Source organism: Theobroma cacao, chromosome 6 (genome assembly GCF_053813885.1).
Source record: "Theobroma cacao isolate CCN51 chromosome 6, ASM5381388v1, whole genome shotgun sequence".
Lineage (NCBI taxonomy): Eukaryota > Viridiplantae > Streptophyta > Magnoliopsida > Malvales > Malvaceae > Theobroma > Theobroma cacao.
Genome location: NC_142644.1, coordinates 27,364,701 through 27,424,764, shown reverse-complemented (window position 1 = coordinate 27,424,764; position 60,064 = coordinate 27,364,701). Strand labels below are relative to the sequence as shown.

The 60,064-nt window shown below is 33.9% G+C and overlaps 8 protein-coding genes across 18 annotated transcripts; 5 read left to right on the top strand and 3 right to left on the bottom strand.

Moving 5' to 3' along the window:
• Positions 1-1,389: 1,389 nt before the first annotated feature.
• GOX3 (Aldolase-type TIM barrel family protein) lies at positions 1,390-6,228 on the bottom strand. 6 transcript variants are annotated; one of them, XM_007024989.3, is made up of 12 exons: positions 6,037-6,222; positions 5,280-5,451; positions 4,961-5,085; positions 4,268-4,314; positions 4,053-4,130; positions 3,423-3,547; positions 3,091-3,157; positions 2,941-3,003; positions 2,782-2,851; positions 2,586-2,686; positions 2,146-2,250; positions 1,390-1,759 (listed from the first exon to the last, which is right to left on the bottom strand). In XM_007024989.3, the coding sequence occupies exons 2-12, from the start codon at positions 5,414-5,416 to the stop codon at positions 1,574-1,576; spliced, it is 1,104 nt and encodes a 367-aa protein (XP_007025051.3). In that variant the 5' UTR covers positions 5,417-5,451; positions 6,037-6,222; the 3' UTR covers positions 1,390-1,573. The 6 variants fall into 6 exon arrangements, with proteins under 6 accessions (XP_007025051.3, XP_007025050.3, XP_088663463.1 ...); XM_007024988.3 differs by having other exon boundaries at positions 5,899-6,055; XM_088807337.1 differs by having other exon boundaries at positions 2,941-3,157; positions 5,899-6,228.
• A 3,274-nt stretch (positions 6,229-9,502) lies between these two features.
• On the bottom strand, positions 9,503-11,032 carry LOC18596480 (uncharacterized). Its single transcript, XM_007024986.3, has one exon. It carries the CDS (start codon positions 11,015-11,017, stop codon positions 9,602-9,604), a length of 1,416 nt encoding a protein of 471 aa, XP_007025048.3. The 5' UTR covers positions 11,018-11,032; the 3' UTR covers positions 9,503-9,601.
• Positions 11,033-15,891: 4,859 nt separating this feature from the next.
• LOC18596479 (uncharacterized) lies at positions 15,892-16,996 on the top strand. The gene has a single exon (XM_007024985.3). The coding sequence runs from the start codon at positions 16,007-16,009 to the stop codon at positions 16,826-16,828; it is 822 nt and encodes a 273-aa protein (XP_007025047.3). The 5' UTR covers positions 15,892-16,006; the 3' UTR covers positions 16,829-16,996.
• An 11,987-nt stretch (positions 16,997-28,983) lies between these two features.
• On the top strand, positions 28,984-32,951 carry DEG5 (DEGP protease 5). The gene is made up of 8 exons (XM_007024983.3): positions 28,984-29,310; positions 29,856-30,005; positions 30,827-30,889; positions 31,020-31,109; positions 31,267-31,389; positions 31,687-31,774; positions 32,133-32,207; positions 32,658-32,951. Exons 1-8 carry the CDS (start codon positions 29,056-29,058, stop codon positions 32,762-32,764), a joined length of 951 nt encoding a protein of 316 aa, XP_007025045.3. The 5' UTR covers positions 28,984-29,055; the 3' UTR covers positions 32,765-32,951.
• Positions 32,952-34,224: 1,273 nt separating this feature from the next.
• Positions 34,225-34,986, top strand: LOC18596477 (putative glutathione S-transferase). The gene is made up of 2 exons (XM_088807722.1): positions 34,225-34,515; positions 34,620-34,986. The coding sequence occupies exons 1-2, from the start codon at positions 34,246-34,248 to the stop codon at positions 34,962-34,964; spliced, it is 615 nt and encodes a 204-aa protein (XP_088663848.1). The 5' UTR covers positions 34,225-34,245; the 3' UTR covers positions 34,965-34,986.
• A 620-nt stretch (positions 34,987-35,606) lies between these two features.
• LOC18596476 (Small nuclear ribonucleoprotein family protein) lies at positions 35,607-37,338 on the bottom strand. Of its 3 annotated transcripts, none has more exons than XM_007024981.3 (2): positions 37,151-37,338; positions 35,607-36,161 (listed from the first exon to the last, which is right to left on the bottom strand). In XM_007024981.3, the coding sequence occupies exons 1-2, from the start codon at positions 37,223-37,225 to the stop codon at positions 35,814-35,816; spliced, it is 423 nt and encodes a 140-aa protein (XP_007025043.3). In that variant the 5' UTR covers positions 37,226-37,338; the 3' UTR covers positions 35,607-35,813. The 3 variants fall into 3 exon arrangements, with proteins under 3 accessions (XP_007025043.3, XP_017978948.1, XP_088663149.1); XM_018123459.2 differs by having other exon boundaries at positions 35,607-36,174; positions 37,151-37,307; XM_088807023.1 differs by having other exon boundaries at positions 35,607-36,153; positions 37,151-37,299.
• Positions 37,339-37,495: 157 nt separating this feature from the next.
• Positions 37,496-44,957, top strand: LOC18596475 (KH domain-containing protein At4g18375-like). 4 transcript variants are annotated; one of them, XM_007024977.3, is made up of 8 exons: positions 37,498-37,711; positions 38,229-38,842; positions 39,395-39,895; positions 40,015-40,254; positions 40,384-40,650; positions 41,929-41,984; positions 42,087-42,183; positions 42,641-44,957. In XM_007024977.3, exons 2-8 carry the CDS (start codon positions 38,249-38,251, stop codon positions 42,770-42,772), a joined length of 1,887 nt encoding a protein of 628 aa, XP_007025039.3. In that variant the 5' UTR covers positions 37,498-37,711; positions 38,229-38,248; the 3' UTR covers positions 42,773-44,957. The 4 variants fall into 4 exon arrangements, 3 of the variants coding, with proteins under 3 accessions (XP_007025039.3, XP_007025038.3, XP_088663148.1); XM_007024976.3 differs by having other exon boundaries at positions 37,499-37,711; positions 38,226-38,842; XR_001928530.2 differs by lacking the exons at positions 42,087-42,183; positions 42,641-44,957 and adding an exon at positions 41,093-41,319 and having other exon boundaries at positions 37,496-37,711; positions 38,226-38,842.
• A 663-nt stretch (positions 44,958-45,620) lies between these two features.
• DELTA-OAT (ornithine-delta-aminotransferase) lies at positions 45,621-51,977 on the top strand. The gene is made up of 10 exons (XM_018123814.2): positions 45,621-46,139; positions 46,907-47,015; positions 47,259-47,489; positions 47,980-48,139; positions 48,353-48,408; positions 49,032-49,184; positions 50,224-50,321; positions 50,569-50,649; positions 51,224-51,457; positions 51,707-51,977. The coding sequence occupies exons 1-10, from the start codon at positions 45,985-45,987 to the stop codon at positions 51,864-51,866; spliced, it is 1,437 nt and encodes a 478-aa protein (XP_017979303.2). The 5' UTR covers positions 45,621-45,984; the 3' UTR covers positions 51,867-51,977.
• Positions 51,978-60,064: the final 8,087 nt, after the last annotated feature.

Sequence of the window (60,064 nt, the reverse complement as noted above, 5' to 3'; positions counted from 1 at the left end):
TATATCGTTCATAATGGGTTGGAAGAATACAACGCGTATTGGTAAATTACAAAGAAACTATTCCAACCAGGCGTCGTGTTCCCAGCTTCATGATCTGGATTGCACCTTCTTTGTCATGGAAAATGCCAAGGAAACTACCCGGAAGATGTGGTATTCAGAATTTTTGATGGATTTGAAATTAAGGGCGAAACATCATCGAGTAGGTCCCAAGAAAATTTATGCCAACAAGTTGGAAAAATGATACAAGATTTATGAATTTATTGATCGTTGACAAATTTTTAGGCTGGCCCATTGTCGTATTTTCCTTTTTAATTGCGTTCAATTATGGTTTTCAGTATGTTTTATATTTATGTTTAGTTGTCACATTTAAATGTGTATGTTTACAATATACTTGCCATTAAGCCTAAAATTAGCAAGTGCATGTGTTCAATTCTGTAACATGTTTCCCTTATGTATGCCTTTTCTTTTTCTTTTGGATAATCAAATTTTGTATTTAGCCAAAGAAAGCAGATGGAATCTGCTACAAAGTTACAAACTGCAAGCAATTACAAAGTAATATGCAGGAAAAACGTATAGGCAAACACTCAAAGTGGGTCTGCCCCGCTGAACAAGTTTTCTGATTATAATGAGCAAAAACGTTCAAAATAAATGTTACTGCACATGAAAAGATAACTAATAAAGTCAAAACATAATTATGTAGAGCAAAAACGTTGTAAACGTTTAATTTGCATCCAAGCTCTGTGCTAAATGAATAGATGTGATGGGATATTAATGTATGATGTAAGGCACGTTTTCATGTGCTTATTGGTTGAGCTCGCTCTTTAACCTATCCTTTCATACCTTATCATCAAGCTTTTCTCAATTCCTAGATCTTTTGTAGACCAAAATCTTGGCTGATACGATTAAGAAATAACGATGGTGCCCTGGAGTTTCACCAACCAAGGATAGATTACAAAAGTTTCACAAGTATGCTTTGTCCATAACTATATTTTCAGATGTTTCCAAGAATGTTACTAGTGGCAAAAGCTGTTGAAAGTTGGTCAGTTGTCACTATTGAAAGCATTTGTTGGGACAAAAGTGTTGATTACAATTGATCATAACCAGGACAGCGATAGCCCTTGAATCAGGAAATTGATTTTTCGGGCCTAGAATATGAACAAAGGGGCCTGCTACGAGGTACAGATTTATACATTCTAGCAAGGCCTCAGCAACCTGGCAGCTCATTGACAATGCTTGGCATTCATTTCCATCCCAGTAATATTAACAGTAAGCCATCACTTTTGAAGCCAAAGCCCATTTTCTACATATTGAATGTGTTCAAATCCCCGCTCCCCCCAAAAAAAATTCCTCATTAAAGGTGAACTATAGTCCAGGTTCACAGGCCACGCATGGAGAAAAAAGAGCAGCCATTTATAAAAGTAATACTTTTATTGTCTTTACATAAGCTAAATTCTTCAGGACATCTAGTACTTTTATCAAGCACTGGATCTGAGATGTGTTATTCTACTGACAAGATAGGCTCTCTGAAACTTTTCCAATTGCAATGAACAATCTCATAGAGACCACCTTCACCTTATAACCTGGGTACAACACGAGGTTGGTCCCAATCGGTTACAATGTGGTTGCGGGTGATCTCCTTTAGTGAGCGGCAACCATTCAATGCCATAGTTAGCTCAAATTCATCCCGTAGCATCTGAAGCACTTTCCTAACACCAGCTTCACCTTCAGCAGCCAATGAAAATACTACTGGCCGTCCAATCTAAAAAGGAAACAGCATCTATGAATTAATTTATGCCAATGAAAATCACAGACTTTCCAATCTGAAGTTGAGATACAAACAGGATTAATGGGTTAATATTTGCTAAGCAGTGGTCTATTGGACTTAAATTTCAATTCAAGAAGTAGCGGCCAGTATATGTACCTGCTGCTTGATTATTTTTCTTTAACTAGACTTTGATAACTATGTTACAGATTAATAAAATCTAGCAATCTAAATGCCCATAGATGCTTGGAACAAGTTCAGCAGTTACATGGACATAAACAGCACCCAACCTAAAGGGGTTGCTAGATATGTCCTGGAGAAGTTACAGGGAAGGGCAAGCTGTTTGAATGAACGTTTTTCATATCTCAAATGTAAATACTCACAAATATTCCAGATGCTCCCAGAGCCAACGCCTTGAAGACATCTGTTCCACGCCGAACCCCTCCATCAAGAAAAACAGGAACTCTGCCTTGTGCAGCTTTAACGACCTGTAAGTTAGCTCAAGAAATCATTAATGTCAAATAGTACAATGTGTTTTGGAAAAATTGCAATTATGGTTGATGTTTTCGCTGTATATAATACATCACCAAAATCAGAAAATGAAAGTTAGTCAAAATGAAAAATATAGTCATTTGAACATTGCTTGGGTACTCGTACAGAAATAATATGTTAGGAACACTTTAGGAAAGAATCAAAGGAGATAGAAGTTATGCAGAATAAGACATCATTAGCATTGGCCACAAAAGCTTCATGAGAAGTTGTGAGAAATTCTAAACAACACATTCATTTGATGACCTTAATGATTCAAAAAGGGGAAATGTACCTCTTCCAAAGCCATAATTGTTGCAGGTACAAAATCAAGCTGGCGAGCTCCATGATTGGACACAATGATTCCAGCAGCTCCAGCTTGTATAGCTAGCCTTGCTGCATTATTAACATTGCAAAGTGGTGTTTCATGAGAAAAATGAAAAGAGGAAGTTGGATTGCGTTGGTTGTTTCTTTAGGGTGAGCTTGCTTACCATCCTCAGCAGTAAGGACACCCTTCACTAGAATTGGCAACGATGTGATTGTCTGAAGCCACTTTACATCCTGTTTTATTGGCCAGAAAGAAAAATTGTGAAATGGTTTCTTTGTTACAATTAAAAAATGTGAATTATAAAGAAAAAGAGGCATCTTACTTTCCAGCTAAGTGACCGATCAACTTGGCCAGCAACATATGAAGCTAGTCCGGAGTCATCGGTCTGCAAGATAATCCGACCATTAGGTGAACAAACAGGCAAAGTAAATGGATAATTTAAATTGAGATTGATTAGACATTTATCACTTACCTTATCCATTTTGCCAAGGTCCAAACCCTCAAAGTTCTTCAAAGTCAAGAATGGTGGCAGAGTAAATCTGCAAGTGAGTTTATCCAAGAAATAAGTGCTCTCTGAAAATAGTAGAATAGTTTTGTTTTGATAGATTGTTACCTTATTCTTTTTCTTTTCAGAATACCTAATATCGCAGAAAACAAAATCAATACACAACCTAGTTGCACAGTTGTCAAAATCATTTCATGGTGACACCATGAAGTCAAAACTACATCCTCCCTAACTTTTCTTTCCTTTTTTATTCCTTCTTTTCCCCCATTTCAAAAGTTATACTTGCATTTGAAGCTCACCTATTCTTGATATCAGCTTCCCTCCGGCCAAGTCTTGGAGTATCCACAGTAAGGGCAATTGCCTTGAAACCAGCCCTTTCAGCTCTTCTCACTAGCTGTGCAACCACATTCCTGTCTTTGCATACCTGAACAATAAGCAGTAATGATTGATCACAAAAAGATATCAAAAGGTAAAAGAACACTGTAAAAGATCACTTATTCAGTTTCTTGGAAACAAGTGCATTTAAGAAAAGTGGAAGACAGGCCACACGATGTGGATTAGAATAATCATATTTGTTTACAAGTTTTTGGGAAATTCTGAGAAAAACATTCATCGATCAAAGAGGTTTAGCTAGGAAAGAAATCAGAGACATAATTTTGCAATTACTTAGAACAGAATATTTCAGGAAAATGGGGGAAGATGATGTGGTATTTATCTGAGAATTATCATGCATTTCGTGCATATTTTAAAAATAATTTGAAACTCTAACGGTCTTCTATTCACCATGCGAGAAGTCATAAAATGTAAAGCCTGTTGTAGATTATATAAACTATCTTATTAAGGTTCTGCTTGAAAATCAGACAATTATGTCACAATGCTCAAAAGCAAGACAAAATGTAGGCAGTGTTAAGATGATCTCTTAAACTCACATAGAGTTGGAAAAAGCGAATGCCAGGTCCTGTTGAAGCAACCTCCTCAACACTGGAAGTAGCCCATGAGGATAGTGTCTGAGGGGAAGAGGAAACATGAATAAACAAAGGAAATATTGATTTGACAGAGCAAAGCAGGCTTCTGCTGCATGGCAAATGTGAGAAGATACAAATTCAGTTTTAAAGCAAAGATAAAGGAATAGTGAGAAGCAAACCATAATTGTTCCTGCAGCTGAAGCTGCTCTGGCCGTTGCATATTCTCCTGCATAAAGAAACACACTTTAACATTCAGACAAAGATGCATTTCTATTTTGTTCTTTTGGCATAGAAATAGTAGCCCAGAAGAGAGAAATCAGATGGGGAAGAAAACAGGCAAAATTCTTCCACTAGAAGAACTAAAACAAGCATAAAACATATACATGAATCTCAAAGTTGTGTTTCACTTAAACATTTTAGAGAATTAGAAAGAGCTGTGAATCCTTGAAAATGCAACTACCAGCTCTATACATGGGATCGAACAATTCTATTTTAAAAGCTAAAACCTAAAACTCAGAGCACTTATCATTCATCTGATTTGATTTTTTGATTTCTACTGCAAAGCCTATAGTAAATGCTTTCTGCATGAACAATCATAGGTATTTACAAGCAAATTTCATACATAATTGATGCTATTTGTGCAGAGAAAGCTTAATCTTTTTTTCACTGCTTTGCAACTAAAAATCATCCTTCTATAAATTAGTTCTATTTCTGAAATCACCACCATTGAATGCCAATATATCATGTATGCCTAATCATATCCAGCAACAAATGATGAATGTGCTCAGTCTGATGCGTGAGCATTAATTGCTCAAACAATTCCATCACAAGGTTAATAATAAAACAAATGATTCTAAATCAGGGGCATATACCTTCAGGGTGAGCCATTTTCTGCATAGCAGTTGGAGCAATCATGATAGGCATTGAAATCTTGAAGCCCAAGACGGTGGTGGTCATGTCAATCTTGCTAACATCAACAAGAATGCGGGGGCGAAACCTATTTTCCATGAAAAGTAATGAGCATCATTAAATGAAAAGATAACCATCAAACTCAAGCTACAAAGTCAAGATTGCCAGAAAATTGAAGTATGGTACATTGTTTTAAGACTAAAATAATCCTCATATATGCAAGTGCACAATTAAGCTCAAAAGTCATCTTAGTAGTTTTACTTGTAAATGAACAGAGCTTACAAAATCCTAGAAAATGCATTTCGATTCTCCTTAAGAGTCCACTGGTCCTCTGCACCAGATGCATAGTAGTCATAAACCATCTTGGGCAATTTCTCCTTTGCAATGGCCTCATATTCAGTAACATTAGTTATCTCCATCTTTTCTACAGATACTTGTGCTAACCCAAAATAATCTGAATTCCAGAAAGAACAAAAAGGATATGTATCAGATTGACTTCATTCTGAGTTCACATCTAAAGAGAGTTTAAATAAAGGTCAAATATGAGAGTGACCTGCATAGCAGAATCAAAAAGAAATCTCTAGACTAATCCACAGTGAGATGTACAGAAGCAAAATAAAAACAAAAAAGCATCAGTTGCGCCAAAAAAATCCCATGGGGGTCAATCAAGAGTCATGTTTAGCACTGTTCTCCAACTTTTCCAGTGATTGCAAAGTTTGAAATCCACTTAAATTCTGTTGAATAAAACTCATTATCTACTAAAGCACAAGATTGTAATATTACACTTACGGATTAAATTTTGGAAGTTAACTGAAAATTGAATGATCTGATAAAATTCACTTCAAGAAAAAATTTTCAATCATTATCTAAACAAAACTGGAGATCAGTTGATGAAACCCACCATTACATATACAAAGATGATCACAAAGACTATGTTTTTGGAACAAAACTATGATCAGACAAATACCTAAACCAAGGGTAACTTGAAATGGTAGCCAGGAAAGAAGAAGGGAACAAGAATGAAGAGGAAAGAACAGACCTTGGGGACTTCCACCAATAGAGAGAGAGAGAGGGAGAGGGAGAGAGAGAGAGGCAAGCTAAAGTGAAAGAGTTGAGATAATGGTGGAGACAAACAACTAATATGTTATGGAGAGGAAATATTAAAGAAAAGGAAGTGAAGACAAAAACAAAAACACAAAAAGAGGAAAAGTAATGGGTAGAGATTAGAATTGAGGGAGAGAGAGTTATATGGATTGGTTCTTCAAGGCGAGCATTTGAAGCCAAATCTGTGACATGGAAATGTCAGACTTGTGTGGAGAGCGTTTTGTGTTGATTATCATTGCTCAAACTATGCTCATATATATATGTATAGCCACCATTTTCAGAAAATTAAACAATGTGGAATTTCGTGTGTGGCTACACACGCCGAAACATCACACATGTAAGCAAAATGCCAGATAATCAAAAGATGATTTTCTCCTCCTTCATATGGTAATTTCCATTTTGGAGATTGAATGTGGACCATCAACATAAATTAATGCTACCTTCTTTCTTTTCCTCCACAAGGTAAGACCATCAAAATCCAAGTATGAAGTTTCTAGTATCTCGCACATATCTGAGTAAGTTATGCGCAGATACACCCTATTATGTCTTGACCATGAAAACAAACAAAGTGACAGGCAAACCTTGGACAGCAGACTCTTATGTTGTCAACGCCCGAAGTAGTGCGAGTGGCAACGATCGCTTTCATCTGTTGGTTAGTGTTCCTCACGGGCATCTGATGCATGTGGTCCTTTGAAGTGACTATCTGATGTGTTACCAGAGTCGGCCACGCCTCACAAAATTCAACGAAAATAGAGCGATAATGTCCTACGTTAAGTTTAGTTTTTTGTTTTCTTCTCGTTTTTCCTACAAAACAGGATTACAATACTATTTTCTTTTGAAAGATTGACCCGCAATTGCATGGCTTGCCTAAGAAGTAAAAAGCAAAATTGGATTAGACTTATCCAATTATTTATGAGTTAGAACCCTAATTGAATTAATCAAAGAACACGGCATTGGTGCAATTGAGTTCATCCTCATCCAATAGTAGTGCAATGTTCTCCCCTGCAGTGGTCATTAAGTTGTACCTCTCCTTCAAAGGAAAAACAGAGGATGGAATAAAAATAATTTATGATAGCAAAACATGTGAAGATGTACAAATTGCTACTAGAAAATATTTTCTTTGAAACAGAGTACTGATGTTGATGGTAGTGGAAATGGATCGTGGCAGCGACAAACACTACTTGCTACTTATTACATGCCTATATTAATGGTTTAATGGAGTCTTTTCTATAATGGCTGGGATTCTAAAAGATTACGTAATTAATTAACAAAATATAAACATTTATTTTACGAATTTTCTTTGTACTTATCGAAACGAATTCTTTTATCTTCCCTCGGGGCCCAAACATTCATGTTTTCATGCTGAAATTTATAAGTCATAACGCCAAATGAAGCCAGAGACGGAAAATGGATTACGTAAAGAGAATATATGCTCTTGACAGTTCTCTGATTTACTATTAATATTCAAAAATGGGGTGTTATTTTCCTATAACATATCTTCTTCAGGCTCAGACCAAAAATTATTGGCACTAGCGATGTGGGAAATGACATTCAGAGTAAAGTTTAATTACAGAGTGCTAATATCAACGAGGACTCTGATTCATTAATTGGAAATAAAGAGAGAAAATTGACAAAATCTGGGTAACCGAATTTCAAGTGTTAATGATGCAAATGGCCAATTGGGTTCCATTTTTACATTATAAAATTCTAATTGTTTACAATGACATTGTCCAATCCTGTGGGCTGATCGTAAGGTTGATTTTTTTTTTTTTTGAAATGCAATCGTAAGGTTGATTTGTCAGTCCCTTGGTTTAAAAACCTACGCCAGAAACTATTATTTACTTTATAATGATACGTAACCTTACGTTTTCAAAAATTATAATTTTATGATAAATTTTTGTCAAATGAATTTAGAATTTCTTTATATAAAATATAATTTTTGAAAATTATTAAAAAATTTAAATAAATCATTATTTTTTATTATCTTCAATTAAATTTTTATAATTTTATTTTGAATTAAATATACTTATATAATTGACTGTTATTAGTTAAAATATTACTTATCATTTTGTGTCACATGATATTAACATGATATATTAATATGTCATAATAAACGATTATCTGATATGATAATATAATTGTGTGATATTTTACTTTTTACGTTATTGTCATGTGATATAGAAAATGATAAATAATGTTTTAATTAATAATATTTAACTAATAGGTAATTATAAGAATTTATTTGATTTAAAATAAAAATATAAAAGTTTGATTAAACGTAATAAACAAATAAAAGTTTATTTGAAATTTTTTAAAAATTATTTAAATTTTAAATATTATATAAAAAAGTTGAATTTAATTTTTTAAAACTACAAAAATATATAATTTAACTCAATTTAGTTATTGAATAAATTATCCCACATGGCTCTACCTCTTCTAAGTTAAAAGAAATTGAGATGGGGCTTTCCCACTTTGGATTGGATCGGACCTCTTATTTTGGTTTTTTTTTTTGAAAAAGAATACTTCAAAAGAAATGACAAATAATGGAGATTCGTGTCTTTCTTGTAGGTGCAGAGCCCAGAGGCCCAGATTGGCAGGGGAGGGCCGAAGCTCTAGGAGAAGAGATAAGCTAAAACATTAAAACGTGGCAAATCGACCCCCACAATGTCATGAACAAGCAGTATCTTCTTTTTATGGTGAATCATCAAGAAGCAGTAAGCCAAGAGCTTTTATCGATGTTCCAGAATCAGTAAACCCAAAAAATAATGCAGGTTATGGAGACTTGAGTGTGGCTCTTATTCAATGGTAACATACATAAGCATATATAAGAACAGTACCGTTTGGAGGGATCTCAAATGAGAAAAAGAAGGCAAGAGTAGATAGGGATCTGAACCCATAATAACTGTTAGAAGTTGTAAGCAAATACCATAGCATTTGCTATTTTTGGATGGTTCAAATATTCGTAGTTAGTTAACAGAGTGAAAAAGTGACTGTGGTCCATTTGAATCCAGGAGGACAATGATGCTTTAGCCATTTCCAGCAGGGCTGTAAATTAATCCTGAGACATTACCCTCTATCCATATTTCTCTTAAAGATCAAGTACAGAGAGCCATATCCTTTTTCCCTGTGAAAAAGGCTAAAATGCAGTTGAATTAAACATCAAATCCGACTCACTTTTGCTTCTCTTTCTGAAAGGCTGCTACAGATGAACCAGCAATCAGAGATGGAGCTTTGTCACTGGATACCATGATAGATAGATAGAGCCAGATACAAAACTTTTCGGCCCCATATCATGTAACTTCACCTCAACGACTGATGAAAACGCCTTTCTGCAAATTTTCACCAACTTGGTACCCTAGGCTGTCCATCTTTCCAGCAGGAAAATGACCCATCAATGCCCATACCAAACATCATATATAGTTTTTTCATTTTCATAATCAATTTTGGGTTAGTTTAGTTTTCATAGGACAAAATATATTTTGACAAAATATTAGAAATGTTTACAAAAAGGAAAGCACGTGAAAAAGAACAAAACAAGTTGAAATGAACTGTGGATCTTGTAAAGGAGCACGTGAACTCGTCTGGCCATAGTACCAATATGGCTTCCTGCCCTTGAAATCATCCGGTTGTTCCTCAGGACAAGTCCTGTTGTCAACTATTCCTTCTGTGCCCAAGCAAGCTGGGGTTTGTAGATAAGTAGAGATGTTCTTCCTGGATAGCTGGTAGCTTGTGCATAGCCTACTATTTCCTCTAACATCCAACCTTTTCCCAAGTCTCTTAATGAACTCCTCTGAGAGTAGTAACTCCCCACTTAGCTTGTTGTGACTCAAGTTAAGCTGGTCTAGATTTGGAAGTGACCCTAAACTTGGAGGAATTGTCCCTGTGAGGCTGTTGTTGCCTAGAGAAAGGGCAGTCAGATTCTTCAATGAAGACAAGGAGTTGGGTATTGGGCCCATTAACCCACATCCGGAAAAGCTGATTGATGTAAGCCTCTTGAGGGACCCCACAAATAAAGGCATCAGTGCATTTATGGGGTTGTAATCAAATATTAAATACTGTAGCTGCTCCAAACCTGAGAGAGTCTCAGGGATTGGCCCATTGATGAAATTATGGCTCAAGTCAAGCAAAACCAACCTGTTTAGCTTCCCAAATTCTGGAGGTATCCGTCCATGAAGCCTGTTTGAGCACAAATCAACTTTTTGAAGACGTTGAAGCTGACCCAATGAAAATGGCACCGGCCCTTCAAGGCCATTCGAGCTTAAATCCAAAATGGTTAAACTTTTCAGTCCTCCAATATCTTCAGGAATTTCACCACTCAGATTGTTGTAACTCAGGTCAAGTTGCTCCAAGTTGACTAATCCACCAAGTTCGCGAGGGATATTTCCTTGTAGATTGTTCTGGGACAAGCTTATGACCCTTAGCCCAGAAATTTTCGCTAAGCTTGGAGGAACCTCTCCAGAGAGGGATGGATTTGACTGAAGTGATAGATGCTCCAAGGAAGAAAGTGAACCAAATAAGGCAGGAGAAAGCGTAACTTGTGAAGTTACAAAACAATTGAAAATAGAGAGAGTTCTCAGGTAAGGTAGTTTGGGCAAGGAATCTGATATTTTAGCAGAAGGTTTGCAAGGAGGGGTCGCAACATCAGGGCCAATGTGAATAGTCGTAACATGAAAGATTGGAGGGTCTTGACCAATCTCACACTCAACACCAGGCCATGGAGTGTCGGTGCATGGCTCTGGGTGCACTTCAGCCCAACCAGGTTCCTCTAGAAGTGAACCCATAACATCAAAAAGCCCCAATAGCTCCCCTTCCTCCATCACCATTTCACTCTCATCCAAGTTTCTCTGCACTGCAATGGCCCCACAAGCCAAAACAAGGAACCCAAAGCCAACAAGGAAAAGAAAAAGAGAAGCCATGAGAGAAGAGCAAGAAACAAACAGAAGTACCAAAACCCACAAATATAAGCATTCAGAAATGTCAAATGTAGCTTTAGAACCAAGAGATCACAGTCTGCTTTCTCTTCCACAAGCACTTCCTGAAAAAAATATTGGTAGCAGAAAGAAGGAAAAGTAAAGGAATATCTACCAGTTTACTGCTTCACCCTTTGTGTCAGTGTCTGTAAGGCTGTTGTTGGGAAACCCTAAGTTGTCTCTGTCTAGCATTTGCATTCCAGAAATGGTAGTGTGAGATAAGGATAGTGCTGGTTTTTGCATGTATGAAGGAGCAAATGAGAGAAGACAGACAGAGTTACTACAAGAGGAACAAATTGTCAGGAGGGTCAAAATAGATATTCAGGGAACACAAAAACTTAAAAAAAAAAAGGCGTTAGTTTTAATCATGATTTGACATGGCTCTTCCTCAGTATCATCCCTGAAGCCGACATAACAAGCATTGCTTTTGCAGAGCTACAGTTGCCTCTCTCAGCTTCTCTCTCTCTCCCTCCCCCTGTGGCTCTGGCTCTGGTCTCTCTAACCACTATGCCCTGAGGATTGGCTGCAAGCCACCCTACATGCTTTTCTTTTCTTGATATAGATGGATGGATCTGGAACAGCAAAATATACAAAAGAAAAACGAACAAACAAAAAATATCATTAAAGTATTTAATATTTTTTTGTTCATTTAAAGTGTTATTTAATTTAAAAGCTAGAATCAATCTTATGTAAGTTTTTAATTATCCCGATTTCAGCAGAGGAGTTGCCTACAACATTGCAATGATAATACATTCAATGCCAGATTCCTGCATTAGTAGAAATTTTGCCTTGGCAAATGAAGAAAACAAGTGATGTGGACTATGTAGGAACGGTCCAGGTTTCGCCAACAGTGGGCTGCTAAACCTAACAAGGATCAGTCGGCCGAAAGGGGTTTTTCAGAGTGGGCCTTGACCCGATTGTTCATGTGTGGAGATGTGGGCTATACGAGGTTAAAGGATTTGCCATAGGAAATTTTTTTATGGTCGGTTTTGAATCTCAAGTGTCTAGCAAAAACATGCCGCTATACCTCCTATCTCTAGAAATTTCAAAGAGTTTCTACGTATTATTACTAGACCATATTACATTAACAATTAAACAAGATTATTAGCTAAATATAGAGCTGGTAAAGCTGATCTGATCTCCAAAAACTCGTTGGATCCATGTGACTTGAACTCAATTCAACTTGATTTGATCAAGAAAATTAACAATTTGAACTTAAAAGAACTGGAATGAAAAATAATTTAAACATTAAGCAACTCAAGTAATCGAAACACAAAATGACTTGAATCCTAATACTTTGTTCAAATTCAGTTCGATTGAATTTCAAAATAATTAACAATTTGAACTCAAATAATTTGACTTCAATAATCTGAGTACCAAATCCAGATTGCTCGAATAAAAAATGATCCAAAATTTTTTTGACTCAAAATGACCCAACTTGACTCACCAAGGCCCGCCTCTAGTTAAAATAGTTTAACTATTTATTCAACAAAAGAAAAAAAAATTAACCATTCGTGAAGCACATTGCTTAAATACTTGTGTTAGATTTTTTTAGAAAAAATTCTAAATTGGTTGAAAAAATAATTTTGAAGAATTGATGAAAATTGAAACTTAGTGACTTCACACATGATATATCCATATGGAATATGGATAATGCAATCATACATGACCCAAGTACAAATCAACTTCCAATTCTTACATGTACGTGAATAGGGATGACAACAGGCCGGGATTATACTTCTTGTCCCCGATTAATCCACCCCGAGACAAATTCCACCCCCCACCCCCTTTGCTTGCAACTTGCAAATTGCAATTGACTACTTGAGAATTTTGTGCATGTTTCTTGTTAATGTACATAAAGAATAGTTAATTGTATACATTATCTCTTTTTTTTCTTTACTAAAACGATACGCAGAAACACAAGTTCCTTCAATTTATTTGTTTATTTTTTATTTACTTAACATTATTTAAAAAAAATAAATTAATAAAATATATATATATATATATATATATATATATACACACACACGTATATGCATCTTAGAATAGATTATTGAAAAGCTAAAAATAAAAAAGAACGTATTTATAATATTGGACTAGGGTGAGGTGAGGGATACTGGATTCGACCTGCTACATAGAAGTAATTAGAATCTTGTTTTGATTAATGATAACCTTATTGTGTAATATTCAGCCGTGAAATTCAAGAAAAAGAGAAGAGAGATTTGCATGATAAAATTAAACGTCACCATTACAAAAGCCAAAGCATCAGCTTCTAACGGGTCCATATATTTTAATTATGATCAAACTGCACCTTGGTTTCTAGCGAGGACAAGAAAACCCAAGTCGATAAGCAGCCTATCTTTCATGACCGTTCATTTTTCCATAACAAAATCGACAGCTTTAAGCCAATGTGAAGATAAAGTTACTACAACTTCTCGTATTAATATTCACTCAGTAGGGTAAAAGCTTAGACACGATGAGCTCATCGAATATTTCTCCAGAACACTCTTGCCCCCATTACAAAGCTTTAACTAGAGTCATGAAGCTCTAAAAGGCTGCACCATAAATCAAGCCTTCTCTTCCGTAATCATAAAGCACAAAAGAATTAAAATAACTAAGCACACGAAACTGGTCTTTGTCTTGCTGTCTTTGGAGTGTTCCTTTGGTTACTACAAAACCCTATTGCTTAAACATGATTAATAATATTAATGATCTTGTTCATTATCTGATCACGCAAGAAAGAGAGAATTAACCAATAATCAAGTGCCATGGGAGTCGGTAATCTTCCATCCCACGAGCCCTTGTTCCCCAAGCTTAGAATTTTATAATAACAAGTTAACAAAGGAGCGGTAACAAATTTCAAAGGACCAAAATAAAAAGTGAATTTCAAGCATGGACTATATGGGGATAAGCACGATTACAAAGTCATGAGATTGATAGGGTACTCCATTATTATAAGTACAAATATCCCATTATTATAAATCATTGAAAATTATACGGATTGATGGTGATAATTAAATTAAATTAATCCCATTTTTAATATTATTAAAAAAATTGGTGTCGTGCACCTTGGATTAACAGACACGTGGCAAGCATCCGAGTGGGTTGGGACCCAACACTTGGCGGCTACAAAAAGGAGATCCACTCCTTGGAGGGTCGTCCCGAGAAGACTATGTGTAAGATTGTGGATTAAAAACAAAATTAAAAGGTGTGAAAGAAGGGTCCATGGCGACCATTATGTGCTCAAGATCAGGAAGGCTTTGGTGTTTTTTTCTTTTTTCTTTTGCAAACTTGTGGAGAAGAATTATGACTAGAAAATTTTGCTTACACCTGGAGACTCAGCTTCTTTTTGTTAAGAAGGAAAGGTTAAATGATGAAGCAATCAAACAATGGAAACTCCAAGTTACATTGCACTTGCACGAAGGTCGGCTTAATCATGGAGAAAAGATGGACCTCTAGTGTTTGTGTACGAGGTCATCCCAGCAGCCCTTGATTTAGTTCTGATCATCATCAATAAAGGGTTTGCCATTGTGGGATCAAAAGTGGGAAAGTAACACGTGAAAATCAATGGTGTGTAAAACAATAATACATGTATCATTCGTATGAGTATGATAATTTTAGATAACATTATGAATAATTAGAGTTTATTTTTAATAATTTATTTATTTTTTTAGTGTTAGAGTGGACCAATAAAATTTAGGAAGTTTCTTAAGAGACGGATCTATCATTGAGCACAAAAAAAAAAAAAAAGCCCAAACAATTTGATTGAACTTTGGATTGCCACCTTTCATTGTGATGTTGTTTTATGATGATAGGGCAAATATTATTTGACTTGTTTTGCAATTTGACTCAAATTGATAAAGACCAATGCTGCCAACCGGATTTCCTTTGGCTGCATATGGGAGTTCGCTCATAATTGTTCCGGTGATGTGAAATATAAGTGCCGAAAACACGCATTCCTGGTCTTATTCATGGGGTCATTTTTCCTTCTTCTTCTTCTGTATTTTTTTCTTAACAACAGGCCTCAAACTCAAAATCATTGAGATTCATAATTAGAATCATAGAGTATTTAATTAGAAAAAAAAATTTAAGTCAATGTTTTATAAGTCGTTGGCTCATATTGATCTCTTATGAATTAACCTGTTTTTTTAATTTTTTAATATGCAAATTTTGATTGGTTTACTTAATATTAGAAAAACAATCGTTTGAGATGATTACTTTACATCCATAAAGATTATTCTTATTCAAGTTTTAACATATAATAATCTTATTTTTAAATAAATTTACTCCTCATATGTGGGCTTGTCTTATCTTTTTATGCATGATGAATAATAGACTCAGATCATGGAAAGATACTTTTCAACTATTTAACAATTTCATGTATAATTGATGTATGGAAAAAAAAGTAGTAATTAACTTATTAAAAACGGTTCTTATAGATTTTAAGACTTTTCAATATCATTGAGACACGGTTTTATTGATTTCTCTTTATTTTAACATAAATTATGAAATAGTTTTTGATACGGTGACAGTGTATTGTGACTTATATCATTATGATGTGCTAGTAGTTCTTTTTTTCACGGAGTATTTTTTTCTTTTTTTTTAATGGGTGATATTGTTGTAATTCTCCTTACAATGAATAAAATATTTCCTTGGCTGAGCCAAAAAAAATTTTTTTGGCAATAGTTATCGTATAATTGGTCGATGATAAGAAAAGTGATAGGGCATACTAAGTAAATACATTGAAATTGTAGGAGATATCTGTGATTGTGGTCGTTCAATTATTTGCTAACTTGAACCCTATAAAAGCCCTCTGAGCTTGGACGTTCACCTACTACAATTTCAAATCCCAAGTCCCTTTAAGTCCTCAAATAGGCCGATACCACCTACTAGCTGTCGCCCCTTCCTTTTCCACACTCTCTCATCTAGCTGGAGATGACTATACCATCAGCAAATCTAATGGAGAATCCAGTGAAAGCCCTCAAATCTAAAAGCTATCAAAAGGCAAAGGGAATGTCCTTCTTTGCATTTCTTTTCTCCATTGTCATTTATATCTCCATCTTCTACATCTCCAGCCTTTCTCCTTCAGCTCTTTTCAACAATACCAAGTTTTGGTTTGTTATTTCCAACACTCTCATCCTTATCATTGCGGCCGATTATGGTGCTTACTCTTCCTCTAAAGAGAAACATGACCTTTATGACGAATATGCGTCGCATAGCCAAGCAAGGAGTGCTGCTGCTCCTTCATTTGTTTCACAATACCCCGAAATTGTGAAGAAGAGCACACCGAAGGAAGAAGAGACCAGTTTGAAAGAGAAGAAAGAATATATTGTAGCTGAAATGAATGAAATCTCTGAAAGAATATTGGAAGTTGTCAAAATTGAACCTGAAAATCCCACTGACAATTTCCAAGCGAAGAGCCAGCAAGAACATGAACATCCCATGAAAGCTGATAACGAAGCTTGTGATCAGGTTCAGGTCAACAAGAAGATTGAACCAAAAACTATCCGACGAAGCAAGTCTCATAAAGTGAAACGTGTTACATTCCATGACAAGAAGAACATTTTGCAGAGGTCAGAGACCGAAAAGCATGAAGCAAGAGCAAAAGAAAAGGAGTCATCAGCTGAAGAGAACGAGTTTTCGACCATGTCGGACGAGGAACTAAACAGAAGAGTAGAAGAGTTCATTCAGAAGTTCAACAGGCAGATTAGGCTTCAAGCTGGTACTAGAACCCGCCAATTTTTGGAATACGAATAGGACTCTGAGGGAAGGAGATATTGTAATAGTACCAATTTTCTTGTCTCCCTCTATGTGCCTTCGATTGAGGCTTGTCTTCCCACTTTGTTATCTTCCCTCACAAAGTAGCAAGTCGGTGTAAATGGTTTGGACTTTAGTAAGAAGAATTTTCTTTTCAATCATCTTCAATATTTTTCCTTTTCAAGCCTCTTATAATTTAGCCATGACTTGTATCTATTCAATATAATAGAATTGCAAAAAATCTAGGCCGCATAAAGGAATAATTTTGTGCGGTACGGTGTTACCATCTATCTTCAGAATTAAAATTAAAAAAAAAAAGGAAAAGTAGCAAACCTTTATATTCCATTTTCCAAACCCTTCAAGGCTTCAACCTTACATCTCTTGAAGTACAGCTTTTTAAAACATATATATACAGTGTAAAGCTCATTTTCATATGTATTGTCACATAGAAAAAAAAAATCTTTATAAACATGGCATATGTTTAATTGATATATAGCATGCATCTGATTTATATATTTCATATGCTTTGAAAGAATTCTTGAGTGAATGATTGAGTGAAATAATTCATGTTACATCAATGTATGATGAAAAAAAAAACGGAAAACGTGATATATAAACATATCAAATCTTTGTTTTTGATAATTTTAAGTTGAGTCGTAGTTAACATTGATTTTTTTAATTATTGTACTAATTTAAAGTTACGTTATTGTTTTATTGCAATATACTTGTTATGTCTAATCCCTAAATTAATGCTTAAGTTAATTTTTAAGAAAGGGAGGACTCTAGAATAACTTTCTTGATCTGTTATAAATATCACATGTCATCAATTATTTTATATAAAAAATACAGTAACGGATTTATTTGGATTTTGTCTTTCACAAAAGTGTAAGTGTATAACCCATGGGTAAGCAAATAATATATATAGTGTTAATGAGATCGGTATAATTACTCTCTGTTTAACACTTCACAATAGTGAAGCCCTTGGGAGATGGATTTTATCGAGTCATTAAAACTAATGTTTACTATTTAGCAGATCGGTGGATAAAATATATAGCAAATTGACAATATAATAAGTTTCAATAAGCATAAATAAATATGAGAAACAATGACTCCAATGGAGTAAAACTTAATTTGTTGAACTAAGAAAGCCCTCAAGAAAGCGTAGAGAGAAATCAAAGAACTGGAAGCCAATTGATTACAATTTATTGGTTTTTTTTATAAAATTATAATATAGATATCTAGTTAATATATAAGTAATTATTAAATAATAATATATTGTTATGAATATTTTTGTGAATATCTATTTATTTTATCTATATCTAGATTTGAATATAAATTAGATTAGATTAACATTATGATTTAATCTATTTAATCTCTTAGTATTATCTTCATCTTGTAAAGTATATTTAGATAAGGGGTTTTTAGCCTATAAATAGCCATTTTCACTTCATTTGTAAATACACACTTGAATAAGATCTTCTTATTCTAAATACTTTTTCTTCCTCTAAATATTTTCTCTTATATTTTTTTTATAGTTGTTCTTTCAATTATATGCATGATCCTTTTATCTCTCAAGTTTTAAAATTATTTTGTTTCATCATCTTCAAGCTTTAAAAGGATTTCAATAATTAGGTTTTAATCTCTAGTTTTAGCAAATCAGATAAGTGTTGGTATTATTTTGTTTTCATCATCTTAAAGCTTTAAAAGGATTTCAATGGTTAGTCTTTAATTTCTGGTTATAGCAAATCAAGTAAGTGACTTAATATCAATTTCCTAAAAATCAACCTTTATATGGATTTTGTTATCATGTATTATATATTATGTTTTGTTGCTTGATTGGAATGTGAATTTGCTATTATATAGCTATTAATGACAAATCATGAAAGTTCATTCCTTAAAGTGAATGCGATAAATGAGATATTAATAAAAAATTATAAATTCGTTCATTCCCTAAAGTGAATACAATATCATTTAATAAGTATAGTTATAGTTATGAATCTATCCATTCCTTGAAATAAATGCAACATCATTTAATAATTATGATCATGAACATGAAAGATGGTCATAATAATATACATTATTATTATTTTAATTTTAAAGATAATAAATAATTTTACCACCAGAAATAAATAGATAATCGTATTATTTAAAGTAGATGGATGCTTTAACCCACTAACTCACTAAAAATTGATAATCTACTAGAAGTGGCTAACCCATCATAAATGGATCACCCACCAAAAGACCAAAAGTGAATGGATACTTTAATCTAACAAACGTTGATGGATTCTTTCAACTCACTAGAAGTGAATGAATAATGAAAAGACAAAAATGAAAAAAATAAAAAGAATATAGAAAACGTATTATCATTGATGTGGCTTGAAAGACTATTGGTTACATACCTGTTATACGTCTTAAATTTTATCAAGCATCATCGAAGACTAAAACATATTGTGATGATTTTAACTATGGCTAAGTTGATATAGCACATCAAGATGTTTGTTCTCTCTGAAAGAGGAATTAATTATATGACTGGTAATAGAAATATCCATTGTTGATTTTTTTGTCCTAAAAAAGGAATTGATCATTTTATTGATAATGAAAATATGTGAAAATGAACTTAATATCAATTGGTATATTTTAGTATAATTATATTATAAAGATGCTTTTGTATGTTCTTATTATATTTAAATGATATGTTCTTATTATATGTTTTATTAATGTATTTACTATTCTTTTATGTTAACTTATGAATTTCTTATTATATATATCATTTTTTTGATTGAAGAAAAATATAAATATTCACCTTGTTAGATTCAAGATCCATGATGCAAATATATGTCTAGCAGACATTACTATAATGCACACTATATTTAAAGACAAAAAATATTTTTTCAACTTGAGAATGGAAGAAACCAATGTCAATACAATATCTAATAATATATGATTAATTGAAGACTCCAAAAAAGCTAATATTTTAGTACCTTGAAGAATAAATTTTATAATAAAGGATATATTATTTCAATGTCTCAAAGAAATTTATTAAATTTTAGAGATATTCGTTTGAATAGATATTATATTGAGACAACAAATGAAAGAGACATTTAATATCTCTATATTACATCTATTATTTCGAGTAAAAAGTATGTGTTGAAAAAAAAATTACCCGTTTTGTTCTATGGATTGTATTATACATATGTTAGAATAATTGAAACTTATACTATAATAAACTTGAAGTTTACTAATGATTTTAATGTTTGGCATGACTAGTTGGATCATCCCAGATCAATAATAATGGAAAAAATTATTAAAAATTAATGCGATCATTTATTAAAAAATTAAAAGATTTTTCAATCTAATGAATTTTCATGTGCTACATGCTCTAAAGGCAAATTAATTATAAGTCCATCACTAGTTAAAATTGAGATGGAATTCAAGGTTATATGTAAATTCATACATCCACCATGTGAACCATTTTGATATTTTACAATTTTAATCGTTGTATTGACTAAATGGTCAATGTGTACTTATTATTAACTTGCAATTTGACATTTGCAAGATTAATTGCTCAGATCATTTGTTTGAAAGCATATTTTTCTGATTATGTAATTAAGACAATTCGTTTTGACAGTACTGGTGAATTTATATCTTAAACTTTTAATATTGCATATAAGTTGAAATAACTATTGAAGAACCTGTTGCTTATGCTCATACATAAATGGTCTTGTAGAATCATTTATCAAATACTTTATACTTCCAACTAATTGTAAGACTATTACTTATGAAATTTAAACTCCCAACTTCTATTTGGGGGCATGCCATTTTGGATACAGAAGCATTTGTATGCATTAGACTAAACGAGTTATTATAAATGCTCTCTTATACCATTAGTTTATGGTCAAAAATCAAATATTTCTCATTAAAAAATTTTAGGGTGTATGGTATATGTTTCAATTGCTCCACCATAATGTAAAAAGACGAGTCCTCAAAGAAGGTTAGGAATATATGATGAATATAAATTTTCATTTGTAATTAAATATTTAGAATTATCAATAAGGGATTTATTCATGGTAAAGTTTGTCGATTATCATTTTGATGAAATCAATTTTTCAACATTAGGGAGAGAAAATAAGCAGCTGAAAAAAGAAAATTTTTAAAATGAATTATCATTATCTAGTTTTGATTCTTGCACAAATTAATATGAACTTGAAGTTTAAAAGATAATTCTTTTGTAAAATATAATAAATCAATTGTCAGACGTATTTACTAACCTGAAGAGAATAACTAAATCTTATATACCAATTGCAAATACTCTTATTAGCATTGATGTCCTTGTAAGACAAAGAACGCCAAAAGTGTAGAGACCAATCTGTTCTAAAGATAAAATCCAAGAAAAAGAAAAATAAACAAATATTCAAGATAGTTAGAAAAAGAAAGTAGAAACTCTAGAAGAAACCCCTAATATAATTGATAAAAATTTCAAAAGAAATTCAAATACTCGAAATCATTGAAAATAAAAAGATCTCAATCAATTATATCATGATAGGAAAAGTGCAACTGGAATGAAATAAACATCGATAATATTTTTGTATATAATATAGTGCTCAATATAATGAAAGAAAAATGAAGATCTTGAATTGACATCTATTGAAGAATGTAGACATAAAAATGATTGGCCAATGTGTAAATACACAATCAAGGTGGAATTCACTTGCAAAATATGAAGTTTTTGGACTTATAGTTCATACACCAAATGGTGTAAAATCAGTGGGATATAAATGGGTATTAGTACAAATATGATATAAGAAAATTAAGATTATGAGATATAAAGCACGACTTGTTGCATAAGATTTTACTCAAATATCTGATATCAAATATTAATAGATATGTTCTTTTGTGGTGGATGCAATTACAATTTTATATTAATTAGTTTGACAATATATCATAAGATTAAATTACGTTTAATGAATGTAGCTACAGCCTATTTATATGGCTCATTTGATATCAATATCTATATGAAAAATCTTGAAAGATTTAAATCGCCTGAAGTACAAAATTTAAATTTTTAAAAAATTTATTCGATCAAATTAAATAAATATATATGTATTAAAGTAATCCATATGCATGTGGTATAATCACTTTAGTGAATATTTGTTGAAAGAAAGTGACAAAAATGATCCTATATACACAAATGTTTTTATAAAAGGATTTAGATTTGAATTTGTGATAATTGTTAGTTATGTTGATAACTTGAATATTATTGAAATTATGAAAAAGTTATCAAAAGCCGTAGATTACTTAAAAAAAGAATTTGAAATAAAAGATATTGGAAAAACAAAGCTTTGTTTGGGTTTTCAAATTAAACATTGACAAATGAAATTTTTGTCTATCAATCTAATTATATAGCAAATGTGTTAAAACGATTTTATATGGACAAAGCACATCCCTTGAGTTCACCAATGGTTGAAAGGTCATTAGATGTGAAAAAAGACCTTTTCCGACCTTATGAAGATAATGAAGAACTTTTTGGACTTGAAATACCATATCTTAGTGCAATTAGAATATTGCTGTATCTTGCTTGCAATACATGACATGATATATCATTTGCTGTGAATTTATTAGTAAGATATAGTTCTTCTCCAACTCAAAGACATTAAAACGGAATTATATATATACTTCGATATCTCCAAGGAACAATGGATATGAGTTTACAATTTTCAAACGTATTAAAATCAAATTTAATTGGTTATACAGATGTAGAATATTTATCAAATCCACACAAAACTCGATCTCAGACAAATTACTTATTCACATATGAAGGTATGACTATTTCATAATGTTCTGTAAAACAAACTATAGTTGTTATTTTTTCTAACCATGCAGAAATTTTAGTAATTCATGAAGCAAGTTGTGAATGTATTTGGATATGTACCTCAACATATTTGAGAAACGTGTGGCTTGCTAATTAAAAAGGAAATGCTAACAACATTATATGAAGATAACGCTGCTTGAATAGTCTAGTTAACAGGAGGATACGTTAAAGGCGATAGAACAAAAAATATTTCGTCAAAATTCTTCTTTACTCATGATCTCTAAAAAAATAGTGATATTAATGTTCAACAAATTCAGACAAGTGACAATCTAGCAAATTTGTTCACCGAAGTCATTCCTATTACAACATTTGAAAAGTTGGTATAAAATATTGGAATGCATCATTTCAAAGATCTCTATAATGCAGTAATCAGACAGAATAAAATACGCACTATCTTATTTTCCTTCATCAAAGTTTTTTCCATTGGGTTTTTCTTGATAAAGTTTTTAATGAGGCAATATTTCAAAAGCGTATTCTTGAAAAGAATTAAGTACCATTTTTCCTTCACTCGAATTTTTTTCCTATAAGGTTTAACGAGGTATAGTTTTGATACAATAGATATTCAAAGTGGAGTATTAAAAATATTTTTGTAAATATCCATTTATGTTATTTATATATAGATTTGAATGTAAATTAGATTGGATCAATATTAAGATTTAATCTATCTAATCCCTTAATATTATCTTCATCTCATAAATTATATAGATAAGGGGTTATTAGTCTATAAATAGGCCTCTTCACTTCATTTATAAATACACACTTGAATAAAATCTTTTTACTCTTTCTAAATATTTTCTTTTATATTTCTCTTATAATTGTTCTTTCAGTTGTATTTCATAACATGTTTCAGTTTTTATTTATTAATAGTGAAAAGACATATGTGAAGAAAGCAATCAATCAATTCGTTCATATATAGGTATTTATATTTCCTCCTCTCTAGCTAGCCTCTTATAAAAAATCATGCGCAAAACATTAAAATAATGGGATTAGAGCAGCTTCAAAATATTTAAAACATAGATTTAGCAAGGTCATGATCTCGTTTGCATTATTTTCCTTCCCAGCAATTGGAAAATGAGAAGAATACAGGACATTGTCAAACCCTATATATTATTTAAACTTCTTCTGCTATTGGTCTGGTGGAGAGTACTTTTTGGGGGTTTCGGCAAAAGAACGGGGAAAAGAAAACTTTGATGTTAATTAATTATACTTTGAGTTATAAGCATTCTTGTTAATTTTATTTATCCCCTTTTCTTCCTCTAAAATAGTTTTTTGGTACAAGTGAAAGTAGATAGTAATTTCGCCCGGATTAAATATTTTTACAGCTAGAGTTAAGCTTAATTGATCATTTTATCTAATATTCGTTCATTAAATGAGTTAATTGTTGACTTATTTCAATTGTGTGAATTTTAAAGTTTTTATTAGGATGAATCTAGTATTGGAAATTAGTTCAAGATATTAATTAATGCCAACCAATTTCCTGTTTTTGATAGGAAAATAATTATGAAATGAAAATACAGAATTGTCTTATAGTAAGAACATGCAGCCGGCCAATTTCTCCTAAATCTTAGTAGGGTTTCATTTTTCAAAAGCTAACTGAAACTTAGCCCTTATGATTGTGACGTCTGAATAGTTGAAAATATTCTTTACAAATAATTGAGAAAGATGAATTTGCGAGGCCATTTCTACCCCTACAGTATAAGAGAAATATCAATATAGAAACTGCTTTTATTCCAATTACAGTAAGATCCGAGAGATGTCTTCCCATTAATTTGTTGAAAGAGTCATAAATATTTTTTACCCAGAAAAAAGTGAAAAGCGAAAGTTCAAAAGATACACCAACTACTTTAGGTTTTGGAGATGTGATTCTCAGTAGATTTGAAATCTTGCTTGGTGCAATATAATAATCAACAAAAATATAACAATAAATTCTAAAAAGTATAGCCAAGGAGTCTATGTAGCCTTTAATTGATGTTATTTACTGGATACATGATAATCTTAAACGAAAATAACAGCTTCCTTTTGCCAGAATGGGTCATGAAAAATTCCTATATGAAATATCCCTTATTTTATTTATTTAATTTATTACCAAAAAAATTAAAGATACCTTAATCAATGATATATGTACATGCATTAATTATTAAATTAAATACTAAACACTGTTTAAAATATGCTTAGAAAGAAAACATAAATCATCCTTATAATTATTTCCATAGTTTAAGAAAAATCAAGGAAAAAACCTGTCCAGGCACTGACCTCCAAGTAAACCTGGTAATTTTGAACACAATACGTTAACACGACACGAGAAAACTCGAGTTAAACATATTTTAAATTTAATTTTTGTGTTTGATACGTTAAGATACGAAAATTTTCGTATTTTAACGTGTCTGATACGATAAATATTTTTAAAATATATTTACTTAATTATGTTATTATATTTAATCATGTTATCGTATTTAAACGTATATACGTAACACATTCACGGTTAATGTAAAATCGAAGAAAACTGCGGTGGATATACATTGGTGTGGCTAGGGCCTAGAAAAGGCCTGTGAATGAGGATTTGGTACGTGTACCCTTGTTGTCGCTTAATTGATTTGGACTGAAAAAGGCACTGAAAATCTACACCACAATTGAGATACTATCAGTTCCACCAATAATATTCCAACACGTTCATTGATTCTCCATAGCTGATTGTCTCATTGCTGTCGGTTTTTCTTTTTTTTTTTTTTTACGTAAAAAAATTCATGGTTCCCGGATGAAACTGATCCACCAACTAAATTACCCATTTGATTGCTTTCTTCTATTCAGGACTTAAAAGCCATGGAAGTCAAACACCACTGCAGCTGCTAAAATTAAAATCTCACAGTACGCAGGGTTTTTCTCAGAATTTACTTTTCTTTACAGCAATGAATTTTTATTGGCAATTTTCTCGCCACCTCACAAGTCTAATTTGGCAGGAAAAAACACACGTTACAATGTAGGCTATTTCTCCGTTTGGGAGCTGTCCTTATACAGAATCTAACCACTCCTATCAATCAAATGAAAGGCTTGGTCAAGACGAGATTAATAATGATCATTATGACCCTTTGGAGAGAAAAAACACAAGGCTGCTGGCAAGACCGATACTGAAGCAAACAAGGGGAAGACATGCAAAGTTCCAGGTAGCCATGAACAAAACATAATGATTCTTTTCTAGAAATCTTCCTTTGGTGCTATTTAATACATGTTAAACGAAAAAGGGAAATTAAATTAGTCTTATAGTTCTCCATTCATCTATTTTCGATGCAGTTTCAACATCAAAATGATTTATGCTTGACACTATAGTCAAGATTAAAACCTAGTATATATTTGCTTGTATAAGGGTCAACTTGTTCTGCACGTTGTCAGCTGTATAGCAAAGAGATAAACGAGAAGCCAATTTCCATCATTTCCCATATTGGATTGGTACGGCTAGATGCAGTTTTGCAGCGGTGATCAAACCTCACACGTCGCATGAACCATTTTCTATAAGAATTTCTGATTAACCTTCGCCTTCGGCGATATATAGCAACAAATTGTGTGTCGATCGCGTAATCAGAGCGATCCGGGTTGTGTAAGTAATGTTGGACCTGCCAACCGACAACATTATTATAATTCTTCATTTGGACAATGTACGTAGCATTTTACACTTGCTATATACACATACACAGGGCTGTCGACGACAGTAAACTCAATCATTTGAAATTTTGGATGCCTTTCAATCTCTGGTCAAGCTGATCATCTACTTTCAGCAATGTGTCAATGCGTTACCACTTTAGCAATCAATTGGAGAAAAGCTGTAAAGCTGGATAAGACACGTAGCATACAAATGGAGGAATATAGGATATATGTATATATATATATTGAAAGAAGAAAGATTTGAATTTAATTCTGAATAAGAGAGCATATTGAACTAAATATGGAGATGCATACATAAACATTAAAAATGCCAACACTGACTGCTTCCTGTTCGGTAATCCGTAGTCATCCGATCTAAATAATGCAATTAACTCAGGATGTTAACAACAATCTAAATTCTCCGGCTGGACAATGTGCCATTAATTATAGGAGCATTTATTTTTGTTAGTAAGGGGTAAGACACGTGTTGGAAATTAAAAGTACATTGTTACCCATCCAAAGAAATTAATAACAACAATGGGTTTTCACATGTATCAAACGAAAAAGAGAATGTTGTTTCTGGCTTGCTGCGTGGATTTGAATGGATTTTCACAGGGATTTTAAATTAATGGAGCAGATGGAACTAAACCAGGCTGGATCGAGCCCATTTCCACTTGAGTTCATGATTGGGTTGAGCTGGGCTTGGGCTTGTGCGCACAGAGTCATTGTTTTTTTCAGCATCTATATATAATAAAAAAAAGAAATTAAGGAAAATCAAGGGTACTTTGATCTTTCTATCTCAAAAGGAAAAGTAAGGAAAAAAGGAAATAAGAGAAGAAAAAAAATTGAAAAAAGGGCAACAAAACAAAATAAAAAATAATAAAAAGGAAATAAAAGAAAACAATTGAAGAAAAGGAAGATCATAAAAAAATCTTTTCTATTTTTCTTACTCTCCTCTATTCTTTATTTCTCTTTTTTTTTTTTATAAAAATAACATAATCTAGAATGACTTAAAAAAAATTATTAAAAATATATATTTAGTCAATGATTTTTTTTAAAATATTGATCAAAAATATTTTTAACTCTTTTGGAAAAAGAAAATGAGGATTAAGGAAGAATAATATACTTATTAATTGGGAAACAAAGTAAAATGAAAATACGAATTTCTTCTATAATTCTTATTAGTTTTCTCATGTTTCTTTTTTACCTTTTTATGTTTTCTTCCTTTTAGTTAATTTATTTTAAAAAATATAATTTCAAAAAACTTTTAAAAAATATCAATGTGATAAACAAATTTATATCTTATATAATTAAAAAAATATGTCTTGATATTTTCATTGATTTTTTCCTTTAAAATAAGTTGGACCTTTTTCTTTGTATCCTCCGTCCATTATTTTTTTTTACTGTTTTCCCTAAATATTTTCAAACAAATACTTAAAAAAAAAGATGCGATTTAAAATTATTTTTGAAAAAAATTTGCAAACGTACATATTTCATCTAGATGTTTGGATTTTTAATGTGATTAAAATGTTTTAAATTTTTGGTGAAAGAAACAATGGGAGAAAGGAGGAAGAAAAAGAATAATGAAAAAAGTATGAAACCTTTTTATCATCGTATTTTTTCTCTTTCTCTTTTGTTTTATTCTTCTTTATTTATGCTTATTTTTCCAAAATATTTTATTTTAAAAAAATTATAATTTAAATTAATTTGTATAAAAAATCATCAAATTTAAAAATTTCTCAATTTATATTTTTAAAATAAAAAAATAAAATATGTTGATGCATGCAATATATATGTATAACTACACTCGAGCATTTTAAAAAAATATATATAACTACTTTTAAAAATAAATTACAACAACAATCTTTTAAATTTATTTGACGAAATTTAATCTCGTTATCATGGGCGAGTAATCAACTAGTAATATATTGATTAAAGGGATTTATGGTTTTATGAATATGTTTGTGATTTTATTTGAAAAGGAAAAGTAAGGGGAAGAGCATAAAAGAGAAAAAATTTGAAAAAAAGGCAAGAAAACAAAATAACAAAAGAAAAAGAAAATAACAGAAAAAAAGGAATCAAAACAAAATTAAAAAAAGGGTTTTAGTTTTTGAACCTTTTCTAATTTTCTGATTTCTCCTTCATTCTTTATTTTTTTATTTGAATTATTGTCAAATAGAAATAACTTAATTTAAAATGAGTTAAGAAAAAGCACTATTAAGAATATACATTGAGTGAATGAATTTATTTATTTTTAACAAAAAATTGAACTAAAACATTTTGAGTTCTTTTGGGAGAAGAAAAAGATGAATAAGGAGGAATCATATACTTATTAAAATGGGAAAAAAGTAAAACGGAAATATGAATTTCTTTTATTATTTTTATTTGTTTTTTGACTTTTCATTTTGACTTTTTTATGTTTCTTTCCTTTTAGATAATTTTTTTTTAAAATATATAATTTACATAAACTTTTGATAAATATCAAATAGTAAAATTTGATGAAAAAATTTGTATAAATTAAAATTAAAAAGAATCTAAGCTTTTCATGGATTGTTTAAAAATTTTTTTTTGACATTTTTTTGTTATTCTTCTTTTTGGAGTTGCCAAGTAAGCCAACTATGAAACTGTCTGAAACGACTGCACGTAAGCACACCTTATCCCCCAAGAGCAGCTAAAATAGAAACAGTTTTCAGTTTTAACTTTACAGGAAGCTTGTAATAACATGGTGGTGATGGCTTCTCTGCACACGCTCCCATCTCCATTGCCAACTACAACTACTTCTTCTTCATCAGAATCTTCAGATAATAAGAGTCTAGTTATTACAAGAAGAAGAGCCATTGTCTCTGGTTCAACTGTTGCAGTGGCTTCTTTACTTCAGTTGTCTAATCCCGTTTCTTCTTTATATTCTGCTATTGCCCTCCAACAACAAGATGAGGAACTTGATGAAGAAGAAGATAGAATTGTTCGTCTCTTTCAGGTACCCAAAATTTTCTTTTCTTTTTCCTTCTGGTTGTAATTAGTTGAGTTTCTTTGCTAATTTACTCACCAATAGTGTAGCATCTAATAGGAAAAATTGACTATGATCTTTCTCATGTTAATGAAATTGTATCTATTCTGCTAATTTGATGAATGATGACCCCATTTTAAGTTTCTATGTGATTCTTTTGGCGATGAACTTCACTTATTTCTGTTGGTCCAAATAAGAGCTTCATTTTTAATTCTCAAAAGAAGTTAAGTCTAATCCTAAGGCATAAAATTTTGTTCCAATTGCTTTTGAACACTGCTTTTGTCCTTTATCATAGATATATTTATTGAATTGTTGCCCTATTTGATATGGTGATTGCAAGCCTCTATTATCATGGAATTAGCAGTTGGATTTGTTATGTAGGTAGTTTAGGATATCTCTGCTACCAGCTTGAAGAAATTGTCAAATGCAGTTCAAATTCTGTCATAAAATGACCCACATTTTGGTCAATTATCTTTTGTTGATTTTACTTTGTTTTATTTCTGGGATTCTTGCAGGAAACTTCACCCTCGGTTGTTTTTATAAAAGACCTTGAGTTAGCAAAAATCCCAAAGAGCTCTTCCCAGGAAGTCACACTTGCTGAGGATGAAGATGCAAAAGTTGAAGGGACAGGTTCGGGCTTTATCTGGGATAAGTTTGGCCACATTGTGGGTATTCCGTCCTTTGTTTGTAACTGTTAGAGTTAAAGCATGCATCGACGTTAACTTGTCGACTTGTTTTGTATTTTGCTTCATTGTACTGGTTATTAAGAGAGATATACCAGTACTTCTGATGTGTCATAGTGCATGTTTTGGATAATAACACTTGTCCTCTTTGTAAACAGGGGTTAACCACGTGTTATTTGTATATATACTATGTGTTTACTGATGAATGAAGTAACTTTCCTCTTCCTTTGTTCTCTGTTTTTCTTCTCTCCGTAGAGCAGTTCATACAACTGTTTTTATCATCTTTTTTAGTTTCATGTCAGTAACATTTAATTTTGTAATACAATATCCATATGGTTGCTATTTTCTTTTTTTTTTTGTAAATAATTTTGCTGATGATCCTGTGGGTTTCTCAGTATAGTTTACTGACCAGAGTGATTATTTTTATTCCCCCCTTTCCCCAGTTCTTCACCTTCTTTTGATTCCGAGGTCTGAGTTGAATGATAGCTTTATAGATTATGGACTGCGTCCTCTATATTTATGTAAGAAATCCATGAAAACTTAGATTCAAACGTTTAACTTCTTAAAACATAGTTGTTATCACCATGAAACGTCCTATAATTACTTGCTTGAGATGCTGCAAGAGCAGTATTAGATGGAAATACACAATGTGAATATTGATGATGATATCTTTTTTATAATCTGATGCATTCCTGGTTCAAAATAAATTGTACTTACTCCTACCTATGAATTATAATGTCTTTAGACTATACATAGATGTCAACTCTACTGTTGTCACATTATTTGTTCCTTATATTTAACAGGTTACTAATTACCATGTTGTAGATAAATTGGCTACAGACCAAAGTGGGTTACAACGTTGTAAGGTTTGGTCCTTCCCTAGTTATCCTTTAATTCGTTGTTGTATTGCACTTCTCGGTCAGCCAAGGCATGAACTACATTGTACCTTTGCCAAGTATTATGGCTGCTTGTCTAATTTGATGCCTATTTTTTCAGGTGTTTCTAGTTGACGCTAGAGGCACTAGCTTTTACAAAGAAGGGAAAATTGTTGGTATTGATCCAGCCTATGATTTAGCTGTTTTAAAGGTATTTAGTAGGAATGCTTCATCTTGGCACTTGTGTTAAAGCTATTTAATGTTAAATGCCGAGAGTGCTTCTGTCAATGATAGTTTACTAATGCTGAATTATGTTATTTTTCTAAGAGCAAGTGTTTGGAAAATGGTTAATATAATTTTATCTGCAGGTTGATGTTGAGGGCTATGAATTAAAGCCTGTTGTTCTCGGTACTTCTCGTGATTTACGTGTGGGGCAGAGCTGCTTCGCCATTGGAAATCCCTTTGGATATGAGAACACTCTAACAACTGGGGTAACTGTTCAAAAACAACATAGCTGTTGAACTGTTTTTTGTTAAAACAACGAACCCTTACTCTATTAGTTGATCCCCTATTAGATTTGAGTTGAATAAAGAATTTTGTGGTGGTTCTTGCAACATAATTGTAAGAGGCCATTGAACTTGCTGCTTATTATGAAAATGTAAGGAAAACAATCTTGAATCTAGTTCCTTTGCTTGGGACAGAAGATAGCTTACTAGAAAGCAACAATATGGAATAATTAAAGATTCAGAAATGTGATAATCTTCTGCTGTCATATTCAAATAGTGCAGGTGGTTAGTGGATTAGGCAGAGAGATACCTTCCCCAAATGGAAGGGCTATTCGAGGAGCAATTCAAACAGATGCTGCTATTAATGCAGGTAATGTATTGGTTTCTATGGATGACTGCATTTGTAAGCTCAACGTACCCATGATACCCGCATATTGTTATGTTGCAGACCCTCAACAGCATTATTCTCTTGCTTTGCAATTGCATCTTCTTTGTTATTGGATATAGGTTACTAAAATAAACCAACTTTTGATAATACATCAATAAGAAGTGGTGAACTACACAGTGGTCTATATTTTACAGAAAGAAAATAAATTTCTCAAACCATTCTTTAATTTTTTGGTTCTTTCAACTTTGCATCAATTTGGTTGGTTCATAATCATTTTCTTGAAGAAAATATACAGATGTCATTAAGTTTTTTTCAGCTGTTATTTACCATGTCTGTGCAGGCAATTCAGGTGGACCGTTGATTGATTCCTATGGCCATGTCATCGGAGTTAACACAGCAACTTTCACTCGGAAAGGTAAGGAGATCATGCTACTGTTTATAACTTGTGACCTATGGAGCAAGCAATCTGAGTCTTGAGATATAAAATCCAAGGCCATGATTTTTTAAAAATCCTCCAGAACACTTAGACATTAGATAATGACATGAACCAGTCCTTGTTTCCCAAGAGAAATGCCTTTGGTATGAAATGAAATTTTTTTTTTGAAAGATGAGTTTTTATTAATGAAAAGCTGTAATGCCATGGGGAGTCTTAAACGTTGAGTTGGAGACTCCTGTTGGCATAGAAGCTATCTTGAGAAGAGCCTGTTCTGTACAATTACAAAAGGAGCAGCTGCTCAAGGAGCACTTGGCAGAATCTCAACACGGATAATCTCAAGACAAGCATAGTTTTCCTTCTTGCAAAGAAATTGATTGATACAATCCTAAAGTTTGAAAATCATTCTATTGGTTTTATACCATCTTGCAGGGACAGGAGTTTCCTCTGGTGTGAACTTTGCAATACCAATCGACACTGTCGTGCGAACTGTACCTTATCTTATTGTATATGGAACACCGTACAGTGACAGGTTTTGATAAAAATTTTTCTTCTGTAATCAAACAAACACTTCAAGCAGCACAAGTTTGATAGCAATATTTTGGCTTGAAAAAGGTGGTAGTAAATTGATTTATCTCTTATGCTGTAAATAGCTCTGGGTATTATCTGGAGCATTATCAGGGATAATTAAGCAATGCAGGAAAAATATCCCAATTGGTCTTAAAATTTGAGACATCTGGCAGAAACCATCGGTCCATTTACAAGTTCTAATGTTTTATATAGTCGCAAGCCTGGATTTTGTGATGAACGCATAATTTTTAAATTGATGAATGACATTTTTAAAGAGGTATTACAATATATATTCTGTTTATTCTCTTTTCATCGACTAAATATAATGTTCTATGGCAGGTAATAATTGGGTTTTTTAGATCCAAAGTATTAAGGCCAAGAAGTACTACTCAACATTAACTTCTTTTAATACAAATGGTATGACAATTCTACTTAAATTTCATACAAATGGCATGGCAAGCCTACCTGGCCAGTTTTACAAGTGATATGGGAACCAAGCATCCTTTTTCAGTATTTGCAGACTAGAAACAAGTGAAATTGTTTTGTGTGTGTGATTAAATAATTAAAGAAGAAAACCATCCTTAAAAACAATGAGAAAAGATATGATCATATGAATGCATTTCTGGGGTTGGAAACTAAGTTTTCTCATCCTCTACAACAAACTCAATTCTAAAGTTTTAAAAGGAAAATTAATCGGTCTGTATAACTTCATGCACTCATTTTATATATTATTCGTGTCATCCTGTGGTTTTGTATGATTTGTCGTAATTGCAGGGAAGAGTTAGATAAGCTGAAGTTTGAATAGGTTGAGTACTCACAATTACTCGTAATTTCATTGGAATCAAAGGGTGAATTTTTTTGTGAATATATATATAGCTTGTTCCAATTGTACTTTCTATGTGTATATTGCCTTTGTTTTCGTTTAAAAGAAAACACAGTCTGGCGTTAGTCCTTTCCTTTCATATCGCATTTACCAAAAGAATTTCCATTCATGTTGCATGACTGCATGATAGCTTGGAATGGAGGAAAGTGCGGATTACTAGGCCTACACTCCTCTTCCATATTTATTTCCAATCGTTAGCAAATTTCCCATTATTGATTCTCTTGCCAGACCTAAGAGTTATCAATGGAAACCCCAGCCAATAAATGTTGTTCAATTTAGAATGTGGTTTTAAAACCAAAATCTTCAAATTTGAAACTGATAGAAGTAGAAATATAAAGGCAAAAGAAGAAAAAATTAGAAGACAGAAGAGGTTTGTTTCATCAAAATAAAGACTGAGTTGGCAATGCAGAATTGGCATGATACCAACTCTCTTTCACACACGTTCAGTTCACTGCTTTAATCCTCGTACAATGCTTTGTTAATTCTTTATATTCTTTGAATTCTAACAATCTGTAACAATGGCAGAGGAGGTGTCACTCTTTGGACTCTTGGCCTAGTCCTTTCGGGATGAGGGTGAGAATCGCCCTGGACCTGAAGGGGATTAAGTACGAGTACAAGGAAGAAAACTTGCTAGAGCAAAAGAACCCTCTCCTCGTAGAGTCCAATCCTGATTATAAAAAGGTTCCTGTTTTAATTCACAAGGGTCGTCCCATTTGTGAATCCCTTATCATTATCCAGTACATCCATGCAATTTGGAAGGACAGGTTCCCTTTGATGCCTTCTGATCCTTACCAGCAAGCTCAAGCCAGGCTTTGGGCTGAGTTTGTTGAAAAGAAAGTGTTTCTGTTACTCATGGCTTTTAAGTTCATCTTTTTCATTTTTTTTTAGCCTTCTCTCACTCGTTTTTGTTCATTAATAGTAGTATTTGATTTGTGTGGCAGTTGTATGATTGGGGAAAAATGATATGGATGAACAAAGGAGAAGAACAAGAGAAGGCAACAGTGGAGTTCATTGAGAGCTTGAAGCTATTGGAAGAAAAGCTTGGAGAGAAGCCTTCCTTTGGAGGTGAAACAATGGGGTTCTTAGATGTCACACTTGTGTCCCATTACAGCTGGTGCTATGCCTACGAGAAATGTGGCCAATTCAGCATCGAAGCAGAGTGTCCCATTCTGCTGCAATGGGCGAAAAGGCGCATGGAAATTGACAGTGTGTCTAAGTCTATAGCCGACCAGGAAAAGATTTACGAATTTGCTTTGGCGGTGAAGAAGACGATGGGGTTGGAATAGTTAGGAGAAGTTCTCTGTTGCTATTTTATCTGGTTTAATTATGGCTTTTATTCTGGTTTTCTTATGAATAAAATTTCGTTTACAGATTTTGGTTAGTCATTTCTATTGATTGATTGCATTGCAAAAAATATTGCCTCAGATTTGGAGAAATACGATCATAGAATCAGTGACATTTCTACTGTCAAATATGATTCATGGTGGCCATCAAAAGATAGCCTAAACAATTTTACAGTCGAAATTCACTAACTCCAAATGATGACATGAACTGAATCACAAGAAAATCCCAATTCAAACGACTCTTTCTCAATACCATAGATTTTCCTGAAAAAGAGCTCATCTGATCTATTTATTTGTACAGTGCGAGACATAGGGTTGATGAAACCATACCTCGGGGCATTTTGACAGACATGTATCTCTACTACTTTGGCTGTAATCCATGATTTGCCATCCCTAGCCAGCTTTCCAAATCTCTCCTTTTATATTGTTCTGAGTTGCCTATGGTTCTTGTTATCTAGATTACCGACCATAACTGCACTCCTTTATTTCATTTTTGGCCTACCAAAGGATATCATATAGATAATGTAAATGCAGGTTAAATGAGCGTAGAAGCCAATCAACAGATTGAGTGTGCACACATAATGCTAAGAAAGAAATCGTAATGACAATTAATACTAATTTTCAAGCATTAACCATGAAATCCCTATAGTGCACCAATCATATTCCCTTCCATTGAAAACAAAGTAATTACAATTACTCCTCCAGGAAAACAACAAAAGGATAATCATAAATCAGGAAAAACTGTTGTTTTCTTTCAAACAGAGATTCAATGAAAACACAGAGTCTCAATCCTTAAACCTTCAGCAGTGACAATTGTTCATTGATGGAGCAATCCACATGACAGGATGTTCGACAAGAGAAAGGTATGAGAATGAGACCGAGGCATCGTTGCTCCATTGGAGATGGAGAGGAATGTCGGGTGCTACGATACTCTATTGAATCCTGGAGAATGATATTTCCTTGCTTGTCAATACAGTGGAAAGTGCCCAAGAAAAACCTTCCATCTTTGATCCCCACCAGCATACGGCGAAACAGCAGCTTCCTTACTCGAGTTACAGGATCGGTGCTGCTTGAGTTAGGATCATCTGAGCTCCCCAGTTGAATCAAGGATTCCCCTACTTCTTGTTCCATGCTAGTGCACTTGAATAAATAACTGTTAGGTGCAAATAATAGAAAATGAATCTTTGTTATTAGCTTGTTTAGTAAGACAGTCAAATGCACGAACAAGCTAATGACTGATAGCACCCTTTCATCGGATAAAACTATATATCATTCACAGCTTTTCAGCATAATAATGACCATAAACCAAACACCAAGAAGCTATAATTGATAAGAAGGGTAGCACCTTAAACAGCATATATAGAAAAATGAAAATCCTTGCGTTCTTTAAAAAAATTTGAAGTCTACAATGATGGCAACAGCACAAGGATAGGGTGCATTTTAGCCATGGAACCAATGAACGTGTCAATCAGTGAAACAGTTTAGATGGAACAGGGATGGAATTTGTAAAAAATCTGGGGAAGATAACAGAATGAAGACCTTATACTTCATAATCACCTATTCAAGATTTTAGCCAAAAGAACAAAGACACTTCAAGACGCTTAGTTATCATCTACATGCTAAATACATACAACCAATGCAGGAAGTTGAGCAAGCTTTGCTACAAACTTTTAACTTGACAGGAATGCAATAAAAATGATGATGAATTCAAAAACCCACTTCATAAAATCAATGGAAACCACCAAAAAAAGATGCTTTTAATTACTTTATGGATTGCCCAACTTCACAACTACAAAAAGCAACGGTACAATATACTAACACTAATAACCAACCTAAATAACATACAAAACAATAAAAGAAACAAGCATATAATGAAAACCAAGGAAGAGAGAAAAAGAACAATTATTTAGCACTCAATCAAAGCAAAACCCAGATACAGAAAATGGGAAAAGAATTTACTTAGGTAAAGCTAAAGATACAAAACAAGCATAGCTTGCCTCTCTCTCTCTCTCTCTCTCTCTCTCTCTCTCTCTCTCTCTCTCTCTATATATATATATATATATATACATACACACATATATATAACCCTTTAAATAAATCAACAAAAGGAAAAAGGAGCAGTGACTTACCAAAGAGAGAAGGAAAAGATTGAGAGAAGAATAATTGAATCCTTCACCTTGAATGATTGTTTGGGGGTGTTTCATATACAGAGAGACGGAAAGACAAGATGACGATTAGGGGAACGGACGGAACTGACAGGTGATTCATCAGATTTTGGGTTGTTGGAGAGGCTTTTGGACTTCTTTGGATGGGCAAATTGGCCCAACAGTAATGGGATTGGATCAATTCTGAAAATTTATGAGCAAATTACTCCTCGAGCATCTAGCTTTCCGGATTTGAAAATTTCAATTGACTGATCTAAGCCCGGCCCACTGAATTGGGAAATTTTTCTTTTAAAAACCAGAAAAAGAAAAAAAAAATCAGAAAACCGATCCTTGGCGTTGACAAAAAAAAAACAAAAATCCAACGTAACAAAAAAATTGTTGACTGGGAAATTCTTGTTAACTGCGAATCCAAGGAAACTTCGCCTGAAGGGCACAGCTTCCGGTTTCCCTGTTTCTGTCTATCCCCTCTCTGTTTTTTCTGCTTCCAAAGGGTTTTTCTTGTCTCATTATCTGAATCTCTCTCTGGTACGAATTCTCACTTCATTCCTTAAAATGGGTTTCCCTTCAAATCTCCTTTTTCCGCTTCTCTCCTTTCCTTTGTCTTTTCCTTTTTATTTTTTGGATAGGGTTTTGCACTTTTTTCCCATCTTTCGTGTCTGTCTAGCCTTTAAATTTTCAATGGAAATTATTCGCATGGGAACAAAGTTTTAATCAATATATTCTTTTTCCTTTTTTGTTATATATTCTAGTTGCCATATTATTTGGTTAAAAGCTGATTCTTTTTTTGTTTTGCGTATCTTCGTTTTTCATTTAGATGATGTTTCTTTGAGGTTTTTGGTGGTTTTTATTTTAATTTGTATAGTAGCTGAGAATTGATAGAAAGTGAAAAGCAACGGGAGAACTCAAGCTGATTGTTTTGATATGAAAAGAAAGCTTAAAATTTGTTAAAAAAAAACTGTGAATGTTAACTATTTCTACTTGCATTGTATTGAAACTCAATTTGATTGCTTTTGGACTTAGACTTAGTTTATGATTTCAGCAGTTGATTTATATTCCAAAACAATGGGTGAGAGTGCTAAGCGTCATCGAGGACAAAGAGATAATGATGGGGATAGTAGGAATCAGAAGAGAAGATTGAATGATAAAAATGAAAAAAACAATGATGAACTGGTTGTTTATAGAATACTTTGCCCTGATGTAGTGATTGGAAGTGTCATTGGTAAAAGTGGTAAAGTCATAAATTTGATTAGGCAGGAGACGAGGGCAAAGGTTAAGGTGGTTGATCCATATCCTGGTGCCAAGGATAGGGTTATAACAATCTATTGTTATGTTAAGGATAAGGAAGAAGTTGAGGTAGATGATGAATTCAATGACAAAGAACCGTTATGTGCTGCTCAGGATGCTCTTCTTAGAGTTCACGCTGCAATTGCAAATGCTGTGGCTCTCATAGGGGATTCTGATCAGAAACGGACAGATAGGTATGGGGAGGAATGTCAAATTCTCGTCCCATCTAGCCAATCTGCTAATATCATTGGTAAGGCTGGCACAACTATTAAGAAACTGAGGGGCAAGACCAGGACCATCATTAAGGTTACTGCTAAGGATGCTGGTGATCCCAATCATTCATGTGCCATGGATTTTGACAACTTCATTCAGGTTTGTGTTGTTTGCAAATATTTTATTTTTGGCATGTTTGATGATGTGTTTGAATGCCTCCTGTTGATTATTTGGATTATTTTATATTCAGCAACAATTGGTTGTTGTAGATTTCTTTTTACTGTTCTGTTACTCAAAGTTGGATCTTGTCAATTTATCAACTACAGTCTATAGTTTAAAAAAGAAATGTAGATAATGTCGTAGACAGGTTGCACTTGTTATGAAGAATTGAATCCATCTTAAGTGTTGACAGCATGTGCACCTTAACCTTCATTTCTTGCCTTGTTGCAGTGGCAGTTGAAGCCTCAATAACTTTTTAAGTTCAATAGCTTGTTTAGGTGGATGTTAAAGCTTTGTGTGTGAGCCAATTCTACTGCTAAATTCGTTGAGTTTAGATCTGATTGAGATAATGGATCTCTGATGTGCAGTAAAAGCAATGCTTTCATGTTCATATATGATACTCTTCATGGTGGTTTTATGCCGGTTTTTTATTATTTATTTATTTTTTTCTACATTAATCAGTTTACAGTGTTTCCTCTCTCCTGTGAATAGATAACTGGTGAACCAGAGGCTGTAAAGAAAGCACTTTTTGCTGTTTCTGCAATCATGTACAAGTTCAGTCCAAGAGAAGAAATTCCTCTTGAGACGACTGTGGCAGAAGCTCCTCCAGCTCCAAGCATTATAATCCCATCAGATGTCCCTATTTATCCACCAGGTGGCTTATATCCTAATCCAGATCCTACTGTACCTTCTAGATCAGTTCCACCAATATTGGGTGCCGCCCATGTGCCAGATCTTCAGGGATATGCTGATACAGGGAGTACCTGGCCTGTGTATTCATCTGCTCTTCCTGTGGTTTCTGGTTTTGGTGGTGCATCTCGATCTGAAGAGTTAAAAATCAGAGTACTATGCCCATTTGACAAGATTGGGCGTGTCATTGGCAGGGGAGGGGGTACTATTAAGAGTATAAGGCAGGCAAGTGGTGCTCGTATCGAGGTTGATGATACAAAGGCTGATCGTGATGAGTGTATTATCACTGTCACAGCTACAGAGGTATGCCTCTAGTTGAATTTCTCTAGTCTGGATTCCAGTACTGATTTATCTGCAATTTATCAAATAGTTGGACATTTTCTGTTTTCTCATGTGTTAATATGCCTTGTTTAACTTGACAGTCACCTGATGATTTAAAATCCATGGCTGTTGAAGCTGTTCTGTTGCTGCAAGGGAAGATTAATGATGACGATGATAATTCTGTGACTATGAGGCTCCTTGTTCCATCTAAGGTTATTGGTTGTGTTATTGGAAAAGGTGGTTCTATTATAAATGAAATTCGGAAGAGAACTAAAGCTGATGTTCGTATATCAAAAGGGAATAAGCCAAAGTGTGCTGATGCCAATGATGAGCTCGTTGAGGTTTGCTCTCTCTCTCTCTCTCTCTCTCTCTCTCTATATATATATATATATATATATATATATATTGAAGATTGATATTTTTCTTCCTTCTATTGGAACAGTTTTTTATGCTAACTCTGTGTCTTGTAGCTTGCTGGAAAAGTTAATAATGTGAGAGATGCGCTTATACAGATTGTTTTAAGGCTCCGAGATGATGTTTTGAAAGAAAAGGACAGTGGTCCTAACCCTTCTGTAGGTGCAGATTCTTTCTACTCAAGCAGTGCCAGTCTTGCAGTGCCATCTCTCTTGCCTTCTGTTCCTCCAGTTCCTCCTTTGGCTTTTGATCAAAGAGCTGAAAGTGGAAGTGGCCTTGGTGTGCTTCCTACAAGCAGCCTTTATGGATATGGAACCTTGCCGGTATGTAATTGTGGAATTGTTGTTACTGCTACCTTCATAACTCTGGTTTTTTCCCCCTTATTCATGTCCTGCTCAACATGGGTGACATCTTTTTGCATCATCTTTATAATAGTGTTACTTTTGAGATCTCACATCTTTATCTATTGATACTCACTTGAGGTTCAATGAAATGCATGATACACTTTCTAAGGATAACTTGTTCAGACCTCAATTCTTCTTGTATTATAATTCAGGCATGCCTGTAGTAAGCTGCTTTAGTTTTATGTTGGGTAAAATACTATCACCCCAATAACTTTTAGCCATGATTCCATGCAGGTCCATTAGTTTTCGAAATGGACAATCTGTCTCAAACATATAAATGACGTTAATGGGCAAATATGAAATGCCAAAATTACCCTTCTTTCTCCTCCCTTTTTCACTATTTTCCTTTTCTTTTTTTCAGGCTAGCCGACGGCACTCCCCTTACGTCGGCTGGCCACACCCTGTGCTCCCCAAGGGAGCCATGCCCCCCATCCCCGCACTCCCAAGGGGAGCTGCACCCCTCCCCTTCCCCCCTCGCTTGGGAGCACAGATCTCCCTTGGGTGAGATCTGCACTCCCAGGGGAGTGCGGAGCGTAGGGGAGGGAGATCCAGCAGGAGCCAGATCTGGCACTCCAGCTGCAGCAAGAGGTAAGGAAGAGTTTTTTTTTTTTTTTGAATGGGAAAAAAAAATAAAAATGAAAAATTTAAGTTTATGTAGTGTAGTAATTTTTAAAATTAATGAAGGGTAAAATTATCTTTTCAAAATTGTCACATCATCAAACTAACGAAAACATTTATGGTTGGATTTATGTGTCCAGCGCAAAATATTCTTTTTGGGTGGACTGTCCATTTCGAAAATTAATGAACCCATATGGAATTAGGGGGCTGAGGGTATTTTACCTTTTTATGTTTTGTGGTTGAGTTTTATTTAATAGTTAGTGATGAATTTGGAACTTTCATTTTACCAATGAAAATCTGTTTCCCTGTCTCACTTTCATGCTTGCTCTCAGCTTCTCATTTCCTTATTGAATTTGTGGTAGCTTCGAGCTGGGATGTGATTTCAGGGTAGCTTTGTGATGGTTATTTTAGTTTTTAGGTATTGGCTACCTGTTTCTGACACACAATCTCCCTTGTGTTTTGCTGAGCAATTTTCTTATTGTTCTTTTTTTCTTTAAATGCCATATTAGAATTTGTCTTTACTTGTAGTTTTACTTTTCTTTTTTTCTTTGACATGTTTGTTTTCTTCCTCTCTAAAAGATGGGCGAAAGTGGCTATGGGTCTATGTCCTCATATTCATCGAAGCTCTATGGAGGGTGGGTATATCATGCTTGTTAGAAATTGTGCCTAAAGTTCTTTCTTGAGACTTCTATACCTTCTCCTTGAATATGCGTCTTTAATTTATTGTCTTTATACAGGTTGCATCCATCTTCAACTCTTGAAATATTGATCCCTGCTAATGCGGTCGGTAAAGTGATGGGCAAAGGAGGGCTCAATTTAACCAACATAAGGAAGGTTGGTTTATCAATTGTCAGCCTGCCTTCCAACCTTATATTTTTACATTGATCATTTAGCTAAAGAGTTAGCCTAATATTGATATGAATGAAGATAAAAATTTGAATAACTACACATTTTATTTGGTAGGTTTGTTGTTTTGAATTTGGATGCTTTGTTTAGTTTTGAGAATATTTTGTGTCATTTACTGAAATTCTTCTTGTATCATAAAGTAGGAAAGCTGATCTCTGTTTATGGAGTCACTTTCAATAGCTTATGTATGCTTATGTCGGTATTCTTCCAGGCAGATGCTTTTTGATTAAGTTGTTCGCTATCCCTTGTGAAAATTAATGTGGCATCACTGGTCTGTTAGTCCTAACTGTGGCCATGACATTAGATATTGTCATGTTTTTCCCCACAATATTTTAAAAATCTACTTGATTGAATGTCATTCTCACGCTGCCTTTTCTTCTTTCAGATATCAGGGGCAATGATTGAAATTTCTGAATCCAAATCCTCACGAGGGGAACGTGTTGCTCTTATAACAGGCACTCTGCAGCAGAAGCGTGAAGCTGAAAACTTGATTCAGGCATTTATAATGGCCACCTGAATTTTATAGATATTCTTGGTAGTTGAAGGTGAATAGTTAAAATCTTGGAATTTTCTCCCTCCTATGTTCCCTCTTGGTAGTTCCCTTAGGTTTGGTTTTTGGAGATGGCTTCTTGTTCTAGTCTTCTTCAACTGGACCCCTTTTCTTTCTTCCATAGCAGTGCCTTTCAAGATCATTCTGGAAGATGTGTTGCTGGCTTAACATTCATGGGAGTTAGGTTGCATCTTCATTGCTTAAACTATTCTCTCTCTGCAATATCTTAGAACGCTTTAGGATCTTTCTTTCCTTGGTGCTGTTATATCAGATCTTGTCTTTTCTTAGTATGGGCATCCTTCTTATTTCCAATATTTTATACTCTGAATTTAATATTTGCGCCAAGAAATATTTCAATGACCGTAACTGGCGAATTCATAGTATGTTTATTTATTATATTTCTACCTTTCCATCTCTTCTCTCAGCTGCTCAATAGAAGGATATTCCTATTGACGGTAGTGTGAAACCTTGATGATTATTCCTCCATCTTTTCCTTGGTCAGTTTGCAGTGCAATTTCAAAAGAAAAAGGAAATCATACCCTGGAAATAAATAGACTATTGACAATTCGTGAAGCACTTCCTCCATCCCTTTCTCTCTATTCTGAATCTTTTGCTGTGTTCCTGGCTTCATGGATGGATCATGAAAATAGTGAACCATGAATGTGTTTTTATCTCATACAACTATTTCATTTCTGGGCTTCTCTTGATACCTCGATTATCATTTACTGCTGCGAATTTCACAGCATGTCTGATAGGAAATTCAGCATAACTCCTGCATCTGGAACTGTTTTCTGCTTGAGAAAGTGAACTGAAATCTCATTATCTTACTTTTGGCTCTTGTACGTGGCTTGTGAAGAGATTTCCTCACCTTGAATAGAGATGCCCTCCGCGGAACCTTTCCTATCAAACAGGAAATACATGTGGTCCTAAAGTCACAACTCCTGTTCCAAGAATTACTTGGTTACATTTCATCAACCTTGTTTCTAAAATCGAAAAATAGTTGAGCTTTAGCTTTAAGGAATCACTGCATTTTATAGTTTGTTTGCAAATTCCTTATATTAGGATGTCAGATACCAATATTAATGGTTTCGTAGCTCAAGCATCAATAGTGATGCTTGCTTCATTAAATATCACATTATTTCCTAGAATGCCACGAATATATAACAGGATATAAGTGGTTGGTTGTGTCTGGACCTGACATTTTTTCCCCAGACAACACATTTTCCCTTCTTTCTATGACATTTTTCTTTGCAGTGTTTTTCGATCTTTCTTTTCTACCTCTGACTGATCTCATCCCACCCCCCTTGCAATTGATAACAAAGTGAAGCTGCTTTTTATTTTTCACAATAAAATTGAGGTGGATTGCTGTTTTTATTGTTGTGCACCAGTTTTCCAAGGTTCAGTTATTTTTAAGGATTGCATTAGCATTTCAGTGATGCTACACCAGCATCCTACTCCCATTTCTCATGGTGTCATCCAGCAGCAGTTTGAATCCTTTGGGGCTTCTAGTGGCTGCTAGTCATTGTTTCATGTTGAAATTCTGGCTGCCGGTGCCATATCTCAAATGATTCTGTGATGTTTGTTTGCTCTATGTCAATTAACCATATTGCTATTGATCTTTTACCGCATGATTGGTTGCTATAATAGGCAACTGAGTTCTTTTCTTCTATTTCTTCTGTTCTAAACCATTGGCTGGCTTCTTAGTCTGTATTTTATGCTCTCCTCCAGCATCTATGTTTAGGACTGATCACTTACTCTCCTCTAGCATCTATATTTAGAACCACCTATATTAAGATCAATATTTTTCCGAACTTTATACTATATATTATTTTGTCATCTAGGACTTTCTTTAGGTTGATCGTTATTTCTAGCAAGAATATATTCATTCTACTAAAATGATGCCACTGGATGGTATGTAGAACCATTCGCAGTTCACACCACCCCTGCCCTAAGGGCCCTTTGATAGCAGTCTTAAGTTATATTGACAAATTTTTGTAAATATGTCAAGACATGTTAGTGGTACTGTTCAAGGTTGTAGCTTCAGCTGGAATGTTTATGATTGGATTCAGAGCTGTTTTTCTTGGTTCTGGGATCATGTTTTGTAAATGAACACATGAAAGAGTTATTAGCCATGTAAGAAATTTTGATGAAACGCTCTTTTTGCTCTTTTGGGAAAGAAGATCCTTTGATGGAAATTGTTCATGCGTTTTTTTTTTTTCACTTCATTCTTTGATTGATAACAGTTGCACTAAAAGAATAATCTAGCCCTGCATCATGCACCCACATTCTTATTGTGACTCAGAAGCGTTGTTCATTTAGCATCTGAAACCAAAGAGTTTGGTTCTTGTGTTTTCTTTGGTAAATTACTCCAATGTCATCCTCTGTTGTCTGCACTACTCCACCGTCAAGACATACCTTCTTCATGTCAAGATTTTAGGGGTTTCTCAGAAGTTAAAAAATTCTTTGCTTTCTGTAAAAGATTTTCCTTTTTGGTTATCTGTTTAAATGCCCCTAGCTGATCAAACATTGAATGTGTATTGCAATTTGTGGTACAATCACTTTCATTGTGTAATTGTGGCTCGAGCAACCCAGATCTTAAGCTAAAATATGAGCCCACTTGAATTACTGACAAGCCATCAGTGCATGCCCGTGAGGGAGGGCTCAGCTCAGCCGCTCTGGCTTTTAGTACACGTGATAACTTGTACCAATAAAAAACTTCAGTGGACTATTTGGGATGGAATCTTACGTGTATTCAACTCCAAACTTTGCAACTGCCTTAAAACTTTATCCTTCAATTTTTTTTCTCTTTTTCTCCAAGTCTTTTCCTTTTTCAATTCCTTCTCAAGAGTTGTTTTACAGGTAAATGCGGAGGGTAAATATGATTTTTTGAGTTTTTCTAAACAAAAGAATGGGATGGTTTTGTTGGTTTCCTACAAAGCTGGGAGAGCTGTATGTAACTGTGTTTCAATGTCACGGCTTAAAAACTTAAGCATAACGACAATCCTGGAAAACAGAGAGGAGAGAGACAATCCCAGTTCGCGTTTTGCACTATAATTTAACACAATCCCAGTTTTTTTCCACTTTGGTATTAAGCAAAAAGGCAACATTTTTTTTAAACTGACCACTGGCTTAGGAACCTCAGTAGTTGAACCATAATTTTTATTTTGTGTCACCGGAAAATGGCTGCAACGAGGAAACCGTTACTGTCTTTGTTAAGCAGAGTGAGCAGAGCCAGCAGGAGGAGCTATGGTGCTGTCGCTGAAGGCAGCACTTCGTCTTCACCTTCTTCTTCTAACCACCTCATCAACCTTGAATACGAATATAGTGCCCACAAGTTAGCTTTCTTCTCTCTCGTTCTCTCCTTTTTATTTAATTTTACCCTTGAGGACTCTGTGTTTGCTTAATCTTTCTCTGCTTCTTGCAATTCGCCCCCTTTTTTCTTCCTTGTTCTGGCTTCTTGGTTTTAATTATGTTGATTTGAAGCATATCTACTATCAATTTATAATATTCATCTTTTGGGTCTGTCGGTTTTGCTTTGTTAGCTTCAAGCTTTTCCCTGGGTTGATCTTTCCTGTTAGAACGATTGAATATCGGAGAAGAATCTTTTATATAATTGTTTCAATTGGTTTGCGTGCTCAAGTTTGTAAAGTTTGCTTATATTCATAGTTCTCTTGAAATTCTTGAACTTTTTTCTTCTGGTTATCCATGGCACGTCAGACTGAATTGATTGCACTAATGAATTTTTATAGAGAACCTTTGAGAATTTCAGTTTCAATGTGAAAAATTGAAAGCCGTGAAACGTTTTCATTGGGAAATTACTCTTAGAGTTCCTTGAAGTGTCCTTTTCATTGTTTAATGTAATTACATTTTGGTAAATAGATTCAAGGTAGATGTTGAATGTGCAAGATGGATGCTGAATATCTTAACCTTTTGGCATTCTGCACCATATCACGGAAATTTAAGCACTCTGTTTTTGGCAGTCATTTTATGCTTTCAAAGTTTTTGAGTAGGTATCCCTGGATGTTTTGGCATGTTACATTGTGGGCTATTGCCTGCTTTTGATGATAGACTTAGCCAATCACTTTTCTGGTTCAAGTACAGTTACCACCCAGTTCCTGTTGTATTCTCTCAAGCAAAGGGATCGAGCATATGGGATCCAGAGGGCAAGAAGTATCTCGATTTTCTATCAGCTTACTCAGCTGTTAATCAGGTATAATAGCATGTAAATTTATGTTATAGTTTCCGTACACCTTTAAGTGCCACTTTACTGTGTCCTTTCAGTCAGCATTTCTTCTTATTCAGCAGATGTGCCGGGGGTGGGGTTGCTCATGCCAAAAGCCATATACAGTCAAAAGATGGATTAAAAGAAACTAAATCTAAAGATTTGCAAATTTACTTGACACTTTGAATTTAACTTCCTCCTTAGTTTAATCGTCATAGCCTCCCACTGTAGGGACATTGTCATCCAAAGATCACCAAAGCATTCCAAGAACAGGCGGAAAGACTCACACTCAGCTCCAGAGCGTTCTACAATGACAGATTTCCAGTGTTCGCAGAGCGTCTGACAAGTATGTTTGGCTATGAAATGGTGCTTCCCATGAATACTGGTGCTGAAGGAGTGGAAACTGCTCTGAAGTTGGCAAGGAAATGGGGTTATGAGAAGAAAAAAATTCCCAAAGATGAGGTAAATCTTTTTACTCTTGTTAACTGGCGTTTCTTTGTGTTGCAAATAAACCCCCTTACCTAATATAAGGCCATTAATTGGAAAAGCACATTATTTTCCTTGTTGTAGGGGGGTAGGCAGTGGGGTGCATCTGATTGCATGTATTTACTATTTTACTCATCCAATGACTGTAATTGGAGATGGATCTCATGTAAAAGTGCTTTTGTAATATAAAAGGAAAAAAATAAGGAGATGGATCTCATGCACAATTGCTTTTGTAATATATAAGGTAAAGAAAATGTAGAAGTAGTTTAGGAGACAGAAACCTTGAGGTTTTCCTTTCCTATCTGATTTAGTAACAAAGCAGTCATGATTTTGGATGGCAGCTAATGTTGGTATAATGTTAGTCTTCTCTCTGGGTAGTTACTAATACCAGGAACATGGAGATATATGAGACCTCTTTGAGTTTTTTGTTTTTTTTTTCTGTGAGTAAAAAATTGGGCATATGCAGGCTATCATTGTTTCTTGCTGTGGCTGCTTCCATGGTCGTACATTGGCTGTCATCTCTATGAGCTGTGACAATGAGGCTACTCGAGGATTTGGGCTATTGTTGCCTGGTCATGTTAAAGTTGATTTTGGTGATGATGTTGCCCTTGAGAAGATCTTTGAAGGTTTGAATACTCCAGATTTTTATTTAAGTTTATGTTTTACAAGATGCTTAAGAGGCCTCATTTCTTCTGGAGGATTACATGGTTCACCTCGTCTCAATAATCTGTCTTTGATGTTCTGAAATATGCAGATGACAGTTTCTTCTTAAAACAAAGAAGCTAAACATGAAAGTATCTTTTATTCTAACACATTACTTACTCCTTTTATGAGTGCAGAACATGGACACAGGATAGCAGGATTTCTATTTGAACCTATTCAAGGAGAGGCTGGTGTAAGTTTAGAATCAAATGTTTTGTGGTTGGGACTGTGAAGTACTTTGAATGGGCTTGAGTGTTTTTTCCAGGTTTTGCTGCATTTGGTTTAGCAGATCTGCGAACTTTTAGTAAGCCAGGAGTCTATTCATCTTTTGGTCTTGCTAACTTTAACTTGCAACTTATGAGAGTTTTAGCTTTGTTTTTTTACCCGCTTGATTATAGTGAGGAGCCAAACTATCTCATACAGTTGCATGATTAGTTCGTTGAGAGTTGATTTAATGAAGGAAGATTTAAACTTGGGACCTCTTTCATGGAGAGTTCTCTCTACCATTAGGTTTTTCATTGATACATATAGTCATTTAACAAGTTAGAATTTTCACCAAGTGTCCAATTTACAAATTTATTAAGTCTTTTTTGACATAGAATATTACATAATGTACTGATTTATAACCCAATCTTCAATTAATTCAGAGACCACAGAGATTTAAAAAAAAAAAAAACCAATAGCTTCTTTCCTTTTTCATGATGGGTGGTGGGAGAACCTTTGCTTCAAGTAAAGCCTTGTTCAGTTGTTATTGCCTTCATCCCTTCATTCTTTTGACAATATTGTTCTATTCTTTCTCCCCCTTTTCATTGATAGGTTATAATACCTCCAGAAGGGTATCTCAAAGCAGTCAGAGAACTTTGCTCAAAATATAATATTCTAATGATTGCTGATGAGATACAAAGTGGCCTAGCACGGACAGGAAAAATGTTGGCTTGTGATTGGGAAGAAGTTCGCCCAGATGTTGTAGTAAGGCCATATTTAACTTTTAGTTTTGATGAAATTCCGGTACTATTTCATGTGAATATAACAGTATTTGGTTCCTATTGTTCACTTAATTTTTGAGTGTTGGGTCCACAACCTTTTGCCGTTTGAGTTCTGCAGATATTCTAGTAAAGCAGCCATCAATCAGCACATCTAGCATATCTAGTCCTTTTTGTCATTTTAGGAAGAAAAAAGTAAATAAATATTGAAATTTGTAGAAGGTTGAGTTGAAACTGAGTAATGAAATTCTGATTGAAAGTTTTGATCTGCAAATCAAATATCTGCATGTACTTTTGTGTATATTGTTTTAGGAGTTGCAGCACTTGGCTGCAATGTGAGTCAGGATGGTTGTACACCTCAAACACATTTCATTGCACTCACTCAGTCTGTCTATCTCAAGTTTACTTTTCCAAACACAGATGCACATACTTGATATGCATAAATTGTTTCTCGAATAGATTTCTCTAATTTAACAATTACAACATAGCCATGGTAATATGCAGATTGTGAAAATTGAAAACATAATTCATAATTCCTTTGATTAAACTGGACAGGTGATTGAGAATATGGAAATTTTCTGTGGCTTCCTTACATTGTTTATAGTTGTTAAAACTAGTAGCATTTTCTTTCCCTTTCTTTAGGATTGCATCAGTGTCTTACTCTGAGGATCAATATAGATGTATTTTCTGCTCATTTATGGATTGATTGTTTTATGTAGCTAATTCTTCTCTTCCCTTGTATTAAATTTTGGCATTTAAAATAGAAATCTTTTAAGTTGATTAGAATGGTGAGATTACTACTGAAACTTGCAAGTTGAATGATAACAATCCGGCATGGAATTGCTCATATTGCCGCTACTGTTACCACTAAAGTGAAGTATTGAATATGCTTTATTTCATGTTTAATTTTTATTTCTACCTGCCTTTCTTGTTAAACAATGTAGATGTTATAGTAACCAACTCCAGAGTTTTATAAAACTTCTCTAGTATGCTTCTGAACAATTAATACTGGTTGACTCATTCAGATACTAGGAAAAGCTTTGGGTGGTGGGGTAATACCCGTAAGTGCAGTGCTTGCTGACAAAGATGTAATGCTTTGCATTCGACCTGGAGAACATGGAAGGTTTGTAGTTATCCCTAGTAATCCTCACTTAATGGTCTCACTTTCATCATTAAACAGCATATTGTCAAAAAGGTTTGGTGGTTTTTCTTTCATGATATGTGTGACTGTGAGTCTGCAAAAGCTCTTAATTTTCCATTTTAATTCTGTCTTCAATGCCAAAAGTTTCTTTTGGATCCCTCTGCTAATTGTGATACAATTGTTTTGTTCTGCAAAGGCTCACTGCACTCTTATTGTTGTTTGTTTTCAGCACCTTTGGGGGAAATCCCTTGGCCAGTGCAGTGGCCATTGCCTCACTAGATGTAATCCAGGAGGAGAAACTTGCTGAGAGGTATTGAATTATTCCTGCCCAGTGTTGCATTATGAAGATTAAATATGAGGAAGAAAATTTTGAAAATCATGCTGTTTCTTAGGAAATTATTTGATCTTTTACAGTTTAGTATAAATGAAAATTTAGGCTAGATCAAAATGTAGAGAGAATTCCACATCTTAAAACAACTAAAACCCAACAGGCAAAGAAGGATTTGAATCTCATGTGACATTTAAATCTTAACATTCTGAATAACAGGAATTAATTTAGCAGCATCATTAACCAAGATGTGTCTTGTCAATATCATAATCTGAGAGAAGACACTGTGATCCTTTGCAGATTAAATTTCTCTTATCTTTGTCAATTTCCAAAAAGAATCAATATCTCAAGAATTTATGAAGATCACATAAGTCAATTAAAATTGAATTTGACTTATGGAAATGGAATTTCAGCATTAAATTTGCTTCAAGAATAACCTGGCTTGCTTTGCTATACATAGCTGCTGTTCATCTATTTCTTCCTCTCCTCCCTCCCCCTGTCCTTTTCTGCCCACGGATGTATGGATTATGTTACTTTTGTGTATACTGTTCTGCAGATCTGCCCATTTAGGACAAGAACTTTTGCATCAGCTGCTTAAGATTCAGGAGCAATTTCCAAACTACATTAAGGAAGTTCGGGGAAGGGGTTTATTCACTGCTGTTGAGTTCAACAGCAGGACTCTGTTCCCTGTTTCGGCATATGATATCTGTCTAAAGATGAAAGAAAGAGGAGTTCTAGCCAAACCCACACATGACACGATTGTACGGTTGACTCCTCCGCTTTGCATGAGGTAAGGAGGAATGCTTGTTGAGTACCTCATATTTTTAGTGAAATAATAGGATCAAGTATTTTTGACTACCTCTGATGTAATGCTTTTCTGGTTACTTACATTGGTTTGAGACCTGATCATTCTCCTAACCTATAGTTTATCTGTTAACAACATGTTGATAAATGATACCTTTTAAGAGCCCTTAATCAGCATGTAATGTTGTCTAATTTTATTTGTGTAATAATTTATGACCTAAACCTGTATTCTCAGTCCGGATGAGCTCCAGGAAGGATCAAAAGTGCTGCGAGATGTTCTGGAACTTGATTTACCAAATTTGCAGAAGACCAAGCCAAAAGATTCTCCAACTACAGCTACTATTTGTGATCGTTGTGGGCGAAACTTGTATGATTCTTCAGATAAAGATCTCTGAATTATATGTTAAATGCGGGTTTCTATATGTACATCCCTGGATATGGATTCTCAATTCTCCTGTGCCCCTTTTTCTTGAGATAAATTAAAGACGTTGAGATCATTCATCTTAGTCTGGATAATGATGAATGATTTATCTTTTACTGCTTAGCAACAACACAATGAAAATTATATGCTATCTAATATCAGCAATATCTTTTGTTAAATGACTTAAACACAAAAATAAAAGTTTTTTTTTAATACTCAAAAATGTGTACAGCTCTTTAATATATGGATCAAAAACTATTTCTTTAAGGCTTATGTGCAAGCAGAACATATTACGCAGTGAAACTTCTACTTATTTTATGTGCTATATATGTTACTTCAGAGAATATGGATAGTAAGAACAGTCTTTAGGATGAGAATGAGAATCTAATTTTGGCACTAGCGTGGTGTAAATAGCTGGAGTCAGGGGCTTTCACTTTCAGAGCCTGGACCAGAACCGATGCTCAGCTGCCATTGTTTATACTCATCTGTTTATGTAAGATCTTGGCACTGTTTAATCAAATAGCATTTCTATGTTTGCCGACATCTCTAGTTGTTTGATTTCTGTTTCTCTTTAGTAGCTGTATGTATTAAGAACTAGGTTAGTTCATCAAGACCAGTAGCTAGCCACCAGATAATGCGATCAATACTGGCCCTGGAGAAGTTGTAGCCCCAAGAGTTTGCTTTTCTGTGGGTCTCCTATTGAACCAGCATCGCTGCAATGTTTTATTACAACTGTCTGTGTATGTATGTGTACGCGTGTGTCCGTAAACGTTTATCATTTACCTATGCAAAGATATGTTTCTTCTTTGTTTAGGGAAACATGAGGGAGACAAATGATTGCAAAATCCTTGGTTGTTATGTAATTATAAAACAAAAGACAGCATTTTCTATATAGTGTTTTTGTACTCTACATTGTTGTATCAACCCTACTGGAACCTTGAAAACTCAGCATATTGTAGCTGAACATTGTTTACACATTATTTTTTAAACAATCTTAGCTGGATTTCCATCATCGTTTTGTGAACACTGCAACACCTGTTGGATAAGTCTTCGCTGTTTTCTGGCCGAAGAACTAGTTGCTTTACTTTAAATCATAATCATCAGATTAATTTGTCTTCAAGAAGCTGATTGGCCCTTATTGCTTGTTTATACTAAACCTTCAATAACTCTCTGATTATATTATTAAATACTTTGCTTATACTCTTTAAAGTTGTCAGATAGATGGGTCCTGGATGATTATCTTTTGTGAGTAAATCTTCACAAATAAGGACGGAGAATCTTAGATTGGTCTGATTGTCAAAACCAAAAAGGAATCTCACTGATATGGAGGCTCCATAACAGTAGCAAATTTAACCTTTCCTTTTGGGAGCTATTTCCCATTAAGTAATAGTTTTGCTCACTAAAGAGAAGAATAGCCTTAATTCATTTCCATGTAGAGATCATTTAAGGATGCTTCACTTGGATGGGTAACTCTGTTAGCCCACAATCTGTTGCTATGTCATAAGTTGATTTAAACCTACAAAATGATCTCAAGTGACTTGAATCCTGTGATTCCCTCAATTGCTTAATTACAACCTCTTTTGCTTCTTGTTTAAGTGGATAATTTGTTTGTTTGTAGGTATGGATGTTGGAGGGTTTGCCTAGTGAAATGGGCAAATCCATCTTGTTCGTAATGATTTAGTTTGGGTATATCCACTCATTTTCGGCGCGTGCAAATGTACATAGCAGACTGCCCTGCACTCGTCACCATTAATAGGGAATTTAAAGTGTTGATCCCACACCTCCGGGTAGGTGAGTGTCAATGATTTCTCTAGATGCTGCTCTCGTGTGTGGGAATGGCTTTGCCTTGGAAGCAAGTTGAGACGTGCTCTCCTATGCTTCTTTACTTTCTTCATCATTTGATCTATAGTGGTCATGTGGGGAGATTCTAATATTCAAAGGCATGTTCAAACCGATAACAAATAGGTTCACTTCAACTGTGCATTTGCTTTGAATGGCTAGAAAGCAGAAACCCTTTCGAATTTCCATTACAAAAGAGCAAGAATATGGATTCAACTAAACTTTACAAGCATCTTACTAAACTTTACAAGCATCTTTTTAGGTCTTTTGTATTGGCAGCCAACAGTCTTTTGCATGACAAAATTTGTGCCGTAACCTTAGACTCGGAAAAACGTTTGGACCTCTTTTCCTTCTGACAAAATTGTTCGTGACAGGAAAATATTCAATTCAGCTACCAGACAACGACAGAAATGAATGTGGGAACGAGCCTCATTATTTCACCTGATCTTGTGGGAATGAGGGGACTGACTTCTCTGATCATGAATGAGTGGGGACTCGTTTAGCGGTGAAGCTTACTGAAAAGAGCTACCTTAAAAGATCTTGGTAGTGAATCATGAAAAGCAAGAACTGAGAAATGAATCCTCCTCAAAACTCACTCAGAAAGATTGCTCTCAGACAGTATTCAGATCTTTCAGGTTATCATGGATTAGGAATTTAAATCAAGAAGCTCTATTTTTGCCACTGGCTTGCACAAGAATTTGCCAAATACAGTGCAGCATGGAGTCGGTGATGGGGTTGACACAAATATTTGCATCATTTTCAGAAATTGCGGCTTTGGTGCACCAGGGAAAGATCAAAGATATTGCTTGACGTCCTCGAACTTTTCAGAATCTTTGTTAGTTATCAATTATCATCAGTCAAAGTTGTAATTTCACTGCTGATACATTTACCAACAAGCTCTAGTTTGAGTCTATCCATGTCTCATTGCACTCAAATGAAGAGGATTTCTGGTAGTTGGACCTATATGATCATTTCATATCATTTTTTATCCAAGCTATCCCATCCCAACCTCCTCTTTCTCCTCCTTTTCTTTTGTTCACCGCCAACTTGGAAACTTGAGAAACATGCAAATGAACAGAGAAAACCCAACAGGTATGCTTGCACTGCACAATTTCACAACAATGATGCCATTTATCAGAATCGAGAAGCAGGTTGCCATTACCAAACTGCCAGAGTTATCAAGAAGTCTGGTAGGCGAGATTCTGATCCACCCACACGATAATTGTCACTGTGTCTAAAATCTCAAGCATACTATAATCAAAGTTTTCAAGAAGATATTGAATTGCACGATAAGAGAGATAATCTTCTTCCATCTCATAAACTCCACTGCAACCCATCTGGAGGTAAACATTCATTTGTTCATTAACTAAGTTTTAATAAAAAATTACAGAGAGATTTACCCTTCATATCTTGCTCAGTGGCATCCACCAAAAATTTTTTCAGAACTCACTTCAATAAAATCCAAATTAATTGAAATAAAATATGAGATCAGATTTCCCACCCAACACTGGGCCCTGGAATTACCTTGAGCTGTTACATCATTTAAGGGCTGGAGAATTATGGAGGACCACTGACCAGCATAACTCTACTTAATGCATTCCATAGTTTTATAATTTAATCAATCATTCAATAATCTCTACTTCTTTTCTGCCTTTAAATCAACATTGCTAAGTTGATGCCAATTCTTTAAGCAACCAAAAGCTAATATAATAATTACAATACACATTTCTGAGGAGGCCATTAGCAACTAAAACAAAAGCCTTAACGGAAACAATGTTATTATAAACTGTATTTGGTCCATCACAATCCTTGGGTTGGGCCCTTCTAAATCTTAAAAAAGACGGAGAGAAAGGGGGGACCACTCTTTCAAGTTTCTCTTCCCAGTCTCAACGGGTTAGCTTGTCTTTCCCATAACCCCCTTTAATTCTTCTGGACATTGCTACTTCCCCTGTAAATGGCAGTGGACTCAAAGCACCAATCTCTTGAGATTGCAAATTTGCAAGTTGGAATACTCATGAAATCTGCCTCTGCTGTTGGGATCCAAGAAATGCAAAATCAGATATAAGACCAATATTCCTAAACACAATTTCCATTAGGAAAATATTATTATTCTTCCAAATTTAGGTTTTTGCCTATTAAATTATAATCTCCTAAGAGACGGTCCATATATGATTGTATTAATATTAATTTCATCTTTGATGTTTCTGTCATTTCTTTGAATGTAGATTTGGCTCCAAGTGAAGTATTACATCTTCTTGGCATTGTCACATCATTGTTGATTAAATTGTGGCCATGAATAATAGGAAATGCACAATGTAACATCACCTAATAATCTATCATGGTCATATATAGAGGAGAATTATGCTAAGTGGGTGCCACATTTATTTATCAAATTTAAGATAATCATCATGTTGTCAAAAAAACAAGGGGTGAGCAAACCATTCCAAATTCTTAACTAAAGGTCCTTACGGAGGCTAAGGTCACTATACATTCCAAAAAGACAGAGGGACCCATTGAAACATGATGAGTACTTAAAAGTCAGATTAAGGAGCAATCAAATGGGAGTAGGGCACAAATTATCATTTCCACAATTTGATGCCAAACACAAAGCTTATAATTGGGTGTTTGTTTTATTTATTTATTTCTCCGTGCTATAGCAAAGTTTGTTCCCCCATCGACTTGCTTTTGATTTGATTATCACATCTTTTATTGCTCAACTGTTTTTTCTCATGAATTAAATTCCTTCCCCCTAGCCATCTTTGCTTGCATTAATGCTCTTTATAATCTCTCAATGTCTTCCAATCTGAGAGGCCTCATCTATCGACTCAAGTGGGAGGGTTTTGAACCTTTTGGTGGGGTTTTAAAGGAGAACTTTGTCTCCCTTTGGTTGGTTTTTCTATTTTTAATTGAGCAATGGGGCTGGTGTTAATATTTCCTTGCCTGATATATATGTATCATTAAATAAAATCCACAAGCATCTGTCAACAAGCTCTTAGATTTTCATGAATCAAGCATGATATATTTTCATACAGAGAAAGGATATGTTTCCCAAGCCTAGATCACAGCAACACATTGCTCCCAATTCTTTGATCCTTCACTCTAGCAAAACAATAACTAAAATTACCTAGAATAGCAAATGAATGGTGATGTCACATGCTTGTAAAATAAATTTGTTTCAGATTAATCCTACTAATGAGTTCCAACATCCATTTGAAAACTTTTATTTTATATATAAGACACTTGCAAGCAAAATGACACCAATAGTTTTCTCTTCTCTTTTTTTTTTTTTTTTTTTTATGTAGGTGAATGAGTGTGTGAATGATAACTTCAACTAGAAAATAACAGGAAAAGAAAAAGGGAAAAGGGTTGTGTTTTTACCTAATTCTTGGTGATTCCTACTTTATTCATGTGTTGTAGCAGTGTGAAGAGACTTCCTACAGAAAACTTGAGAACTATTTAAGATCAAAAGCAATGCCAAACCTAATCCTTGTGTCATGTTTTCCTTCATATTGCGGGAAAGATAATTTACATGCGTTTAGATTACAGATAGTTTGCGCAAACTTTACTTTTAGTTAACTAAAGCAACATTTATTTAGAAAGATACACATACAATATCTCTTTTATGGAGAACTAAATGGACACAGGAAACAGAGAAATCATTGACCCTATTCGAAAGGGTAGTTAAATTGTACCTCAAAAAATGGAGTTGAATCGACCATGCTTTTCATTAGTTAACTAATGATCACGCTTTTAGCTAAACTACACATTGCAAAGATCGAGATGGGCACTGCCGAAAGAGGAATCAGTGATTTAATCATCCACTTAAGCATCCTTAATCACACATTAGCCAACAACAAGAAATGAAGAAAGTAAATGAGATGTTACTTAACAACAAATTAATGCCAAGATCATGTGGTTGCTTAGCTTATATATATATATATGATAGAGGTCATTAGAATTAAAACAAAGAAAGAGTTTATATAAAACTTTCGTTTTCTTTACACTTGGCTTTCGCTAACTTGGGTTATGCTTTTAGAATACATAAGTAGAAGCAAAAAAAGTTGGTAGATCTCCAAATTAAATTGAACTAATTAACTTGGTGACATGAACAGTTTGATTGATCAAGTTGGTGTGCATATAAAATTGACTGCACATCTTTTACATTTGACTTTGCATGCAACTATTTATTTTATTTAATTTTTTTTATGAATTGAGATCTTGTTGAGCATATGGACGTGATTGTATGCATTTCTTAGAAGTTGATAGACTTAAGAATATGATTAGCAAAATGTAATCCATGTACTTTGGATGTGATTAAATTAATGTTATAGTGTATGAATTTACAAGCAGATGCCTTGGTTAAGGACACTAATTGTTCTTATTAAATTATTTTCTTCAGCGAAAAGGTAATTGAATCCAACTTTTTAAGAATATGTATACATACATGCTAAGATATATTTTCAACATGTGACAAGTATGGAATTCAAAAAATATAATACTCAAATAAGTCCTTAAATTATGTAAAAAAATTGAAATAACTTCTTATTCTTTATTGCATTCAATTAAGTTCCTATACTTTTATTTTAGATCAAATAAGCATTTATAATTAATGATAGACTAATTGTCATTAGTTAAAATGTCACTTGTAATTTTATATCCGCATGATACTAACATAGCTTTGATATGATGAGTGAAAAATGCTACATAGTAATGTTATCATGTTAAATTAATATGTTATGTCATCATTAATTATGATATATTTGTATATCAAATCATTATCAATTATGATGTATTAGCATTCCATGTCAACACCACGTGATAAAAAATGACAAATGATATTTTAATTAAATTAATTATTAATTTTAAAAATTTATTTGACTCAAAATAAAAATATATAAATTTAATTAAACTTAATAAAAATACAACGATTTATTTAAATTTTTTTATATATTATGCTAATTTAAAATCATGATAGTTAATTATCTCATAATCAACATTTTTAGAAAAATGGAGACTCGCTCAACTTGAAAGTGACACTTGTCAAGATGCTAGGCAATTGCTGGAAAGGGGCAATTTTCACCCATAATTTACACTTTTATTGGTTATTATGTTTTCTATATAATAATTCTTATTTTTCAATTATCAGCACTTTAACTTTCAATTATCAACATTTTTTTAAACAATCATCCTAATAATACATTTATTATTAAACCAAATACACGTAATGAATGTGAATTTTAATAAATCAGATTATATTTAACTCTACCTGTACGGAACATCACGGTATTTCGTCCTTCGCTTTAGAAGTCACAAAAGGTCAAATCCCAAGCTCTATGGGTTTTATCATTGCATGCAAAACATGAACACATGTGCCACAACGTGTGGGTCTTTACTTAGTTATTTCTAATCAAGAGATGAGATCTAAAGTGGTAAACTAATGCACGATTGCACATGATATCTAAGCCTCCAGATCAGATTCACCACATTTTTTTAAAAAAATCACTCTTGATCACAGCTAGATGGATTTTCCTTTTCATTTGAAGGGGGACAATTCAATAAATGAGAGAGAAGAATTTGAAGCACTTAATTCTGGCTGCTGGCGCACAAAATGATTAAATCTCTTGATTGCATCAGTGATGTAACTCCAACGCATCAATCTGATTATTTAAGATATGTTCAATTAAAAAACAGTAATTAAATACAAAATACATTAATGGAAATATACCAATAACAGGTTGTACTATATGATTATGATTAGGAAACCCAAATCTAAATCCAACTCATCAAATTTTATACAAAATGCTTAAGAATATATATCATTACATGGGTTCATCAATATATCATAATTATTTTTAATTATTAATTTGCCACCTAAATCATAGCTCAGGTGCAAGGATATGCTGATTCCCAAATGATATATATTTTTATTTCTTTTCTTCTTAAATCTGAATTTTAAATTTTAATTATTAAAATATCTCTTTGAAAGTAATTTCGAATATATGCTCAAACTTAATTAGGAATAGATATATTCTTTTTCTCTTTCAAGAATGGAACCCGATTCTACTCATGCTTTGATTCCATTACCCCATCCTTAATTATAAAGCTAATTTGTAAAGAATTGGTGTGGATTGTTTTTCTTTGTTTTTGTCTGTACAATTTGTAAATTTTCCGTCGTCTTCCTCCTCCGATTCTTGCCAAGTTCCTTAACATATATCGTCATTTTCTTGGTACTACACTAAACATATTGTCTAGTTATTCCACAGATCAATGTTTTTAATTACTTTACTCTAAAAAAAAAAACCTAAGTTTTGGACATTTCAAAGTAAAATTGTG

Excerpts from the sequence above, each read along its gene's own strand:
- LOC18596475 (XM_088807022.1), top strand. The coding sequence starts at position 38,216 with ATGATTTCAGCAGTTGATTTATATTCCAAAACAATGGGTGAGAGTGCT. Across the intron at positions 40,255-40,383 it reads CCAATGATGAGCTCGTTGAG|CTTGCTGGAAAAGTTAATAA; the intron begins GTTTGCTCTCTC and ends TGTGTCTTGTAG. Across the intron at positions 40,651-41,928 it reads ATGGATATGGAACCTTGCCG|ATGGGCGAAAGTGGCTATGG; the intron begins GTATGTAATTGT and ends CCTCTCTAAAAG.
- LOC18596479 (XM_007024985.3), top strand. The coding sequence starts at position 16,007 with ATGACTATACCATCAGCAAATCTAATGGAGAATCCAGTGAAAGCCCTC.
- LOC18596476 (XM_007024981.3), bottom strand. The coding sequence starts at position 37,225 with ATGAAACACCCCCAAACAATCATTCAAGGTGAAGGATTCAATTATTCT. Across the intron at positions 36,162-37,150 it reads ATCTTTTCCTTCTCTCTTTG|TGCACTAGCATGGAACAAGA; the intron begins GTAAGTCACTGC and ends TATTTATTCAAG.
- DELTA-OAT (XM_018123814.2), top strand. The coding sequence starts at position 45,985 with ATGGCTGCAACGAGGAAACCGTTACTGTCTTTGTTAAGCAGAGTGAGC. Across the intron at positions 46,140-46,906 it reads TACGAATATAGTGCCCACAA|TTACCACCCAGTTCCTGTTG; the intron begins GTTAGCTTTCTT and ends GTTCAAGTACAG. Across the intron at positions 47,490-47,979 it reads AAAAAATTCCCAAAGATGAG|GCTATCATTGTTTCTTGCTG; the intron begins GTAAATCTTTTT and ends GGGCATATGCAG.
- GOX3 (XM_088807337.1), bottom strand. The coding sequence starts at position 5,416 with ATGGAGATAACTAATGTTACTGAATATGAGGCCATTGCAAAGGAGAAA. Across the intron at positions 3,158-3,422 it reads GAAGCTGATATCAAGAATAG|ATTTACTCTGCCACCATTCT; the intron begins GTGAGCTTCAAA and ends ACTCACTTGCAG. Across the intron at positions 2,687-2,781 it reads TGTCCTTACTGCTGAGGATG|CAAGGCTAGCTATACAAGCT; the intron begins GTAAGCAAGCTC and ends TTAATAATGCAG.
- LOC18596480 (XM_007024986.3), bottom strand. The coding sequence starts at position 11,017 with ATGGCTTCTCTTTTTCTTTTCCTTGTTGGCTTTGGGTTCCTTGTTTTG.
- DEG5 (XM_007024983.3), top strand. The coding sequence starts at position 29,056 with ATGGTGGTGATGGCTTCTCTGCACACGCTCCCATCTCCATTGCCAACT. Across the intron at positions 31,110-31,266 it reads ATGATTTAGCTGTTTTAAAG|GTTGATGTTGAGGGCTATGA; the intron begins GTATTTAGTAGG and ends TTTTATCTGCAG. Across the intron at positions 31,390-31,686 it reads AGAACACTCTAACAACTGGG|GTGGTTAGTGGATTAGGCAG; the intron begins GTAACTGTTCAA and ends CAAATAGTGCAG.
- LOC18596477 (XM_088807722.1), top strand. The coding sequence starts at position 34,246 with ATGAGGGTGAGAATCGCCCTGGACCTGAAGGGGATTAAGTACGAGTAC. Across the intron at positions 34,516-34,619 it reads CTGAGTTTGTTGAAAAGAAA|TTGTATGATTGGGGAAAAAT; the intron begins GTGTTTCTGTTA and ends TTTGTGTGGCAG.